The sequence below is a fragment of the Trachemys scripta genome, chromosome 2, assembly GCF_013100865.1.
Source record: "Trachemys scripta elegans isolate TJP31775 chromosome 2, CAS_Tse_1.0, whole genome shotgun sequence".
Lineage (NCBI taxonomy): Eukaryota > Metazoa > Chordata > Testudines > Emydidae > Trachemys > Trachemys scripta.
In genome coordinates, this window is record NC_048299.1 from 151,334,109 (window position 1) to 151,396,283 (window position 62,175).

The 62,175-nt window shown below is 44.4% G+C and overlaps 1 protein-coding gene and 1 long non-coding RNA gene across 3 annotated transcripts; both read right to left on the reverse strand.

The window, feature by feature from the left end:
* Positions 1–15,668: 15,668 nt before the first annotated feature.
* PIWIL2 (piwi like RNA-mediated gene silencing 2) lies at positions 15,669–50,194 on the reverse strand. The gene is made up of 23 exons (XM_034761892.1): positions 50,118–50,194; positions 49,343–49,544; positions 47,250–47,349; positions 46,970–47,111; positions 45,169–45,384; positions 43,822–43,932; positions 42,917–43,034; positions 41,741–41,865; positions 39,314–39,394; positions 38,087–38,200; positions 37,514–37,702; positions 37,172–37,256; positions 36,252–36,341; positions 35,129–35,269; positions 33,697–33,810; positions 32,720–32,908; positions 29,185–29,286; positions 27,501–27,620; positions 26,727–26,815; positions 25,759–25,864; positions 23,273–23,526; positions 22,237–22,344; positions 15,669–19,190 (listed from the first exon to the last, which is right to left on the reverse strand). Exons 2-23 carry the CDS (start codon positions 49,535–49,537, stop codon positions 19,034–19,036), a joined length of 2,946 nt encoding a protein of 981 aa, XP_034617783.1. The 5' UTR covers positions 49,538–49,544; positions 50,118–50,194; the 3' UTR covers positions 15,669–19,033.
* Positions 50,195–56,530: 6,336 nt separating this feature from the next.
* Positions 56,531–60,533, reverse strand: LOC117871600. Of its 2 annotated transcripts, XR_004644297.1 has the most exons (4): positions 60,121–60,533; positions 59,458–59,668; positions 58,730–58,839; positions 56,531–58,588 (listed from the first exon to the last, which is right to left on the reverse strand). It is a non-coding gene; the product is annotated as an uncharacterized LOC117871600 (long non-coding RNA). The 2 variants fall into 2 exon arrangements; XR_004644296.1 differs by lacking the exon at positions 60,121–60,533 and having other exon boundaries at positions 59,458–60,107.
* Between the last annotated feature and the right edge of the window lie 1,642 nt (positions 60,534–62,175).

Genomic DNA, 62,175 nt, shown 5'->3' on the forward strand with positions numbered 1-62,175 from the left:
TTGCTGCACACACACTGGCACTGCACCCAATTGTGGGAAATGCAAAGATTTTAGGGGATGCAGGCCATGGTTCATAGTGCCCCAGCACACTGCACTGTTGTCAGGTGTCTTCTGCCGGGTATAGGAGGTAGAATGTGTCTGTCCTTTTGGGGATTGCGGGTAGAACTGGGATAAGCCTAGGAAATCCCACAACTCAATGTAAATAATTCCAGATTGGCTCCAGCTTTTGTGCTCTCATCTTGTGTTGTAGGGTATGCCACAGCACAAAGACACCAAGCAATAATTGCATCCAAAGGTCATTGGGGAATTGTGTGGGTTAAAGTACTCTGCTTTGTCTGGACTGTTAGACCTTTCCAATATTCCTGTGTATTGCAGAGCAGCTATCCCTCTCCAGGCCATGTGGTCCCCATGAGCCGTGGTGCATCCTAGGGGAAGAGTGCAGGGTAGGAGGAGGAAAATAGGTATGGAGCGTGGAGTTTGGTCTGAATTCTGGAGTGACATAGGCCTGAGGTAGCTGCTTCTTGGGACAGGGCAGCAGGGCTAATCTGAGGCTCCCGCACAAGGGAGTTGCCAAGGGGCAGTTTGCATATAGCACCGGGGCATGTTTTGTAAATTAGCAAATCATACTAAGAAAATTCCTGACTCCACATCACCGATTTCTGTTCCAAATGGAAAGGCTAGCCCCCAAGCTCTGCTACCGCTCAGCAAGGGCCCCCCACTACTTTGGACCCATAGGATGCTGCGGGCAGGAAGTGCTGCTCTGGAGCAGGTGTAGGATTACGCATCGGAGTTGCTAATGGTATCAAAGGGCCTGAACAGTAAGAAACGGGATCTGGGACACATTAATAGTTTATTAGCTACCCATTCTCCTTCTGCGCCTGTTGTGGAAATACCAGGGAGAACCACAGCCTTGCACAGCGGCAGAATTCCCTGCTGGAAATAAGCGGCTGTAGGCAGAAGCCAGAGGTGGCTGTTAGTCTATTTCATGATTCTCTTTCCCATTGCTCCTCATCCTTTGTTATGCGCCATGGTACCCTTAGTACAAGCATCCCACAGAGTATCAAGTGTAAATAACAAAGCAGTTACACTACAGCAGTGGCTCTCAACCTTTCCAGGCTACTTCAGGAGGCTGATTTATCTTGTGTACCTCCAAGTTTCACCTCCCTTAAAAACAGCACACTTGCTTACTTTCATTTTTACCTTATAATTATAAAATAAACCAATTGGAATATAAATATTGTATTTACATTTCAGTGTATGGTACATAGAGCAGTATAAACAAGTCATTGTCTGTATGAAATTTTAGTTTGTACTGACTTTGCTAGGGCTTTTTGGGTAGTCTGTTATAAAACTAGGCAAATATCTAGATGAGTTGATGTACCTCCCAGAAGATTTCTGAGTACCCCCAGGGGTACATGTACCCCTGGTTGAGAACCACTGCACTACAGTACTAGATGTCTGATTCCTAACCTAAGAGTCAGTCACTTATCCCAAATTATTAGCTTACAGACCAGACTCCTGGTCTTGGAGGCAGAAGGCCCAATTGCTGTCTAGCTTGAAGCTGAAAAGACAACCGTTTTTCCAGGCTGCAGGGGCTTAACCCAGTCCTGGGAAAGGATACAGCAGGCCTTGTCCCCTAAAAGCAGCAATTAAGGTGGTTTCTAAAAAGGAGTCTGTTATTAGGCCAGCAGCCCTGGGACCTGAGATAATTATAAATACTTGGAAACCAGAGGGATGGGGGCCAGGGAAGTACCTATAGACAGAGGATGCAGAGCAGGTAATGTCAGAGAGGGCAGATGGGAGTAGACGGTACGGGTGTCCCCCTACTAGCCAGGTCATGCCCAGCAGGCCAGGGGACTCCTAGTGTTATTACCTGAACAGGCTAAGGCAGCCCCTCTGAACAAAACCCCCAGAGAAGACCAAAGCCACGGGTCAGCCCTCCTCTAACTCTTGCCAAATGAAATTGTGCTCTTTGCACTCTGCCCCCACTACTGCTCTGCTCTTTCCCCACCTGTATGATCATTTCTCTCCTAGCACCCTACAGTGGGCTGGCTCAGTGCCTCAAACCAACAGCACCCCTGCCCTGAGTCGCTTGCAAAGTGGAGCTCAGACACAACATAAGCAGCATGGCCAGGAGGCATATACAGAACAGGGAGAGGGCCATACTCACTCACTAAGGGCTTCATAGGGCACAGGACTGGAAGGGACTTCCTGGGTGATTGAGTCCAGGTCCCTGCTATCACAGGCAGCTCCACCCTATAATCAGATAAGCACAGCATGGTGGAGGAAAGGAAGAGGCAGGGCCGCATTGTTTACAGTGCTGCAGATTGTGCTTCCCTGGAGATGCATGTGCTCTGATCCCCCACAACCCCCCCAAACACACACTGAAAAGTGCTAGACAAGTGCCCCAGGAGTATAGCTGCTATTCTTTAACCACTAGTGTTTATAACTACATCCTGTTTATTTAGAACATTCCCTCCACTAAGAGTGAACTTAGTCCCCTGCCCTACCACAGCAAGGTACACCAGCCTGCTGGCACTAGGGGCATGAGGCCACATCTATCCCTGGTTTGCTACTTCCAGCTATTGCAAAAATAAGTCTAGAGTTGGAGCAGTTTGAGCTACTGCCTCTCTCTGTACTTGTTTGTGCAGCACCTAGCACACTGGGGCGCTGATCTTTGATTGCGGCCTCCAGGGGCTACTGTAAATAGAAACAATAAAATGATGCCACTTGGCCAAAACTCTAGGAACTCTGAGGAAACCAGGATAACGAGACTGGCAAAGCTGCAACGAAGCACCCAGACAATATCACGCTGTGCCAGCGTTGCCAGTGCCGATGATTTTATTGCAAGTCTCATGCTACTTGGTATTCTCCTGGAGACATGTGATTGTGAGACCCTCAGCTTTCATTTTAGAAAGTGTCAAGCTCTGCTAGTTGCTGAGGAAAGCTCAAGAACACGAACCAAGTGCAACCTACAAGGCCCAGAAGCCACCCGGTAAATAAATCCCTCCCAAAATGAATTGTTTGGCTTTAAAAATATAAAGAGATTTTGAATGCCAACCATGCTTTTCAAAGGCATGGGGCTGGCTCCACTGCTATCTTGCCTCTTGCTATCTTGCACCCAGGCTTCTTAAAATCTGGTTCTAGCAGGTGAGGATGTACCCAATGACCGAAGGATGACAAGTAGTCTGTATAGCTAAGAAAACACTCCAGCAGAAACCGAAGAGGCCAATGCCAGGGACTTTGGTCAAGGCTGGGCCGTGGGAAGCTGCTTAGAAGAACCATGTCAGCAAGGAAAAATGTTGACTCACGAGATGCACAAACAGTACCTGGATTCGGCCCTGGAAGCAGCAGGTAGTGTTTGAAGGGGTAATCACTTTATAGTAGGGCGTAATTCAAATAAAAAAAAACAACATACGGGGTGAACGCGTTGCTGTTTGCGCACAACAGGTTTACTTTCACCTTTGTCTGTACAGGCACTGAGATTAGGGTTCTCTCCGCGACAGCCGTGGGCCAACAAAATGCACAACAAGGAAAAGTAATGTACAGTCAGTCACTACTGCACTAAGACTGGAGAGAGGCTGAATAGCAGCTGAAGCCAAACACCAGGGTTTGTTTCTAGTGGGACTGGGCAAAGCCAACCTGTGGAACTCCTTGCCAGAGGATGTTGTGAAGGCCAAGACTAGAACAGGGTTCAAAAAATAACTAGATAAGTTCATGGAGGATAGGTCTATCAATGGCTATTAGTCAGGATGGGCAGGAATGGTGTCCCTAGCCTCTGTTTGCCAGAAGCTAGGAATGGGTGACAGGGGATGGATCACTTGATTACCTGTTCTGTTCATTCCTTATGGGGCCCCTGGCATTGGCCACTATTGGAAGACAGGATACTGGGCTAGATGGCTCGTTCTCATGAAGCAGCACGTCTTCATGCACTCGCACCCAGAGCCCTCATTCAGAGGCGAGGGAGTGCACTTCCATTCGCACCCGGCCTCCTTCCCGAGAGTTAGCCGCTCTCCTTTCAATGCCTAGGGCTCAGCGGAGGCAGAATCCCAATGCTGCTTGCCCAGCTCGGCAAGATTGGCTGCAGAAGCCAATTTAGAACTTCAGAAGCTTCCTGCCCTGCTTGAATGGTTTTGCTGCTGTAATCCACATGCCAGCTGATTTATTCCACGCAGAACAAGGCTGGCTGTAGAGCCTCCAAAGTTAGTCGGTAATTCTAAGCAAAGGGGGATCTGCCCAGCGCTATCACATGCTATAACAGGGCCCAACGTCTGTTATAACTATGACAGAGACCTATAAAGAGCAGGGCAGTAACTGTCCTGGCTGATATAGCCAGCATAGATAATAGAATCATAGGACTGGAAGAGACCTGAAGAGGTGATCTAGTGCAGTCCCCTGCACCCATGGCAGGATTAAGTATTGTCCGAGTTATAACAGCCTTGAGACAGTACATTTTTCTGGGGAACATTGAGTCTATACAGGTCTGGTCCAGCTTAGCACAGCTGTGCCCAGTGAAGGCATCGTCTAGTTTCTCCATTGCAGAGTTAGCTATACATGAGTTATTCCTCGAGTTGGCCTAACTCCCATGGCAGCAGCCACCGTGCAAGTTAACCCACAAGCTGCTGTGTCATCACTGGAGCTGCACTCACTCATGTGTGACACTAAGACACTTTGGGGGCATATCCCCTGGGTCTTAGCGCTGCAGTAAGCTAAGTGGCTCTATGAATTCTTTCCTCCTAGTGAATTGGGGGGAGAAATTGTCTGTCCTTTCTGGGCCTGCAGAGAGAATGGTGGGAAGGCACTGGCAGACCAGCAGCAGCGGGTGTCCAGACTATAATACGTTAGCAGCTCACTGAAGTTACACACACCACCACCGTCAAATTAAGGGTCCGTGTGTGGGGATGGGAGTTGAGTTAGGGGCAATACCAGAGTTTAGTTTTCAGTAGGGTTACCATATCTCATAAATAAAAAAAAGAGGACCCTCCACGGGCCCTGGCCCCGCCCATTTCCCCACCCCTAGCCCCGCCCCAACTCCACCCCTTCCCCACCCTAACTCCACGCCCTCCTCCCTCCCACTCCCAGCCAAGGGGAAAGGGCTGCCCCATTGCTACCGGCTTCAGGGTTTGCCGGGCAGCCCTGCTCTTAAACAGAGCTGAAGAGTCGGGGAGGAGCAGAGCCGCCATTTTCCCGGACATGTTCGGCTTTTTGGCAATTCCCCCCGGACGGGGGTTTGACTGCCGAAAAGCCGGACATGTCTGGGAAAAAGAGGACGTATGGTAACCCTAGTTTTCAGTGAAGTCCATGGTGCAACTCTCTGTGAAGAGCTGTAGAAAGAGGCAGGGGTTTGGTCAAAGCTCATATAAGGTCTATTTGCCTCCTGGACTGCTACTCAGTCAACATCCTTCTACAAGCTTCTAATGCCAGAACAGGTAGGATCTACAGACTCTGGAAGCTAGGCTGGCACTAGAGAAACACTGCTTTCACCGTAGAACTCTGGCTCTTGGTTTTGTGTTAAGCTGTCTTGAATTTTTCTCTTCTATGAAGAATAAGACTGCAGGGTAGAGGGTACAAATTTGGGTCTGATCCTGTAAACACACATGCCCATGCTTAATCTGAAACATCAACCTACTGAAGTTAACAGAGCTCACCTGCTGACAGTGAAGCAGATGCAGGTGTGTTTGCAAGACTGAGCCCTTGACCTCCATCTTTAAATCTGACTCCCTGCAAAAGACCTTAGGGCGGGGCTATATTAAGGATTCTTGATACAGCAAACTGAGCAAAAGAGAGAAAGGATGCCAGCGTTAGGCAGAGGATCCATTTCCCGGTAGCTGATGACCTCACCCACCTTGTCTATTGAATATCCTGGGACCGACGTGGCTACACCACCACTGCAGGCATCTTCTGGAAGAAGGCAATGCTAGGTCTGCTCACTGATATTCCTGTGCATTCTGATTTTCTGTTTTCAGACTCTCATGCAGAGGTTATTGCAGGGGAACAGGAAGGTAAGGTCATGCTGTAGACGAAAACAGTTTTAAAATATTTTATTTCTTTCCAGTGCAGTTGTGTTAAATTCTTTTTATTTCTCACTGTTTTCTTTGGCCAAATACTTGGTCATTTTAGATATCTTATATCTCTCAACAGCAGAGACTCTTTTGGATTCTGATAAAAGAAAAACTGCCCCTATAATTTATGAAAATGTCATAAAAAAAGTCAGGGGGAAAATAATGAAAACCTCCTTATTTAGCAGGGAGGCATATATGTCCATTGTCTCTTACTTCTGACATCAGCCTGAGAGTCAGATATACAGGGCTTCCAAGGGAGGTTGTGTAATCCCCATAATTGGAGGTTTCTGAGAACAGGTTAGACAAACAACTATCAGGGATAGTCTGGGTTTACTTGGTCCTGCGTCAGTACAGAGGGCTGGATTAGATGGTCTCTTGAGGGGTCCCTTCCAGCCTATGATTCTATGAAAATGGAGCAGGGGAATATTAATACCAACCACAGAGCTCAACAGATGTGGACTGAGTACTCTGAAGATGAACAGCTGTAGAGATTCTGCATCACTGGCAAATTTTAATGAAGATTGGATTTTTTCTAAAGGATCTGCTCTAGGAATTATTCTGAGGAAGTTCTATGGCCTGTGTTATACAGGAGGTCAAACAGATGATCACACTGGTGCGTTCCAGCCTTGGACTCTATGAAACTATGAGACACACTAAGCATTATTAAAACTATTTATTAAGTGACAAAAATCAAAGGTTACACAAAGAGTGGAACACAATATCTGCCAAAGGTCACAATGAGAGCTATCGAAACAGTAGGTGTAAGCAAATACCCCGAGCAGCTAACAAGCAGGAAGAACTTTTCAGCATCCAGAGCTATTCAGCCCAATGGCAGAGCTGTGGTAACATACACAGATCAGAGCACAAATACGGAGCAGGCGTTTGGTCGGATCCCACCCATGGATTGCTGTGCACAGTACTTCTTGCCACTCCCTAGGAACGGGGTTGCTACCATGGTGGGTAGAGATTACTTCTCCAATGGAAGAGCCAGTAGAGGCTTCATCGTAACCCCAGTAAAGGTTCATAACTGGATAAAAGGAACTTGCAAAATGATCAAACCTGCAAAAATGTGGAGAGACGTTTATAAAGTAAACTAGGGAGCTAGTGCTAAAGAGAGACTTGAACAGAAGTACTGCACCCAGCCCGTAAGAGGATGCTGTGCCTGGGAAAACAGCAGTAATGAGCAGGATTCTCCACTCAGATATTCAGGGGGATGCAGGGAGCCGGTAACTGGAGAATCCTGCTTTAGGGGAATGTGTTTCTGAGCAGAAATGGGGGATGGAGAATTGATGGCATTGGCTATTGTTAAATCTGAGACAAAAATAAAGCTAAGAACAGGCAAGGAGGGTGGACCAGGTGGCCTTTGCTCAATCCCAAACTTTAATATTTTTAACACTGGCCAGAGCAAACCCAGTCTCTGCACATTGTGTGCTGCTCCCCCTTCGACAGGAATTTGCTTAAGTGAGCATCTATGTCATTGCTACCCCCTCAGCAAACAACCAGCTAATCTACAATAGGGTTTTCTTCAATCGCACCATTCCCATCTAGCTAGGAAACAGATTCTCCTCAGGGAGCCAGTCTGGAATGGAAATGAACCTTCAAAACGTGTAATCCTGGAGATCAGATTGGTGCACCAGTGGCAACTTTCAGAAGCTTGAATCTTTCCCCCTGCTCCCTTCAGGAGTAGCAACCTCCACAGGCTGGTCAGAGAGATTTGGTTTAACCCATATATTTAGTGCAATCTCTTACGCCTCAACCCTGCACGCGCGCACACACACACCCCAGGGGGTCAGCACTAGGATTTACTGATGGGAAGGGTTAGTGCCAAACCTTCTTGGCTGATCTTGGAGCATGATCCATTTTTATGGACAAGCAGAACCTCTTCACTAGACCCAGACTCTGCAGGGACACCAAACACTGCACTGCTCTTTGAATATGCGTAGAAGAGGAATCATTGAACTTAGCGTTCATGAAAAAGGATTAACGGCACCAATTAAAATCAAGCAGTGTGCTGGTAGGCCTTGTACAAACATACTCATCTCTACCACTGCCCCATAAACATGACCTGCAGCATGCCCCTCCTATTCCAGTCCTCTCCTTCCACACAGTTCTGCCAATACTCCTCAATCCCAACCTGAAGCATGCCCAGGGCTGGCTCTAGCATTTTTGCCGCCCCAAGCAGAGAAGAAAAAAAAAAAAAAGCCGCGATCGCAAGTGGCTGCAGCTCTACCGCTACTTAATTCTATGGCGGCAATTCGGCATCAGGTCCTTTGCTCCGAGAGAGAGTGACAGCCCCGCCGCCGAATGGCTGGACGTGCCACCCCCCCCTTCATTGACCGCCCCAGGCACCTGCTTGCTAGGCTGATGCCTGGAGCCGGCCCTGGGCATGCCCCTGCTATTCCAGTCCCAAGTGTTTCTGCAGAATATGATCGTGTGTGTATGTGGCGGGGGGGGGAGAAGTGTGTGTGTCAGGGTCAAGAATTAGGAAGAGCGCAAACTTCTTTTCACTTGTGACCTAAACCAGGTTTGATGCAGGGTTGCAATCGCTGTCACCCGGAAAGTTTATGGGTGTGTCTGCACAGCCCATGGTAGCAAGTGTCCAAGACCAGGTTGACAGGCTCAGGCTTATGCGATTGTGCTAAAAATAGCTGCGCAGAGATTGCGGTTCAGGCTGGAGCCTGGGCTCCAAAGACTAGGGAGTGGGGTGGGCTTCAGAGCCTGAGCTGCAATTTAAAAGTGCTGTTTACACATCTGTTTTAGCGCCATAGTGCAAGCCCCCCAAGTCTGTCAACCCAGGCTCAGAGGCTGCTGCTGGCTGAGTAGAAGTACCCTAAGGGGCCACCTTGTCATCCAGAGAACGGATTTGTGCCTGCACCAAAGAGCTGATGTTCATGGAAGAGCGGATGTGGGGCTGTTCTCTGGATTACTTCCCATGCACCTTTCCCCAAATGTATTTCATACAAGGGAACAGTTATTAGCCTGAGCAAATCTCAGCCTTAAAAACCAAACAATTGGACAGTGCCAAAGCTTACCCGAAAATACAACTGTGGATTCATCAGTCACTGCAAAAATATAACCAATCCTCAGAACTGAATGCAACGCTCACTGCAATTTTGATGTAAACATCTGCAAAGAATCGAGAGAGCACAAGGCAATGGCTCTCACAGAGTGCAGGGATACCAACCCTGTGCTTTCTTCAGCCTAGTACGGATTTGTTCTTAACCAGATTTTGGTAAAGGCAGCCAAAATCTGTATGGGCTGAGGTGGGACTGGCAAATAAAAACAAGATAAAACCTGCTCTCACTAGCACATTAGGACAATATAGTTGATAGAAGGTAAATTATTAACCAAGGGAAGAAAATAAAGTATGTGATGCATTCATAAGTTCAAGACTGGAAGAGGGCAGAGAGAAAACATTGAATTCTTGCTTATGGTAGTCCATCTCAGGCTGTCCTGCAGCCTCCTACTTTTGAGGAGAGCTGCAGACTATCTGCTCAGCCCCTCCAAAGCCTCATGGCAAGGACCCTCTTGCCTTTGGAGCTAAGTTTTATTAGAAGCAGTGTTTAGACCTGGTGCCGCCAGCACTTGTGGGGAGGCACCATTTGTGACACCAGCAGCACTAGCCTCACAACATGGCAGCCTGAGCCAACTACACCCTGGCATTGGCTGTGTCCACCACAGGGACAGCTTGATACGGTTTAATATTTAAACAAAGGGTTCAAGGCCTCTAATAGGTTTGCAGTCTTGATACTGGGATTGCCCTGTCTGCAGCACAGGTATCGTTGCCCAGCAAACATGAGGCCGTCTGCAGATGGCACAGAAATGCCAGATACGAGTCTCTTCTTCCCCACATAACCCCCAAAGAGGCCAAACACCTTATCAACCCAACCTCCTATTCCTCTTAGTGTATTTGAAATGATGGCCCAAAAATTCAGGTTAGGCACCCAACTCCATAGATCAGCACCTAAATAAAGATGGCCTAATTCCTCCAAGGGCTGAGCATGCTAAGCTTCCATTTACATCGATAGGAACTGCAGGATCCCAGCACCTTTGGAAGTCAGGTCGTTTATTCAGGGTGCCTAACTTTGGGGATTTAAGGGTAGTGAAATGAAGCACCCAGAGTTCAAAAGTCAAGGGGAACAGAATCCCTAACTTCAGCCCCTTTAAATCTGGGACTGGTGTTTTTCAAAGACTCTGGCTGATGCTCACATGGATGAGGCCAATAGCCCCCCCTGCAAACAGAACCAGAGTCTAGCATCACCATTTCATTGCCTTGATTTTGACAGACAAACCCGCCCAGCCTTGTTTCTACATCACCTAGCTAGACTGTAAACTCTTCAGCACAGGGGCCTTGACTTCATCTCTATCTAAGGCCTTGGCTACACTGGCGCTGTACAGCGCGGCAACTTGTGCCCCCCGGGGGGGGAAAAAGCCCCCCCCCCCCCCCCCGAGCACAGCGAGTGCAGCGCTGTAAAGCGCCAGTGTAATCAGCGCCTGCAGCGCTGCACGCTCGCTCACAGCGCTGCAAGCTATTCCCCGTGGCAGCGCTGTTAATCCCCAAGTGTAGCCAAGGCCCAAAGGACCCAGCACACCACTGGTGCTATACAATATAAAATAATGCCTCCAGGCTACATCTTAGCATCTGGTGTAAGAGGAATTGCAGCAATGCAGGGAATGTCTTGTATTCCATCAAAGGAGAGAAGCCACTATTGCACAATAGCAGATGTAGCATTAGATACACAAAAAGCACACCTGCAGGCCTTAGGTGTCAGGCAGCACCCTTAGAACACAAAGAGGAAGCTCTGTTTTGTTCCAACTCCCACTCACCCGCAGATACTGTAATAATGGGTTGTTCAACCAACGTCTTGGCGGTGCAGGGGAATTAAGAGTCCGTAGCTTGGGCTTCTGTCACCACACCCCATAGTGGGATAGATTCCCTGCACTTTGCCCGTTCTCCAGCACAGTACCGCCGGGTCTCAGTGGCAGTCCGAAGCCACCACCTGTTTCAACACTCAGCAGAACCAGCTAAGATTACCGATGTGCAAGACAGTCATGATACTCATGGAGGCCTCCTGATCACAATGGCCTTAGCATCCACACATGGTTTCAGGTTGCATAGTAGCCTCTATTTCCAATGTGGTGGGGGAATAGAACCTCAACCTTTTGGATAAAACCGTGAGTAGTGTCAGCTATATCCTTCATCAAGGCAGCTTCCCATATACTCGCAGAAGGATGGTCTTGATCCAGTAATTATTTCCCTTCCCTGGATCCTGCCAGGATCTCATTCATGTTAGCATTAGTGTGTTTTATAAGAGAGGTTTCAGAGTAACAGCCGTGTTAGTCTGTATCCGCAAAAAGAAGAACAGGAGTACTTGTGGCACCTTAGAGACTAACAAATTTATTAGAGCATAAGCTTTCGTGGACTACAGCCCACTTCTTCGGATGCATATAGAATGGAACATATATTGAGGAGATATATATACACACATACAGAGAGCATAAACAGGTGGGAGTTGTCTTACCAACTCTGAGAGGCCAATTAATTAAGAGAAAAAAAACTTTTGAAGTGATAATCAAGCTAGGCCAGTACAGACAGTTTGATAATAGGTGTGAGAGTACTTACAAGGGGAGATAGAGTCAATGTCTGTAATGGCTCAGCCATTCCCAGTCCTTATTCAAACCGGAGTTGATTGTGTCTAGTTTGCATATCAATTCTAGCTCTGCAGCACTCCCAGCTATCTTCGAGACACCACTGACTTCCTGAGGAAACTACAATCCATCGGTGATCTTCCAGAAAACACCATCCTGGCCACTATGGACGTAGAAGCCCTCTACACCAATATTCCACACAAAGATGGACTACAAGCTATCAGGAACAGTATCCCTGATAATGTCACAGCTAACCTGGTGGCTGAACTTTGTGATTTTGTCCTCACCCACAACTATTTCACATTTGGGGACAATATATACCTTCAAGTCAGCGGCACTGCTATGGGTACCCGCATGGCCCCACAATATGCCAACATTTTTATGGCTGACTTAGAACAACGCTTCCTTAGCTCTCGTCCCCTAACGCCCCTACTCTACTTGCGCTACATTGATGACATCTTCATCATCTGGACCCATGGAAAAGAAGCCCTTGAGGAATTTCACCATGATTTCAACAATTTCCATCCCACCATCAACCTCAGCCTAGATCAATCCACACAAGCGGTCCATTTCCTGGACACTACTGTGCTAATAAGCGATGGTCACATCAATACCACCCTATACCGGAAACCTACTGACCGCTACACTTACCTACATGCCTCCAGCTTCCATCCAGGACACACCACACGATCCATTGTCTACAGCCAAGCTCTAAGATATAACCGCATTTGCTCCAATCCCTCGGATAGAGACAAGCATCTACAAGATCTCTATCAAGCATTCTTAAAACTACAATACCCACCTGCTGAAGTGAAAAAACAGATTGACAGAGCCAGACGAGTACCCAGAAGTCACCTCCTACAAGACAGGCCCAACAAAGAAAATAACAGAACACCACTAGCTGTCACCTTCAGCCCCCAACTAAAACCTCTCCAGCGCATCATCAGAGATCTACAACCTATCCTCAAAGATGATCCTTTACTCTCACAGATCTTGGGAGACAGACCTGTCCTCGCTTACAGACAACCCCCCAACCTAAAGCAAATACTCACCAGCAACCACACATCACTGAACAAAACCACTAACCCAGGATCCTATCCTTGTAACAAACCCCGATGCCAACTCTGTCCACATATCTATTCAAGTGACATCATCATAGGACCTAATCACATCAGCCATACCATCAGGGGCTCGTTCACCTGCACATCTACCAATGTGATATATGCCATCATGTGCCAGCAATGCCCCTCTGCCATGTACATTGGCCAAACCGGACAGTCTCTACGCAAAAGAATTAATGGACACAAATCTGACATCAGGAATCAAAATACTCAAAAACCAGTGGGAGAACACTTTAACCTGTCTGGTCATTCAGTGACAGACCTGCGGATGGCTATATTACAACAGAAAAACTTCAAAAACAGACTCCAAAGAGAGACTGGTGAGCTAGAATTGATATGCAAACTAGACACAATCAACTCCGGTTTGAATAAGGACTGGGAATGGCTGAGCCATTACAGACATTGACTCTATCTCCCCTTGTAAGTACTCTCACACCTATTATCAAACTGTCTGTACTGGCCTAGCTTGATTATCACTTCAAAAGTTTTTTTTCTCTTAATTAATTGGCCTCTCAGAGTTGGTAAGACAACTCCCACCTGTTTATGCTCTCTGTATGTGTGTATATATATCTCCTCAATATATGTTCCATTCTATATGCATCCGAAGAAGTGGGCTGTAGTCCACGAAAGCTTATGCTCTAATAAATTTGTTAGTCTCTAAGGTGCCACAAGTACTCCTGTTCTTCTTTTTATAAGAGACACTCTCAGAAGGCTTGCTTGCTTTTAAAAGACAGCTCTCATATCACAGGCAAATTGGATCTATAGGATTGTCTACACAAAGAAGCTATTCTGGAATAAGATAGGGTCTGAATTTAGAGCACTATGGCTATTCCAGAATAACTCACTCTGTAGACACTCTTATTCTGGAATAAGAGTCCCTTTTTTCAGGTTTATCTTAATCCATTTACAGTGGATCAAGCTAAATTGGAAAAAGGCACTCGTTCTGGAATAAGACTATTCACAAAGGGAGCTATTCCAGAATAGCAATTGCACTAACTGTCCCCACATAGACAAGCCCTAAGTCTAGCCTCTAGCTCATCTCTTCTGAAATGGGGCAGGCGGTGCGTGCGTGAGAGAGGGAGATCTAATCCCAAAGTCTGCCAAAGCTCCAGAAAGAAAGATCATAGAATTACAAATCCAGACTTGTCCAGGCGAGTGGGGGGAGACTGATTAGAAAAGAATGTTCAATGGAACTGAAAAACCGCCTGTATGAAAGTGAGAGCCCCACACTTCCTCCTCAGAGTAGAACTTAACTGGAAATAGCAGATCATGACCCATTCAAGTTCAAGAGCATTAAAACAAGTCACTCTACATTAGTCAAATTCCTGTTAAAACCAGCTTATCTTCAGAGGGATGGCTCCAGTTCAAATCTAACCCACGTCAGCACTGACTAGTGGTAGTTACCATCCAACTGCAGTTCAGCGGCTGCCCAGTTCGTAGTTGAGAGGTGTCTACACCACAAAAAAAGCCATGACAGTTGGCACTAAATTGCTCTTCTTGTTAGCAATCTGGATTGGAACGGACCATGGAGACTAAATGCCTCTTTCCCCTCCAGAGATGGTTCTGTCAGGTCAGGTCAGGGATTTTGGCAGGGTCAGGGAAGCAGGCAATGCCCAAGTGACCATCCACGAAATGGGGGATATTGGTTTCCAGGCCACTTTTCACGAGTTTGAAAATGTACTTATAGGGCAAATAAATCTGTATGGGGGCAACACTGCTAAGGGCACGTATATAGGATGAACAATGGCATAGACCAGACTTACTGATTTCTCCCTGTCCTGTCCCTTCTCTCAGATACATCACACTCATGCCTTCGGCAGCATTTCTGAGCCCTCAGTGCATTCATGCACGATACCTGGGAAGCAGTTTTGACCCTTTGGGCTTACACCCCGACAAGATCAAGTTACAGAGATAAGCCAAGCAGGAAAACGGAGCGATTGTAGTTTTTTCAGTCTCCAGGGCTACCTCTCTATTACCACGGGTCTGAAAGCACACACTGTAGCCCCACACCCCACAGGCTGCATAGTAAGGGTAGAGCAGCGGGCAGCCTACACATAAAAGTGTCATCTATTTCCCATAAATGCATCTGCCAGCCAGCGTGCAAACATTGTGACCAGCCAGCTTGCCTCTTAGTTTTAGTCCCCCAAAAAAATCACAAGAGCCAACTCTGTGGAAAGCCAGCCACTAGCATTATTTCAATTTGGCTACACAAAGCACAGGAGAAGACCCTGTGCTGAAGGCTGGTATGGAGGGGAGAAGACAGATAACGACTGGATAATCCCACATCTTTCACATGATTTTTTATCAACCAAATCCTTTCTTTAGCCTCAGACTATATAATCTCACCCTCAGCTAAGGCCAGGGATTTACATGCCTGCACCCTGACTAGTGATTGGAGGAAGCAAAAAGATCCCTTACGTCAAGAAATAAACTAAGTGAATGAATGAATCAAATCAAACCCTGCTTGGGAGCAGTTACCTATTACACCGCCCATCCCCCTTTACCAATTTGTGAGACTGTGTCAGCTCCTCTTCCTGATGGTTATCAGCGCACTGGTTACATTCTTCATTCAGATACCTGTTCAATCTGATGAATTTGTCGGTTTCTAAATACATGCCTGGTGAGAGCCTGCTTTAATATCCTGGGCTTCCCTTACTTGCTCCAGTCTAGCAAACCACCTCTCTAATGGGAGATTTGGGGCATTTCACTTGAGTTCTCACCACTTAGAATTGGAAGAGTCCAATGCAAAACACATTTTCAACACAGTAAAGAAAATATGTTTAACACAGTTCTGTTATAATTTTACTGTGTTTAACAGAACTACACATTTATACAAAAGTTTTTCAACCATTTGGTATTAAAACTGAGAAGAGAGGCTACAAAACCAGGAATAGATACAAGATTCTTTAATCTACGCCCAGTCTTGAGAGGAGCCATTCAATTGGACAGATGGAGAAACTTTGCAAATGCAACTTCAAAATGAATTCCGAACATTTCACGGAGAAATCTTCAAGCCAAGATTGTCAGTTCTAGATCAACATCTCAACGTATTCATAGACAGTTTTAAAATTCTAGGTTTTTTTAGCCTTATCCCCTCACATACAAATAAAAACCATGATGATATATTTGAGCTTTTCAACTATTCAGCTTTCCTGAGGATGCTGCGTGCTTACATGGCAACTGGAAAACATTAATACTTTAAACAGCTACCCCAGCCATAAGAGGAAGAATTAAAAAAATATTTTTCTTACAGTAACCGGTAACTTTTAAGCACATAGCTGCAAAAACAAATAAAATGTAGGATTCTGCTCTTTAAAGCATTAGATTAAAAATAGGAAAATGAAGTAGAAATGCAAAAGCTTCAAATAAATTCCAGGGTGTCGCAAGGGATTTTTTTGGACACGGATCAGGGAATACGTTGTCTTTGGTTTCATACAAGGACCAATATTTGTAAAGCACAAATAATAATCTGCAAAACACACTGAAAGCTACATTCAAAAAACAAAAAGTGCTATTGGAAGACACTGTCAGATTTTTGAAGTACACCCAGTGCTTTGGTTCTGAAACTAGGAAAAGGGCAAGTTTTCAATACTATTGCATAGGCAGGGTGTTCATTCCAGAAACAGTCATTTTTTGGAACATGGACTATTTGTTTGAAACTGTTTACCAGAAAGATCAGTAACAGTTCCAGAAAAGCTTCCGGGTCATTAATCCAACAGCTCGTAATGTACTACTACTGAGGCACGGACTGTGGCCAACCCAATGATCTAGTTAAAGGTATATTTTGGAAGTCTTACTTCATGGACCATAATGGATCAGTTCACAACCTCAGCATCTTTTAAGGACACAAAACCTAGTCTTCCAGCATTTCCTTTTGAGACATTAATCATCTGTGTTTGGGCTTCTGGCTTTCTGAACTGATCATCTGACAACGTCAAAGAAACTTTTTCCCAGACTGCTGTGTAAATCCTGGGATGTAAGCCGACCAATATGGTTTCATACATTTCAGGAGTTTTCTGGTCTATTGTAATCTGTTATGGTAAACTAGAAACTACACAGAATAGGTGTAAAAACCTTTACAGAGAGGCAGAGAAAAAAGGAATGACCATACAACAAATGCAATTTTTATTTAGTTACTTTCATGCTCTCTAACCCAAAGCACAGACGAAGATGGGACAATATACACAGAAAACTTGATTATTCGGGGAGCTATAGGAGCAAAAGGCAGCACCTGACGGAAGGTAGGTGGGTGGTACAGTGGGCTAATGTACTGTGGCTTTCCGCTTCTGAAAGCTAAGGAGCTAAAATGGCTTAAGTCACAAGTGGAACGAGTATGGTGGCTCAACCTAGTCCCCAGGCATCTCTCACGCCATTGCAGCAGCACTTCTGGCCCTGCTATGCAATCGAAGTGCTGGAGCAGCAAGGCAATACCAGACTGGAGCAGCAAGGAGCACTTCCTGACATTCCCATTTGCACAAGGAGCAGATCATCAAGACAGTTCACCAGGTTGGCACAGTGAAAATGTACACTTACATCACATCATCGCTCCGTCTCACACTCTTTAATGGAGCTGGAGCTCATCCTAGCAGTCACTGGAAGTGTTAGGTGCGTGCGACTGCCCCATGCACACCACTTCTTGTGTCTCAGGACATCCTCTTAGCTCACGTGGGAGTGAGGAAGGAGGGGACTCCAGAAGAGCAGCAAATAACCCTCCCCCTGCCAAGTCTGAGGATGTCTTTAGTGTTTTCCTTGGGCTCTGGCTTAATGCAGCTCTCCTACTGCAACCCCCTCTAAGGTAAGAGTGCAGAAACAAGGGCTCATGGGAAAGCTGCCTTTCACCACGCTCATGCACAGTTTCTACATTATGCGTGGCCTTAACCTGCACTACAGAACTATTTCTCTAGCACTGAAATGCAATAAAATCATCCCAAATATAAACAGGAACTCTGTGTGAAGATCTAGCTTTCTCCACCACCCAACACCAGCTGTTGTTTGTCTGAGATATAAACTCCTGAAGGTTGCATTTACAGTACAAGTGCTGAGACACCTCTTAAAAAGTAGGGAAAAAAAAAAAAGGCAGTGCCATGTTCCTTCTGACCAATGTATCCAGCCACCAGGCTAAAAATACCTGACTGTCTCCTTAGGGCTTGTCTACACTACTGCTTAAGTCGATGTAACTTACATCACTCAGGGGTGTGAAAAAGCCACCCCTCTGAGCTACACACATTACATGGACTTATGCGCTGTCCACACCAGCGCTAAATCGGTGGGAGACACTTTCCCACCGACATAGCTTCTGCCTCTCGTTGAGGTGGAGTAATTACGCTGACGGGAGAGCACTCTTCCATCAGCACAGTGCATCTTCACCAGACGCGCTACAGCAGCGCAGCTACATCAATGCGGCCAATGTAGCGTGGTAGTGTAGACTAGCCCTTAGCATGTCACCTGCATATGCTGAAGAAGTAAGCAAGCTCAAACTCTCCCTCACAATGGAACCCTGCAGTCCCATTTCCTTGGGCAACCAGCTGACTGGGAACAGATTTAATTGTCTGCAAACTGAACACTACCCCTTGAAACAAGATTTATCCGTTCCTGTTGCATCTTCACCTCCCTTTGCAAATGGCGGTTACCAGGCCCCCGCTCTTAAAGGGGGTACTGTCAAGTATCTTTAACCTTAGGTCAACATTCCAGTCAAGCTAGCCCTACCTCTGCTGATTCTGTTCCTTTCCTATGACCAGCAACGCCCTGATCACACCCCTCCCTCGGTGTATGAAATTAACACCATTTACTTCTGTGCTGCTGAGCCTGCCTCAATGCCATTAGCCCAGCAGTGGGCAGGTGGGGTTAAAATGCTGCTGCACATGCAGCATACTGCTTTTGTTTTCATACGCAGGAGAGCAACAGAAGTCAAGAAGCAGATTTCCCCACCGGATTATTGCATTGATTTTAAAGGAGGTTATGTTTCTGGGTCTAATGTTCAAGTGTCCTTTAAGTAACCAAGTAAAAAGAAATGCAGAATATATGTATTTATAAAAACAAACTTAGAAGAGAGTCTCCTTTTATATGGCTGTCAGAGGCACTGGTGTGCAGTGTCCCCTCAGAAGATGACCACAGAGCAATGAAAGCTCCATCCAAGAGGCTCCCTTCTCCATCTGCTGTTTGAGGAGCTAGATTCTCCCCTTCACCGCCCAGCGTTCCAGGTTACAGGAAAAAGAGTCTCTCACAGAGCTGAATAGCTGGTTCATGGTGCAGAAACTGTCCTGCGAGAAAGGCCACCTTGTGAGCATATTTGCAGGGGGCTGGAACTCGGATAGTGCCTGGCCAGTTCCAGTACATGTGGCAAAGCTTGAAAGTCAACCTAGAAACAACAGGAGGAAAGAAGATTCCATTAGAATTCATACCTCCCTACTTGGGACACTGTATGTCTAACCCACAGGGAACACCATATGTTTGTGGAGGGCTGTCTTTTCTAGGAGCACTTTAAGGACCAAATCCTTCTCTCACTGAATTGCCATACTGGGGCAAACCGTTAACCTAGCTCTGACAGCAGCCCATGCAACATATTTTGGACACTAGGAATCTCCAAAGGTATTATATCAGCTTTATTAACAGTATATGTATTGTTAGGAGCTAGGGATTGTCTTCTGGCTCCACAGGGAGTTACAAGGAGCTTTCTGCAGGAATTAAAATAACTGGAAGGTGATACATCAATGCAAATCCCTAGGCAGGAATACAAGTCAGGAGAAGTCCCCCTGCCCTGCGGGAAGTTGCATATACCAGTTTGAGCTTGTTAAAAGGAGGCTACCAAAGAACTCAGCTGTATAAAGTGACCACCCTCACATAAGGGAGAGGTCACTCTCACTCGATCCAAGAACTGACACAGCTATAACCTAGGGACCCCCTGATGCCACCTGATAGAGAGCACAGGGGGTACATAGGGTTGTACAGGAATCCCCTGGGTCAGACATCTGCATACTAGTTCACCAAAGGGGGCATGTGAAGCCTCTACTGAAAGCCATGAAAAATGTACATACAGATAGTATTTATATTGAAAGTTATGCTCTTAGAGTTCAGGCATGTCACCAGGAGGTGACAGATTGGAGATGTTCCTTTCAGGAAGGACGTAAATGACACCTACCTACCTGTCCATTTGTGTACTGTATGCCTTATCCTACGTACCTATGCGCATACTCAGCCAGGGATTAATTGAGAGATTATAAAATCTACAGGAACAAATACTGGGGAGTTTCCTGTTCATGAATTATGACAAATGATTGGTCTGGTATATCCTGGAGTGTGAAGAGACACTTAATCCTTCACTTCGAAGAGACATTGACAGGATGCATGTCTCAACGAAAAGGTCACGGCCTGCCTACAGGGATTTTGGGTGAGCAATACTCTTACGTCTAATAAAATATCGTGTTAATTAAGCCTAGGCTCTAGTATGCGTGCTATGATTTTATTTTATAATGTAACTGTTTCCAATACTTCTAGTTGCTACTACTTGACTTTCTGTGCTTTGTTAAATAAACTTATACTTGATTTCACTATAAACATATTTAAGTGCTACATGTTAACTGGAGTGGTGAGTAGAGGTGACAGTGGGGTGTACTGTTTCTTTGGACGCAGTGGATTGGTGAATCCCATGAGTGTTCATGGAGCAGAGATTGGACACTCAATGGAGAAGCTTGGAGGGCTTGATGGTTGGAATGTGCCCAGCACTAGTCTGCAGACGGACAGTGGAGCCTGCGTAGGCTGAGAGTGGAGGGCTTGTTTTGTCCGTGGCCAGTGGAGCTGGGGAGCCGACCTCCAACAGGCACAGACAAGGCTTCCTCATGCTAAGGACAGGTGGCAGCGAGGTGCCTCATAGTCCTGGGTACCCCCAGAAAGTGTCACAACAACCTTGTGACTAACAGGGACAGACACTGAGGACAGGGTTTGAAGGACTCTGTTCCTAACAGGGTCTCCATGTAGAAGACGGGTGACTGGCTGGTAAGCTGAGACCTACACATTAAGATATGTTTTCTCTGTAATGCTTCTGTTCTGAACAAGTAATACTTTGCTTTATGAAGACTGGATGGTCACTGATTAACCCTGCCATTACCCAAGAAAAAGAAGAACGGCAGGTACTGAAATGAATTCAGATTCGACAACATAATCAGTGAACTGCAACTTAAATGCTCAGTCTAGAAGAGGGGAGTCAAAGGACCGTGCCCCAAGAGAGGTGATGGCTACAGGCCTGAGACTCTTGAAGAGGCAACAAAGGGGATCAGAGGTGCAGTTACCTCAGGAAGTGTGACAGCCAGCACCAGCTACTTTAGAGAAAGGTGCAAAAATCCCTAGTGGACAATTATGGAATAATCTACCCACAGGGGAAGTATGTTCCTGATCCTCTTAAAAAAAGCAGTGGCCTACTTAATGCAAACTGTGCATATGCTCATTATCCATAGATTTCTAACCGTTTTTTGAATCCTGCTCAATTATATATTGTCACTGGCAGTCAGTTCCACAGGCTAATTGCTAATTAAACATTGTATAAAGTAAAGTTTCTTTTTATCTGATTTACATGTATTGCTTTTTTCAATTTAATTGATTCTCTCCCTGTTCTTGTATAATGAAGAAGGGTAAACAGGAACATCCAATCTGCCTTCTCTGTACCATTCATTTTTGAGTCGTTAGCGTTTGAGCCAATGAACTAAGGCACGACGGGAAGTAATTTCACCTCATTCTTTGTAAAGGTACATGTTGGTCTCTAGCTAACTTCCAAATGGAGATTGTTTTGCAACAACAGGCCTTGGGGAAAGTTCCAGCTTTGCTGCTGTGTATTGCAAGAGTATTTCTCAATACTAAGTCCTGTTGGAGAAAAAGAGATTACAAGAAATGGATGTCAAACACTGATTGGTTTGGCATCATCATTGCTGGACTTTTGGCCATGATTCCCCCCCACGCTCCTTCAATAAATTCAGAAATATCTCGAGCTAGTATTTCCTTTAAAAAGAAAAATGGGAAATAATATGCAAAGATGCCCAACTCGCAAGTGATCCTGCCTTACCTAGTAGGACAAATTTTGCAAATAAACTCAGAGATATTTCCAAAATGAAGATGTGCCATGCTGGATCAGATCACTGCACCAGTAAGTCCAAGACGCTGACTCTCGCAGCAGTAGATAGCCAGCATTTCGGGGGGTGGGGAGCAGTTGCTAAATGCACCTCTGCAATCACATCAGAAGGCACAAGGAAGTAACTTCCACTTCTCTTTAGGGCAGGATTTGGACAACGACATCACAAAACATTCAAGACCAGAGTTACATGTCATCAGCGCCACCTCCAGCTACTCAGCCTCTCTGCTGTGCAACTTTGTAGGGAGGGGTGTTTGAGGAAGACCCCCCTGCTCAGTGCTCTCACCTTTGCATGTGGTCAGGACTGAGGTTGGCTGTGTTAAGCACACAGATATAGTGAGTCGGGATGCCGCAACCCTGTCGGATGCGATGAGACAACAAGTAAAAATCCACCCTGAGAAGGATAAAGAGAAACACTTTAAAGAGTCAAGTTGTCCACCTGTAAACGAGAGAAAAGCCTGTGGCAGTTCCTTAGGTAGGTCTGTTAAAGGGGGTTTACACCTGAAGTTGAGTTTGCTTTATCAAGGTTTCATTCTAAGTTGAAATCACAGCATGACCTCACTGCCTACTCCCTCAGTGTATCCTCTCCAGGGGTATACTAGCATCTAGACATCAAGGATACAGCAGCAATACCTAAGAGCTGAATATATAAATGGGCCTTTCGTTCCCAAAGCACTTCGGTCTATATTCATGCAGCACGTTTTGTGGTGGAGAGCAACCAGTACTGTGGGGAAGTGGATGGGAAATTTTGAGCAAGGACAGAGCAAAACCCCTTCTTATAAAATGCTTGGGGTATGTTTTATGCAGTGTTGTAGCTGCATTGGTCCCAGGATATGAGAGACCCAAAGTGGGTGGTATAGTATCTTATTGGACCAACTTCTGCTGGTGAGAGAAACAAACTTTTGACTTACATAGAACTATTATTCAGGGGTATGTAACGTACACAGAGAACAGATGGGACCCCCTCTTTGCAAAGGTCTAATGAGAAAGCACTCCAGAGTAAATGGCATTGTTACATAAGGTATCCTACTGAGGCAGGTACACTATGGGCTGAATTGAACTTCTAGGGTCTAGAAAGTCTAGGTACCAAATTCATTAGACCATCCCCTCTGGCTATAATTGTCAGCTTCCTGCTGTAAACCAGTGCTGAGCCATATTCAACCCTTTGCTCTGGAATTGAAAATATGCAGTAGGTTTCCACAAGCTAGTAATGCAATGTAACTTGACTCTCCACTTTTATTGGCAGTTACAGAATGGTAATGGGGGGCGGAACATATGGATACTGGCAGAGAACAGACTTTTGTGGGTTGCCTGCCACTCACCAATCTCTACTGGTGACAGTATGGTCAATTACAGTCCCTGGAGCGGGGGCTACAAAGTGCTCAGTGGACGCAGAGTAGAGATTGGTGCTGATTTTCTTCTGAACCACAAAGACCACCATCTTGGGCTGGTAGTTCTCAAAGGCTTCAAAACATTGCTGGAGCTGTGGGATCTCGTAGCTGACCACTGTGTTCAGCTGGCTGTCTGACACTCCATCTCTATAAACTGCTATCTTCTCAGGCAGACAGTGGTTCACCTGAATAAGAAACAAGACAAGACAAAGAATGGAAGCTCCTTCACTGGAGGTTTTCCAAAGGAGACTGGATAGCCATTATGTTGGATGGTTTAGAAACAACAAATCTTGCATCTTGGCAGGGGGTCAGACTAGATGACCCTTGTGGTCCCTTCTAACCCTATGATTCTAAGAATGGTCTAGGGTAACATGGGTGAATTTGATGTCTTAGTACAGTTTCATGCTGTGAAGGAGGCCAAATTATATTTGGAGATTATGGTCTGAGAGTCCACAAATAAGGTCAAGTACCATTCTTGATCTGTAACAGAGTACCCACTGACATCAAAGGGCAGGTTTGCAAAGTTGAGTGTAGGACATGGACCTTTTAGTTAAAGTCACTGCGGTATGCAGCATCACTTGATGGGAAAGAGGTCAGTAACTGTGAACCTAAATTTCTTGAAAAATCTGACTCGATGAGCATTAAGAGTTAACCCCTAATTTTGAAGAAGTATTTTTCAGGCTGACACAGTGCTGCATCAGTTTCTATTTGGGAGGTTATAACCCCAACCACATGGGCTAGAAACTCATTCTTTCCTTGAAGTGAAAGCTTGCATTCTGTGAAACAGAATGGGCCACAAAGACTATACAAATATACTGACACTTCTGGCTTTGACCACTGATCTTTTTACTTTGGATTTAAATACAGTCAGTCTACTTTTGGACACAAATAAAGCCAACTTAACTGCTGCCCTGGAAGATGCTGGTTCATTGACTCCCATGTGGAATGAGGTTGCTGGGTCTCAGTCCAGGCCCAAGTGGACAAGTATCCACATTTGAAAAGCCACCATCACAATCAGCACCTTTCTGGACAGCCTCATCGAAAAGGCTAAGGACTGAATGGGCCACGGAAATTGAATCCCCCTTCTCCCAGTAGAAGGGGGCTCGTTCCAGAGCACCATTAAGGCATATTCACAGGACAGTATTTGGAAAGGCTTGCCCTACCATGGCCCATAAAGGACCTGTTCTGCAAGTAGACTTCAGCTTCCAGAGTTGTTAATTTGGCACCTTCCACAAGAAGCACTCAAAAGATAAAAACCTATCGTATCTAATTTACGTTTATAAATAGGACTGACTGCCTTTTAAATGAGTGCCTTTGCAACTCGGAACCCTAAAGCAGACCTAACCATGTGTCCGGGAGCATGGCTTTATTTGCGGACACCTAGTGTAAATTAAAGCATATACACGACCCGCTGAAGTGGTGAAATAATCAAGAAGCTACATCATGGTCCTTACACTTTCATACAGAATGTACCATTCCTTTCTTTGCACCGAGGGGATTTATGGTGAGATAAAGGGCTGAGGTTATTCAGAGACAGGAGAATATAACCGCTTAATTAAGCAATATTGAAAGTGAGAAGAGTCATTCAGCAATAGCTTCAGTTATGAGCTAGGCCTCATCGAGGTAATTAAGCAAGTCCCTGAGATAAGGAAGGAAGATTAAGCATGCCGTGCCAAACAAGGGGCCATTTCAATTTTTAAATTCAAAGTGAGCTCTGCAAAGTCTTTTACTCACTTGCTTAACTTTTAATTTGTTCTACTTTTTGTTTAGAAAGCCCAATTTAGTATCTTCCACTGATACTTCATGTAGTAGTTTTTCAGTCAAGGTGAACTCCAGGTTGTGTTGGGAATGCTGACACTCATAAACACATGGAGTTATAAACCCCATTATTCATGTAATGGGGCACAGTGGATAGGTGGATGCTACTTATTGGGTAAGATCCAGTTTATGGTGCTCTCTTTGGACAGCAATCCAGTACGTAGGAATTACCAGACTGAGTCAGACCTAAATCCATCTAATCCAGTATTCTGTCTCTGACAGTGGCCAGCACCAGATGTTTTAGAAAAAGGTGCAAGATGCACATTCAGATATGGGACAAATCTGCCCCTCACACTGGTCTCTAGTAGTTAGAGATTGGCTTAAGCCTTGAAGCATGAGGTTTCATATTCCTTTCCAATTTTTTGTCATTAAATGTAACAACTCTGGATATTCTTGATAGCCATAGAACTATCCCATCTCTTTTTAAATCAATAAATGGTACCCACAACTCTTCACTCTAGGGTACTGAATAGAGATGGTACCTGCACTCCTGAGTACAGAAAAGGAGATGCATGTTTCAAGCTAGGCACACTTTTCTCTTTGCAGTTTTATCCATTTCTTTCAGTGGTCAGCTAAGAGTCACCTACTATGTTCCTTACCTCATAGAACTTCTGTAAGGCCCCGACCAGACAAAGCTTCAAACTGTCTACAATTTCCTGATGAGGCATCTGGAACACAACCCTAGAATACCACTTCGAGAGAACACTCGTGGCAGAAAGAGAAAGATAAATATTACCTACAGGACTCTTGTGAGCCAAAGCCCAAAACAGTTCTACAATTCAAAACAAATTCAGCTCCAGCTTTGCATATATCTTTTCTCAGGCTGTTTCTAAAAGGATTCAGGCATACGGCAAGAAGGGCAGCACATGATCAGAGATAATGCCAGGTGGTCCTTGGCATTTGGAATTGGTGACTGAAAACAAACAAGTTATTAAACCCTGTTGAAAAGGACAACCAAGGTTAAGTCAATATCTCTGGTCTTTTTTAGAGAGGGCAAGGCAGTGCCATAAAGCGACTTTATTGATAAAGAAAAGTGTTTCGCTTCCAGCCACGTGATGTAACTTTTCCACCAAAAATGCAACTCCCTAGCAGTGCAAGTGTAGGGAAACACTCAAGATCTGAAGACTTTTCATCAGTGTATGACAATGTGCAGCTTAATCACAGACACCACTTTTTCCTCCAGCAAGAGACTGTCAAAAGCCTGGAAGAGTAAGACAAACTTCCTAGAGAGTCTCCCGGTTTGCTATTGGTCAGGTCTTATTCTGTGTTTAGTTGACCAACACTTCAAAAAGTAGTGGGGAATACACAAGGAGAAAATTGATCAAAACAGCAACTGGCCTACTTGAGAACTATGCAGGATCTTCACTGTGACAGAGTAATCTGGAATGCTCCATTAAAGAACAGATCCATCTGTCTCCCTCTGCAGTCCATGGCATGCGTCACATTCTCTGCAAACACTGGCTGCAGTGTGAGGCGCACACATCAGCCAAACACTGAGCTGCTTAGAGGTCCAGGTTTTACAGGCATGTAAAGAGGTAGAACCTACTCTAATTTAGAAACAACTTACTGATTGGTGCTTGCAATGAAGCCAACCACAGAGCGCATTCCCCTGCTGGGATCATGGTACACATCCATGCCAATCACCATCAGCTGTTTCTGGAAAGGAGAAAGGAAGCCCAGTGCACTGGGGAACTGTGAGTCAGAGGCATAACTCACCATTTCACTGGAAACTATATCTGAACTCTTTCTAAAGAGTAAAAAAGCAGAGCTGAATTAAATGCCAAGAGGGAGTTTCACCCTCGGCTTTAACTCCTGCAGTGGTCATAAAATCCCTGGAATTAATCAAAAGTACTCGTTACCACCAGAGAGCTAACCAGATAGTTCATTTTATCTATCCTTCATCAGTACTGTGGCATACAACATGCCCACCCCGCCCCATGATGTAGGGAAGTTCTATTATCCCCATTTTACAGACGGGTAATGGAGGCACAGAGAGAATAAATGTGCAGGGAAGAGGTCTGTAGCAGAGCTTGGAATCAAACCCATGCCTTCTGAGTCCCAGACTAGCATGCTGATGACCTGTAAGAGACAGGTTAAGGGTAAGAGTACATTCCCCCATGAAAGAGGGAAGAAGGGGGATACATTTCAGAGAGGCTGAATACCCCTTTCACACTATCAACTATTCTTCCTCTATCCGATCTAGGATGAATGAGAGAGAGTGAGTGTGTGTAAATACAATGAAAGGCCACAGAGAAGTCACAGATGAGAGCCCTGCACCTACAGGTAGGTCATTCAGGGTGCTGAAGCCTCCCTTGATGGAACTAACTTTCGCATGGCTTACCAATGGGATGTCCACTCCCCAGAGTTCCCCACCTAGCTTGCAATTAATCTGCAGTAGAATTTTCTGTGCTACGCTCCTTAATTTGTTGGGCTGGGTCATGATGGTTCGGGCATTGATGACCTGCAGCAATGGGAAATATTAAAAATCAGTTAACTCCAGCTAAGTTTTTAAGACTGCAAAAGTAGGGTCTAATTTTTTCCTCCCCAGACTGTATTCCTACTGTAAATCAATCATAAATTTAACAGATTATACTTGCATATTGCAAGGTGTCCAACTATACAACTTTAACGGCTGTTAAGTTTTTCCATTAGTATTCTATTTCTTTGCTTTATCTCAAAGCTTTTAAGAAGTAAAAGTAAGACTACATTTGTTAAAGCCTGTATAACCAAGTTCTGGTCCCTGGATCTGCAAGTGTAATTCTCATTAAGTCAAGAGTTTTGAATGTGCATCCAAAGGCAGAATTTAGCCTTCACTTAGCAAAAGTCTCATACGCAGCAAACATAAAAACTGATACCCATCCAGCCCTTTACCCCCAATTCATCCAAAGCTCGCAAGTATTTTTAAGGATGCTTACACCCTAGATTAGCTTTTATGTCCCTCTCCACCCATCGGAAAAGAAAAGATGTTTCCCCAAATGGAATGATGTTTGCATTACATCTCCCAGCAAACTAAAGTGTCTTGCTAGCAACTTTCATTTTTTTTTTTTTTTTTTTAAAAACCACACACACTATATGTGCTGGCAGTTGTACCTTCCTCTTCTGAATGGAATCGAAGCTCCTCAACAGTTGCCATAGGTCTTACATTCACAACAGCTAAAGGAGAACCTCCTTTTGCTTAACTGGCACGGGTCTGAGGTTTTGAAACAGGGGGATTTGAGTTCTATCCTTGCTGTTCCATTGGCCAAGGTGTGAAGCACATGAAGCCCCAGCTAGCCACAGCTACTTGCAGAGATAACCGTGAAACAGTTCTTTAAGGCTAAACACAATATTCACAAGCAAGGCAAGAGTCCACAACACAATTTGAATGCGACTAATTACAGATTAAATACAACCTATTGTTATTCTGCTATAGACAACATGACCACCAAGATGATGATCCAGCCACCCAAAGGCTTTTTCTAGGCATGCCAACTTTGCTATACAGGCGAGTCTCATCTTACGCTGGGGTTACATTCCGCTGTCAGCGCGTAAAGTGAAAAATCGCGTATAGTCAAAATTACATTGAGTGTAATGGCGGGCGGAATCACCCGCACTCCAGGTACAGTATTTAAATTGTTATTTTTCTCTTTTTTTTTTTTGGCCGACCGTGCAAAGCTGAATTCGCGCATGTTAAATGTGCGCAAGATGAGACTCGCCTGTACTGGACTTAATTTAGATGTATGCAGTAAATTACATGGCTTGTTCACTGTATACTTAAGGGTTAGGTTAAATGGTCATGATTTGATGTTACTGTAGGATTTTGTTTATTTTTAATTATAGCCAGATGAGCCTGCCTGCTCTACTGCTTCCAGAGGTGTACTGGCTCCATAGAGAAATGTGACGGGAAGCTTCAAATGTAGAAGAGGATGACATGGACAGTATTTTGTGGTCTCATTCCAGGCAAGAACTTTGTGTATGGAATCCTTGTCTCCACCATGTCAAACCCCCACCCCAAGAAGTTATAATACCGCAGTGACCTGACTCACCTGAGAGGGTACTGGAGATTGCACACAGCACAGCTTTTTAATGGCTCCGTACAAGTCATCTCTGGTCCCAGTGATGATACATACGACCATCTGCATCTTACCCTTCAAGAGACAAATGCAGAGTCAGGCTTTAGCACCACAAATTTTGCTGGATGCTCAAACTTTTTTCTGCCTTTGCAATGGAATGAATGCAGCACCCTGAGTAGCACTGTGATGAAGGGAAGTAACACACAACCCTGGGACATTAGCTCCCACTGTCTAATAAAGCAGCAGCCAAGAGCAGTATCACAGCTATTTGTCAGAGAGCGAGCAGAATCCTCACCAAGAGCCTATTACTGTAGTTACTGCAATACTCTTAAGAATAGATTTGGTATTATTAGCACCTTCACAGTAACAACTGTGTGCCTCATTAGTTGTCAGGTCTCCCCAGCTCCCTCCACTCCCTTGTTTATACCTAAGGCTTGGAAATGGAGTGGATTTGGGAGCACAGGTCTTCAGTAATAGCACCATGAACTGCGCAACCCCAACGTTCCTTTCTAGTATCAAAGCCCTTCATTGATGGGCTCACATCCAACCTCCATGACATGAACTACTGCAATTAAAGTAAACCTCGTGCCTCATTTAACTGAGATAACAAGCACCAAGGCACTCATAGCTGCATGTTGTGAAAGATCTACTGGCACAGAAGGCATTACTGAGGAGGGCTGGGAAATAACTGTTCCACAAATAACTAACGTAAACGGGCCAAGTCCTTATCACCGTAAAGGAACAATTACAAGTGCAACATCTGCATTAGATCCCAGGAATAGAACGTGGGCAGGTAGCAAAGTCTCTCTCAAGACCTTTGCTGATCAGTCGCCTATCTTCAAGCGTCACAATCAATATGCAGCTCTTTATAGTTAATATATTAATTCAAGATAAACTATTGATAGGCTGCAGCTGAAGAGCAGAGCAACACCATAAGCAAGTCCCACAGAAACAGTCCACAAAGGGTAGACTGTGTCTAACGTGGCTAAGTAGGTCTGTTCCCCATGCACAGGGCCTTCAAAGCACTGCAGAGCTTTCCAGCTCCCATGATTTGTATTTAGGGCGTACCCGAGTCCGATACCCTTGTGATGCTGTACGACTGAAATATGACCATTTACATCCTCGATACTGCCACTGTTATTCAACTGCAACAAATTTTGTGCACCTTCCTATAAAGGTGTCAATGGAAAAGTGACGATTTGCTAAATAAGATTATCCTGCTTAAATCCATGTATCATCACTGTATCTCAAATGTGGGTGTTACCCCAGGAACAAACACAAGGTAGTTTACATCCAGTCTAGCCAGCCCATTGTGAATGGGCTATTCATGCTTGATGGCCCATTAAGGACATTTTACTCTAACAATGCGCCATAGAAGAAACTCATTCTGCCCAGACAACTCTTTCTGTGGATGGAGGGTATTAGAGATTGAGCAGGAGGACCCAGAGGCGGATTGAGTAAACGGGCTTCTTTGTTGTGGTACTTGTTCCCCTTGACCCAATTGTCGAGTAAGCACTGAATTAGTTACAGCACAACTTTTATCTAAGTTAGTATCTAAATACCTACATTTACTACACCACCACCAAAACCCTTATTGAGTAATATGAAGGCCCATACAATGAATATTAATAACTACATACTGAATATAATTGTCCCAGCCCCTGATTACTGTTTACAGCATTAAGCATATTCTACAGACAAATTTTACCTTGAAGATACATTTCTTGCAATAATTGCAGCCAAATTCCCTTGATCAGCAATTCACAGGGAAGGGAGGAAGGGGCCATGAGCCTGAGCTCGTTTATGTAGCTGGGAAAGGAAGGAAGGGGGGAAATAACACCTCTTTGCACAAAGGGAATCCTTTGAACAACCACATTCCTTACGCAGCTGCAACACTTATCAATCCTTAACAAGCAGAAGGGAAGGGAGAGAGGTAGCACTTTATCTATCAAGCGCAAAAAAACGGTGCCTGCCCGTGCCTCTACACCAGGGGTAGGCAACCTATGGCACGTGTGCTGAAGGCGGCACATGAGCTGGATTTTCAGTGGCACTCACACTGCCCGGGTCCTGGCCACTGGTCCGGGGGGCTCTGCATTTTAATTTAATTTTAGATGAAGCTTCTTAAACATTTAAAAAACCTTATTTACTTTACATACAATAGTTTAGTTCTATATTATAGACTTATAGAAAGACCTTCTAAAAACGTTAAAATGTATTACTGGCACACGAAACCTTAAATTAGCGTGAATAAATGAAGGCTCGGCACACCACTTCTGAAAGGTTGCCGACCCCTGCTCTACACCCTAATACCATGTCAGCATACCAGCGGTTTCCCAGGTCTCTACTTAACCCTTACATATCCCAGGAGCTAATGGCTGCCTCAGTGTGTCAAAGCATGAAAGGATATGCGATATGCTCACGTGACCCTGGACTCCATCTTAGGCCAGTGACTTTGCACAAACAAAGGCTGTGAGCTGTGTCTGAACCAGTAAATTTCCAGGCACATGGCGAAGGGTATAAAAGACCCCTGAGATTACGCCATTTTGCCTCTTTCCTGCCCTGATTCTCTGAACTGTGGATTTACAACTAAGAGGACCATACTGAACTATGGACTGAGGACCTTCCAATCTTTTGGAAGCTACCAGAGATTTTACAAGCCAGCCATCTGTACCATCACTGCTACAAACCCGATACAAGGACTTTGCAATTATTGTATGTATATGATCTATTAACCATTAACTCATCTTTTTTTCTTTTATTAATAAACCTTTAGATTTTAGTTACTAAAAGACTGGCCGCAGCGTGATTATTGGGTAAGATCTGAGTTGCATATTTACCTGGCTATGTGGCTGATCTCTTGGTATTAGAAGGACACCATATGTGATAAAACTGGTTTTCAATAACCTCTCAGAGTCCAGTGTCTAGATGGTGAAATAAGGGCTGGAATGCCTAAGAAGATTGCATTTTTGACTTCTTGTTAACCAGCATGGTGAGACAGAAGTTTACTTTTGTTACTGGCTTGGTGTCATCTAATGATAGAATAACCACCAGTCTGCCCTATTTTTCAGCATTTTGTTCTGAATCTGGCATTCTAAGCTGTGACCCACTGAGGCATGATGAAAAGGGGAGAAATGAGAGACAGCAGAGTGCAGCTTCTTCCCACCTCAAGGCAGGACCAGGCATACTATAGCCACGATCGCTCAGTGTGGCTTACATATCACTTAGCAGATGTCAAGCCAGCAGTCAATGCTTTACAAGACCCTCCCTTACAGACGCCAATGGAAACGTGGCGTACACACAAGAAACACAAGGAAAATACGCAATGCGCACATGACTGTCCATGGATGATACTTGAAAGGATCCTCCCAAATGGACAGATTCATAAATGCATTTCTCATATGTGCAGTCAGAGTGCCCCAATCCCCTAGAGGTATGAGAATGCCAACTGAACAGCTTTCTAAATAGGATTACCCAAACCCCATTCACTCTGTCCCTTCCTCCCCATTACCTCAGTGCCCAAGATGGATTTGATAGTCCTGACATAGGTCTCTATTCGATCATCTTTCAATTCCACCCAGGCGGGCTGGTTTATCTGCATGCCAATTGGGCCAGAGACCTTCTCCAGCATGCTGACCAACTCTCGTGCTTGGTCCACGGCCCGTTTCGGATAAAACAATGCCCAGTAATGCATGGGAATCTAGGAGCAGAACCAGACAGCCATCATCAAATAGCCTGTATAAGTGAAAGTGATAATGATTTCCTCTGAGGATCTTAAAACACCTTACTAAGCCATTAATAAAGCCTCACTACCCACCCACCGAAATAGATATATTTCTGTTTTACAGATGAGGAAACCACGGCACAGAGAAATTAAGTGGCGTGCCCAAAGTCAAAGAGCTAATCAAAGAAAGAGCTGGTAAAAGGACACAGAAGGCCCAGCTATTAGAAACATCTTGCCTTCATATCCCACCAAATTTGAGGTAAGACAGCCAGAAAGCAGACAAAATGTGCATCTGCACTGCAGAGTCAGCTTCCAGAGGCTCCGCTCCTTGCTCTCCTGCAGCATAGACTCACCGTGTACTTCAATCTACACCAGCTCGGGAGGAGAAAATTTTTAAAAAATTGCATTAAGTGATAAAGAGAGGATTCTGACTTCTAGTTCCAGATGGAGCACTTCCGAACATCTTTCTCCTAACTAGACACTTCAATGAGCATGCGCATTCCGAGGAAAGACTTTTCCCACTAACACTTTGGAAAGACAACCATCGCCAATGTTAACAAAGCTAGTGCCTTGGAAAAATTCAACTCCATGTCCAGTAGGAACTGAAACAGTCTGGGCAGGACCAATACTAATTGTGGCCTTCACAATTTAGAAATCAAAGGGACACTTTAACAAAACAAAACAAAAAAACCCACAGCTGAACAGACTACTCCACTGTCTTCCTGGTACTGGGAAGCAGCCTCTCTGTCTGCAAAGGAATTTACCGCAGAGATGACAGCGTCTCTTGTTATTTCTTTGGCCCAGTTTAGGTCCTCAGAAGTCATAAAAGAACTGGTCCTCAGGTTTATTTTTTCCATGGGGAGAACGCGCCCTTGTGTCTGAAGAGAAGAGAACAAGAGCCATATGCAACTGTTGTATACATGCATATTGCAGACATCAGGAAACGCTGCTGAAGTCCCCTCTGCCCTTCTAGTATGCGTACTTCATGTGATCTCACTTCATGCAGTGCAATAAACCACTGCCAAATACATCAACATGGGAAAGAAAGGAGACTTTCTTCCTACTATTCTTCCAATGAAGAGTACGTAAATAGCGTCAACTGAACTGTGTATTGTGAATTCATGTCTAAGCTGTGCCTTAAGAATTTTTTGTTTGGTTTGTTTTAGTTTAATTTTATTTTTTAAATAAGAGAATCAAAAGTATTGCCATGTGGAAGAAAAATCCAGACTATTAATATCAAAGCTTGATTAACAGAGTTAAAGTCAGGAAAGCCAGAGTTAAAGGTTTTTCATTTTGTTTTTACATGCTGGCCCTTGTGTGTAAGCATTCTGAGAGGATCTCTCATTCCACCATCACTTAAATGCACTTTTTGTTACTAAGGAAAGGGGACAGTAAAAGGTGCAGTTTGGTTTTCAGCTATATGCAAAGTTGATGGAGAAAAGGATCCAGTAAAGGTCAATGAATTGACAGAGCACTTGAATATAGCATATGGAACAATCCAGCACTAGCAGGGAGTGACACCTACAAGGGTCTTTTCCATCTCTGTCTAGGAGTCAATGGGAGGACATAGAACGTGCTGGGTTTTTAATTCACTGACATTCTATAGTTAGCTAATCGGCAGATTTCCAGTGGTTGCACCAGGAAGCCAGACAATTGTTTGTTGTGGGTATAAGAGAACACAGTGTGTGACTAAATGCCATATGGTCCCCTTGGCAGTGTGGTACACGTGCATCACAAGAGGATATGCCACATCCCCACCATTCAGAACCTGCTTCTGGTCTTGTGTGAATTCCATAGCGCACATGCTCTTACTAAGTCACTGTTACAGATGGATAAGATCTGCAGGGTTTGCTCTGAAGAGGAAGAAAGACATTACATAGTCTTACAGCAGTAGGGTCATTAGGATGCAGGAAGTAACCACTTCCTTAAAGAATCCCAACGGGTGACAATCTGCATTTCAATAGCACCTCTCACAGTGCTTATAAAAGCATGGTATCAAATACATTAAACCCCCTCGCCCTTATGAAGTATTGTCACCATTTTATAGATGGGAAAATGGAGTCAATGAGGTTAAGTGACTCATCCCAGGCCACAGCAAGCCTGTGGCAGAATCTGTAAGAGAATGGAAGAGCCCTGTTATCCAGTCCCTTGCTCTAAGCACTAGACAATACTCATGTACCATGGGAAATATCCTACCTTATACACATCCTTATCCAAACATAGTCCCCACCGTGACAGTTCCTTGCTAGCAGCCTCATTCTCCTCAATCCTGTGCAGGAGATTACTCAGAGATGCGTGGTGCTGCTTAGGGCTCAGATTAATTTGATGGGTTAGGTCCTAGAGAGGATGGGTATGGGAACAAAAGAAGTCACATTTGAGAATGTCACTATCCTGAGGTGGAATCGTATCGATATCAGACCTTGACTTGTATAGGCAATCAATCATTTTCAGGATGATGTGACATATTATTCCACTGGCACAAGGACACCCAGGTGCAGTTTCATGAGCCATCAAACACACAGCAGCATACTGTATAAGCACAGACAACGCTGACAGTAATATAACAAAGCTATGTACTTATGAATAAGTCACATGCTTTGAGGATCAGAGTGTGGCAAAATGTAAGTACTGGTCCAGTTGTTCCCAGGTAACTCCTTACAGCCAAAGAGGAAGGACAGTGATTACTGAATCCCATTTATCTTGAGCCACATTACACAACATCTGGGGATTTGCTTACTTAGATGTTTATAATAGTGTGTTACCAAGCACCTAGGTGCCTTACATTTATAGGCAATTATAAAACATTGCAAGCTCCTCAGACTTCCCTGCCCCACTTTCTCTCTCTTGTACCGCTTAACCCCCGCCCCCATAGCTAACCCATACCCACTCCCGAGCTCCAATCCCCTCTGTTGAAATAAGCCCATAATCCTGCAAAGGCCTGACAGATCTCAGGGCTCAGCCTAAAATCTCTAAATTTGGGCTATGGCAGAACACTAGAGGGAGCATAGGTTTGAGAAGACCAAGCCAATGGCTGTGCAGAGTTTAACCCTCAGGACTGGCCATGCAGGCAACCCACTACACTGTCTCTCCTCTGACAGGAAAGACAGAGCAAGGTAGATAGAAATCAATATGAATGTTATTGCATTAGAGGGGCTTAGTATAATCAAATCTAGTATGAATTGGCTTCTAGATTCACTCTGATAAATCACCAACTGGGTGCTAGTTTGCAAGTCTTGGGAGAGGGAGCAGAGGACATAAGCAACGAGAAATGTCTGCTTGTGGGGGCTGAAGACCTGCCCTGCTGCAGCAATGCTCCAACCTTCATGGCTCTGAAGTCCTTCTTCATCTTCTCAGGGATCCCGGTCACGAAGGAGAGCTCTGGCAGCAGCAAAATCTCACCCCTCGGAAGCTGAAGGGAAAGGGGAGCCAGTATACATTAACATATACATACTGCCCGGTGAGTTGCTCCCACCCATATCATGCACAAGAAAAGTACTACTAGCCCTTGCTACTGCTGGGGGAAGCAAAAATGGGGGAGCTTGTACTGCTGGAAAAAGAGAGAGAATGGAATCAAGTGTGTCCCAGGTTTAGTGCCCAGGAACATTAAGGGACTATTTCTGCCATTATGGATATCCCAGTTGCCTTTGATGGGGCTCAAAGGGGTGCATGTGGAGCAGAGTTTGGACATACTCTGCCTGGCCTCATTGGTTCCTTCCCAACTAACAGCAGGTCAGTGAACACTTTGAGGCTTATGACTTTGTGACGCTGCAAAACAATTCACTTCTGACTATGATAAGGGCATACATCAAGCAGAACCAACCCTTGACGCCAGAAGAGTTAAAAGAAGCCACAGAACAATTGCAGAAGGGGACCTAGATGGCTGAGAGGACTGGTAATGAGATATAATTTTCGGTACAGTGACTGAAGTTGCCTTATCAAATAACTGTTTGGGTGGTTTGATGGGAGGACTTGGGTGGGGGCAGTCTTTGTCTAAGGGGCCACCACATTTAGCACTAACTGGCCTCAGCAGAGAAGTGAAAGACTGAATAGGCCATGGGAATTGAACTCTGACTCCTAGAAGTGGTCCCCCCTCTATAGCAGGATTGTGGCTCATGGGCACAAAGGGGATGCTGCTGCCTGTGAATAGACCCCTTCATAATCCAAGGCTGCCAGCCTATCACTGGGAATCTGGTGCTGAAATTCCACTACGAGGACTTTCCAGCTGCAAAAACAACTCACCTTCCCTTGGGGAGTCCGCCTTTCATTGGGTCTGTGAATTAGCAGCGGCTGGTCCAGCTCCCTGACTGTTATACCATAATTTTTGCTGAAAAAGGAGTTGGGGAACAATTTTAAAGAAGCACTTTCCTGATACCAGAGCAACAAGCTCAGCTCACAGACTCTGTCATAACAGAGCTAGAGATGAGAACTGAGGGGTCAGACTACATCTTCATTAAAGTTAAAGTAAGGTGACGGCTCCAGAATGGCACACAAACTGAGGCTTACTGTTCAAGGTTAGCTACCAATCAGATTCTTTCTTCCTGCAACACCTCCCTCCGTTGTGGCACATACTAAAGTGTCTACCTGTAATAGTCTATGAAGGTGATCGCTTTCCCATCAGACATGGTGAAACTGTCCTTCGGAGACTTGTTCCAGTCAATGTCATCAATACGGTACGTGTGATTATTATAGCGGGTAATGATGATATTGCCAATTAGCTGCTTGGTGCACTCATCCTGGAAGTTCTCTCTGCTCTGCTGGTAGATTACATGCCTTTGTGGAGAAGGATGAATAAAAGCTCTCAGATTTCAACCACCTTCTTATACAAGGAAGAACTACAATTATTATATTCTCTAGCTCATGGATGAATTGCACTAACAAGACAACGTAGGGGAAGCTTGCCCTGCCTGTGCTGTAACTGCTCTGTAATGAAACAGAAGATACATAATGACAATGCTTAGACTCCCAATTCAATTGCACTTGTCTGAAACTAACCTTCTGGGAGGTTCAAAGGACAATGCTATGGGATCATCTCATTCCCCCTTTCAGAGAACTATTCTCATGGCATACTTACTGAAACAGCAGTTCTTTGTATGCACCACCATTGTTTTCTGAGCCCACAAGCTGTTTAATTCGGATTTCTCTTCTCTTACTCACATTACATTCAGGACAGAATCATTCCGGATAACCTTGTGGGAGACATCTGCCAACAGGAAGAGACCTCCATCCGTCCTCCGGATACTGGCTGAGTAACCTGGCCATATCTGCAACCTTTGGAAAAACAGATTGCATACAAATCAGCATGCTCCTCCAAAAAAGTCATAGGGAATCTCAGTATATGACTAAGAGTTGTTCTACCAGTGAGAATGTACAGTGAACGCAAGGCAAGCACAGCACAGGGAATACATTTAACCTAGCCAGCAGATAGAATTTCAGCTAAAATATCTGAACTGCAGATCAAAAAATAAGCAGGTTTTTTCAATTAACAATGACTAGTCAGGAACCTCAGCATTCAGACAACGTACATGACAAAGGCCTTGCTGTAAAGGTCTGAGTTTCTAGACCTGAGATGCTGGTGATAGGCCTACCAATACAATAAATAGCCCAAGTGTGGAGCCTGGTTAGGTTTGTCTGAAAGGACTGAACCTGGGACCTCAGGATCCAAAAGCATTAGCTCAGAGGCAGTAGCGGACTCAAACCTCTATAAGTGGTCTAAGCCACTAGTAAGGGACAGGACAGATACAGTTACTCACACTGAATGAGGATGGAGATTAATGAAGGATTTTTCATGACATGACCGCCATGGGACGTGCCTTTTGCTCACAAGAAGCTATGAAGGGGAAACAGAATGTGAGCCAACCACCACCCTCTCCACTTTGTTTGTGGTCTTCCTTTTGCCTGCACAGATTGTAAATTTACAGGCATGGACCATATCTGTCTCTAAATCTGTACAACATCCAGAACACCATCACAATAGGTCCCCAAACCAGACTGAAGCCTCTGTGTACTACCACAGTGCGAACAATAATCATCTGTGAATGGTTCGGGAGCTAGTAGCTGAGAGATCCTCTCCTTTTGTCCAGTCCCGTATGTTCTCTTTGGACATTTCCAAAGTCAGTTCCTGGAGTTCCCCTCCCCCCAGGTCAGTTGGGAAGATGTTCTCAAGCAATAGTCCTCACCTATAGAACCCATTCCTGCCAATAGCCCACAACTGCAGGGCTTGACCTCTGCAAATCAGACCTTTAGAATGTTAAACATTTGCACACATTCTGCAGCTTGCTAGACTAACTTACTGAAGGGACAGGCTCTTCTCCCTCTTATTCACTTTAAGCACTGAAAGGTGCATGGGTACCATGGCAATAGGAGACAAATAATAGTACTAACCTATACTGCTGCAGCATTGTAGGATTGGTGGGATCATAGAAATTTCTCCCAACAAGTTTCAGATCTAAAATCCTCATCACCCTGGAATAGAAAACTAGGATAATTACAGGAATCTGGGGGCTGGGATAGATAAATGTAACCAATAAAATTGCATTGCATAGCTTACACCATTAGGGAGACACCACAAAACAGTTATTAAGGGTCTCATCCTGTGAGGTGCTTAGTATCCTCAACACACAATGGAGTCAATATGAATGGAGAAAACTCCATTTTGCAGGATTGGGCTCCTATGTGCATTTAAAAAAAAAAGTAATGGACCGTCTGCGAAGGAAAAGGAATATGTATGCGCCTTTTTTTCTTTGAGGCAAGACACCTGAAACAGGTTTTGGCTTGGTTTTTAATTTCTTCCCCTTGCCTGTTCTTTTATCTTAATATATTAGGAATGTCACCTTCCCAGTTCTTGCTGAAGGACTAAAGAACTGGAGTGGGAGCCTTCTCAGACCTCAGATGAGGGCATGGGGGAAAAGGGGTGTTGCTGAATCTTTCAAAACAATTATCTTTTCTCCCACAAGTTTGTCAGTGTTTGAGTTAAATTGGTGTCAACAAAAACATTTAAAACAGAGACTAAAAATCAAGTCTCTCCCCTGCTCAGATTCTGGTCGCTTGGTTCCTGGAGTATCATAATTACTATGAATTCTCTAGTTAACCACAGAATTTTTCAGTAAAGACAGAGCAGACAAGGCCTGAATTTCCAATATCAAAACTTTTCTGAGGAAAAAACAACAACAACTTCAGGCTTTTATCAGAAAGCAAGCATTCTCCCCAATAATCCCCCAAAAAACATTTCCCCTCCCTTTGCAGGTTTCCTTTTTAGAATAGCTTGCGTATGGAGAAACTAGCAATTTAAGTTATTGTATTCATTTGGTTAACCATTATCAAATTAATCTATACATTTGTGTTTCTACCTCCACCCGAGATGAGTCAAACTGAAAGAATTTCAAAGACTAATCAACATTTCATCAATAAACCACTGTTCATTTTTGCCTCTCTCTTAACCAGGGCAATGAAAACAGATTAGCTGGCTTCACTTTCAGATTCTCATGCGCTATCCCAATAGTGCAATGTTTGTGTTGCAAACACACTGCAGGGGGATGATTTAAAATTTTAAATCCAAAACAACAGCTTAATCGACTTTTGTTGTAAGTGTTCATGAGAGCACTTTAGTCATTAGGTTTTACAGCTCTCCCTGCCTAAAAAAAAAAATATTTAAAATTAACATAAGTTACCAATGCCCATTTAAATAAAAAGTTATTTTACTCATTTTAAAGAGATTGGAAAACTCAAATAAAATTGGGGAATACAAACAGAACCTCCCAGAAAAAACAACAACCCTGTGCAACTTCAACATAGAAGAAAAAATAAACGTAATTGGACAAAAACCAAAATATGGTTCCTGGTGCTTCTCTCCCATCACCTTCCCCTGTGTGCAAGAAAATAAAATGGTTGTTCCTGTGTTTAACAGTTAAGACCTATGGAGGGCTGAGGAAATTGATCTTGCATCCAGTGAAGTCAATGACATACCTTTCATTCATGACAATAGTGCAGGATCAGGATTAGAGAGATCTTACCAAATAAAGAACTGAGTGTTCTTTAAAACAAAGCAAAGAAAGGGGAAGAGCAAAAGAAAAAAAAATTGCTTACAGGTTCAATTTGCCTAAATGAACTATATACACCATGCCGAGGAAATGGAGTCTAGTGAGTGAAACAGCACAATAAAAAAAAATAGATGTTCTCATAGAAGACAAACAAGACTCTCCTTGATTGGTTTGAGACAGGACTGAAACCTCTGATGTCCCAGACTACACATACAAAATGTTGTCTGAATCCTTGCAAGAGATTCTGGCATTCATAATCAGAAGGCAGATGGTTAGTCTGAGCTAAGTGCCTAAATAGCTGATGAGGTCACTGAACGTGGTTCAGGATAGGCAGATAGATTTTAGATTAGGATGCAGGTGTCTGCAAAAATTACCCTGTAGTAATCAGGTGTTGGTATATGTGTAGTAGATCCCTTCCTCAGTCCCTTATCTAGCTTCAGAAGATTCCAACTTTCTCCCCTTATGTTTTTGGAGGAATTCCCTCTCCCTTTATACTCCACATCCACAACTCCCTCACCCCCTTTCTCAGGCATCAACCTTCAGACCAGGAATGAAGCATTGTACAGCCTGAGGCAAACATCATCCCTTCAGTCTATCAGAGCTGCAACTGTTTAGAAACTTGAGCAAACCCCAGAAGCAAGAGACTGAATAAAGGCAACCCAAGTCTCTAGTAGAGCACGGCCATTACACGTCCTGTCAACTGGCTGGTAGCCTTGCATTCAAGTCAACAGTTAAGCATCATGCCAAGTCACTGGCCTCAACCTTTCCTTACCTCCTGAAGACCACATTGTAAAACGGAATGCACAGGTCCGAGCTGGGCTCTAGGATTTTGGTCATCTGAAGCTTTATGGTGATCTCAGCTCCATCCGTCTTTCTCTGACACGTCAGATCAACAGTCTAGTGCGGAGATGAAGACATTTTAGCAGCAGCAAGAAGTGAAATTACTCAGATCATTAACTAGAAAACCCCCTTTGGACTAGAGCCACCTTGTAGCTGAGAATTTGCTATAGCAGGTCCTTCCTGCTGTCCAAAAGGAATAATCTCTGCATCACCAGGGAGCATCCAGTGTCCTCCAAAAAAGAGCTGCTCCATACAAGATAATCCCCAGTAGGAGGGGAAACTTTTTTGGGGAGATGCAAGTATCTGGTCTCAACACATTGCTCCACCTGAATTGATGTTGGCAAAATCACAGCCCCCTTCTCCCGCTTCCAGCTCCTGAGATAGATGAAGATGCTGAACCACATATTTGTTCTGACCCAATACACTCGTAGTGATATGTTTTGTGACACAGTCTTGAAACTTCCAAGACTTAGTTATATTAGCAAATCTCTGTGTGCACTGCCTGCTGGTGAATGACAGTCTTGTGCTCCTGAAAGATAAGTACTGCAGACAGGTGCTGTGCAAACTTCCCAAATGTAACTGCTGAAGTATACCAATTTGGACATGTAAGATCCTTGTCTATTCTAGTCCTGGGTCCCCCAAACTGCCAATTGTGCTGAAATTCTGCTAAGTGGAGACAGAAGGTACCAAAGCCATGATCCCTTGCCACACGCTCCAGGCTCCCTTCCTTATCTCTACTTGTTAGAGGCAGATTATTCCCTTTTCTAGTTCCTGAAGTGAATGGGGAATGTGTGCTTTTCTTTACTTGCAAGAGGGAGGAAAAACCCCATTTAAAACATTTGAAACCACCAGCTGTTTCTGTGCTCACCAGAATTTTACACATATTCCATGGATTATGGAAATCTAACCCAGGCCCTAAGAATTACTGTTTTAGGATAAGCCAGTCACAGGATAAAATACCTTCAGTTTTTACTGATAAGTTTCACTTTCACTTTTTTAAAAAGCCACATACTCAAATGATATACTCTGGCACTTTATAATATCTCAAATCATGTGGCACCATGCAAGAGTCAGCATGTGTGTTTTCTGCACCAGTATCATGTCTTACTTGAGGCAACTTGATAGGCAGGTAGAGGATAGAGCCATCAAATGCCGTAACGTCTCCTGTCACCGATCTCTGCTCCTTCATCATTCCAAACCGCATATTCTTGCATTCCACATTAGGACTGCAGGTCAGGGAGTTAAGGAGAAAGTGGGGAGAAGAGGAGAGAGAATACTTTATAGTGTCTGCAATATCCTTTTACTTGGAAAATACGAGTATGCATTCAAATTCTAGTTAATGCTACTGTGTCCATTACAGGCTCTCAGAGTGCTTTAGATTACACCTCACAACCCTGCCACAGCCATAACCCAAACCCGAGCCCATGAAACCGCAACAGAAGAAAAGTTAATGCAATATGCAGATTAATATCAAAACACAAGAAGAAAGCAGGGGTTCAAATCAACTCTACTGTGTAACTGAGACAGCCACAATCCTTACCCTATGCTATGGCAACTTATTGCAAAGAAGACCTAAAACACCACGTAACGTTTGTGACTGTTGCCCCATCTAGTGGCTATTCCAGAGTAACTATTAATGCTCGTGGTACAGTATTAATGCTTTATGCCAATAGAATGGATTTGTATTGTGTTACATCTCCAGGATAGTTTTGTGACCACCAAAAGGATTCTGGAAGAACTGTTACCATAACATTCCTCTAATTAAATCCAGATACTCAAAGGATAGTATGCTTCCCAATGCTTAATTTCAGGAATTGTGAAATCAATTTAAATTAAAGATATTTTCCCTGGGCATTCTGTCCTCCAAATCTCCATGGGAATTGCTTTAAAATCATTCAGAGGGGCAAGTTTATAGCAGTCATACGAGTTCCACTGCTAATTTCACTAGCTTCTATACCTCTACAAACCTTACTATAATTGAGATAGATGTTCAAGTATGCAAGGTGTCACTACCTGAAAGTCACATGGTACTGGTAAACGGCTTCATTTTTGCAGTGTATTTTAATCAGGTTCAATCCTAAGGGGAAAGGAGTTCCTTTAGATCCTTGCTTCATTAGCGGTTCTCTGTAAAGATATGAAGGGAAGGAAGACAAAAGCACATAATAGTTTTGTCTAGATTAATGCAAAGAGGCAGCACAGGATGCCAGCATTGGCTGAGGATCTAAGGAAAAAAAAAATCTGAGTGCATCAACACCATCCCTAGACCTCTTCTATACTTTTCACCTGTGCAACAATTAGTATGTGCTGAGAACATCTCATTAATACTTTCCACATGTGCATCTCAAAGCACTTTGCAAAAATTCATCAACTCCCAACACCCACTGAAAGGCAGGAAATATTGTATCCATTTTTACAGATGTGTAAACTAAGGAAAAAGAAAAGGTTAAGTGACCTACCCAAGTTTGTTCAGTGACTGAGTGTGTTCTTATCACAATGCCTGTTTAAAAAAATATTAGTTTTAAGAGACAAGTTCAGCAATATTCTATCCCAGTAAAGTTGGCTCAGCTTTGCAACACTTTAGATTCAGATTGTGTGAAGTCTGTTTAGAATCTGGATTGTTTGGTCTGGAAGGGTCTTCCTGAAGCTCACTAGTACTGTCCCCTACCCTTCTCCCGCAGCATGATCCATGTTACTAGTCCTAAACTAAGGTAGCCGGGTGCCTAGTCTATCTTCGAATATATTAAAAAATGGCTCCCCCTGCTGTACAATTAGCAAGTTAGAGTGTAAGACAGCAGCTATCAGTGGGAAGCAGCTGCACAAAGCTACACACATTGCCACTGTCAGCATTTTTCATTAACCAGTTTCAGAAAAAGGTTACCTAGATATTGTAGGTTTCAGAGTAGCAGCCGCTTATGCTCAAATAAATTTGTTAGTCTCTAAGGTGCCACAAGTACTCCTGTTCTTTTTGCTAGATATTGTAGTTTCTTCCACTAAGTAAGCTAGCCCTTCTCTTAGTTTTTTCAAGGCACCTAAGAAATCCTCCCCTCACAGAACTCTGCTGTTTCTCTGTGGTTTCCACTCTGCATCATGTCCTATTTCTTTGTTAATCCAAGACCAAAGCCCCATACCAGAAGGCATCAAGGCAGAATATGAGAGGTAGATATTTGCACCCTCTTCCCCCAACAGCATATGAGAGTCTGCAGCAATGAGTCCACCAGGCGCCAAGCCACATCACTGAACAGAGGATTTACCTTAGGGGTTTCTACAACATAAATGGCTACGGCATCTATGTACCTACCAGTTGATCTAAGAGATGTTTAGAAATAACCGGGCAACTCAACACATCCATCTCTCACTTACTTTCTCTCCATCTGTTCAACAAGTGTGGGTGGAGGACTTTCTGGCTGGGGCGCAAAACTGGGGGGTGACAGCAGCGGTTGTGAGAGCTGAGGCTGAAGCACACCTGTGCGCAGGAAAGTCAAGTCTGTAGGAACGTTGCACAACCCCCTGCCGAGTGACATGGCTGCTCTTCCAAGAGGGACAGGGGGAGCTTCCATTTGCCCGCGGCCAAGAATTCTGAATCCATATACAAGAATGAAAAGGAAAGATGTTAACCCTTCCGCAACTTTAAGTTTCCACCCCCATTATAAATTAGATAACCTGCATTCACATCAGTCAAGTAATGTTTAAAACAGGTTTTGGTCTGTCTTTATTCTACTCTGGTTTTGAGGCTGAAGCTTATTTAACCCTAAAACCAAGATCCAAGCCTGACAAGACTGACTGTGGCCAAACTTGACACACTTGTGAATCAATAGCCAGATGGCATTTCTTCTTTCTGCAGATTTGTCCTTCACCAAATGGCACAACTATGACTTCTTGCACTCAGAAGGCTCCCCGGTATCCCTGTATCCGAGCCCAAATCCTACAAAAGTAGCATGCCAGCGATACCTGACTCTTCCACAGGGAGTTTTAGGAGAGACATGGACACTGTAGATGGAAGAGAGCTGTTAAAGTTCCATCTAAGCCTTCCCCACAAGCCAGTACAAGACAATTCCCTATGGTACATTCTTCTTATTTATAAATGTGTATTACAGTAGTGCTTAACTGAACGGGGCCCCATTGTGCTATGCCTGTAGTAAAGATACAGTCCATTCTCCCAAAACTCTATCCAGTCTAGTTTTAACTGAGTCCTCCACTGACTTTCTTTGGAATGTGGTTGAAAACAGAGGTTTATGAGTTGTGCTAAGAACAAACAAACAATCTCCATTTTGCTCCTCCGCATGGATTGTATATTTGATTTTTCATCAGTACAATTGCTTGCTATTCCTATCCTATTTCACCTTGGGACAGAACAACAGCATCGACCTTTTACAAAGAGCGTGAGGAAGTTTACTAGCAGGCATGCTTGCAGTGCAGGAGCCACACACATCTTGACAATCTGTCTAATGGCACTCTACCTCAATCCTCTTTCTACACATACTCTACAGCAGAATGACAAAGAAAACAAGAGTGCAGCTCTTTCATCACCCAGCCCAACCAATAGCAACTGCTGCATACAATCCTCCAGACTGGCAATGTCAAACACAATTACTGTACTGATCTCCCGGAGAGACAAAGAAGACTAACATCATGCCTGTGAGTTGTCAATAATAATAAATCTCATTTCTAGAGCATTTTCATTCCTCAGTTCACCTACAGAATTAATTTGTTTAATCACTGAAATGCAGTCACATCTGGTATGCAGACCACCAATCAACCACCACAAGAGAGGGAACTCTGGCCAAGGACATCAAGGGACTTATCAACTCACACAAAAAAGCACTGCACCATTTTTACCACCCGTATAGAGCAGACAGACCTTGTTTTTATCTCAGTCAAAAGACCAGCACATAGCAAACAGCAGCATACTCGACCTACCTGCCTTGGCAGAATAAAAGATTGAGTCAGCCCTGCTGGGATTCAGGTCTGTGCTGCTGATGATCATTAGTATTTCAAACCTGCTGTTTAGACTATTAAGCCATCTCCAGTGTCTGTTACATACACTGCACATGTGCAATATACAAGCCTAGTTCACTGGTATATGAAATCTATTGCTGACTAAACATCACATGCACAGTTCTTTCTGAATCAAGAGTTCAGCTCAGACAAACATTTTACTCACCTGCCAGGAGAAAGCGACATCCTCTCCACCTTGCTGCACCCAGCTGGCATGACATTTGGTGATAGAAAGGTGGGCTGCACTGGCATGACTGCTTTAAGTTTGGCCTCCATATCTCCCATGCCCCTCCCCAAGATACCTCGACCTGAACGAAGGAATAGATTCAAAACATGCCTGAAGAAACCTCCCAAGATACGAAAGAGGTTTCTTTATCAGTTTAAATGCTACACCACAAAATAGCCTTTACTGGACCAGAACTTTATACAAGGCTAGGATAACTTACCCAAAGGCTGAACTGCCTGTCCCAAGGCAGGTCTCGGGATTGTCTCAAAACCAAGTCCTTGGAACATGGAATGCAGGGTCGTGACAGACGGAAGAGGTTCCTGCAGAAAACCAAAGGATAAAGCTTTAAAGAATGGACAGAGAAGCCTCATTAAGACCTAAAAGGAATAACAATCTCAATGATTAGCTGCACTTCCAAGATACATATCATGCAAGAAACTCTGTCTTAGGTACTGAAGCAAAACTACAAAGTAAGGAAACCCTCTATAGGGAAATCTTAAGGGGGCAGCTTATTTGATAGCAGTGTTTTCATGCAACCCAAGCAGACCAAAAGCAGAGTTTTCTTAGCTTTTCCCCAACAAATATCCACTTGCTGCAGCTGTAAGGTTTCCCTGCAGAGGTTTATAGACTACAGACCTCAGGTTAGACCTTGACAACTGCCAAGCAGCAATTAAATTCTAAAGCTAAAGCTTTTTAACTTAAAACTATTACAAAGGCAGTTGAATTATGGTGACATTCTTATCTTATAATAAAGTCATAAGTTTTTGTTCCACATCTTAGCAGGTAGCATTCTAGGAAGTTGGTTGCTATTCATTCAACTGAGTCCCTACAGAAAAGTGATGAAACATGGCCAGGCCTCTTAAGAGCAAGAGAACAAATGCTCAGACATCATCCATGCTGCAAAGAGCCTATTCAGTTTATTCCACTAGTCAACATCCTCAGACACAGCGATAAGAACTGCTATTCAGTTGCACCTGTTTAGGTTAATCTCAATAGAATATCCTTAGCTAGAACAAAAACACTAATACATTCACTGCTATTATTTTCTAAGCAATTAGAATGTTATCACTGATCCGTAGACACCTAACCAGAGACAGTCTGCCCTGGAGAGCTTACAGTCTAGAAATACAGTTGTCATAGCAAGTCTCTGATTAAGTTACTTAGACACTGTTATATTAAGAGTTTAAAATATCAAGTCATATTTTGCTGCACTTCTTAAAGACTACCTTAATGGGAAGAAGCTGTAATTTTGAAGGGGGGAGTGAGTAAAATGAATGAGCACGTTATATCGCTTTATTTAAGGAGTGGAGCAAAACTTGCTTCTTCCAATCCTGTTCAAGGGGTCTCATTGCAAATAAGACATTTTAGATTAGAGCTGAAATGACCCAGAGCAATTAAATGAAATCTAAATATTTGATAGGGGAGAGAACTTTTGAGAGGCAGGGCAGCAAGATCTAATCAATTTAAAATAAGTTAACGATCGTTCCACACCTTGCACCAGCCCAAGCCCCCCAGACAATTATTACAACTTTTGTAATTTAAAAAAAATTGTCTTCCCTGCTTGTTGCTGCGAGAATAACTCACAACCACAGTAAGATAAACTGACTATCTATACAAAGGAAAGGGAAACTGACCTTTGCAAAGTGCTGGCCAACACAGAGTAGACAAATTAAGGCTATGTCTACACTAGAGCTGGAAGGTGTAATTTCCAGCTCAAGCAGACATACCTGTGCTAGCTCTGATCAAGCTAGCATGCTAAAAATAGAAGTACAGCTGGAGCAGCATGAGGGACTAGCCACCCAAGGACATAACTAGGATCTTGGATGGGGTTGTACTTGGGGCAGGGCTAGCCCACCCCGCTGCTCATGCTGCCACAAATATACTGCTATTTTTAGCATGCCAGCTTGATTAGAGCTAGGGCAAGTTTGTCTATTCAACCTGGAAATGACACTTTCTAACAAACATCCTAAGAGAGATAAACATCTCCTTCCAGCTAACCCATCAGTTATGGGAATCCCAGTCATTCCCCTGGCTCTGCCAGTCTGTGCATCACCCAACTAGGGTGACCAGATGTCCCGATTTTATAGGGACAGTCCTGATTTTTGGGTCTTTTTCTTATATAGACTGCTATTAACCCCATCCCTCGTCCCGATTTTTCACACTTGCTGTCTGATCACTCTACAACCAACACAATGGGGCCGTGACTGGGACTTCTAGGCAGTACAGTAATACAAATTAAAAAAATGAATAGGCAAGATGTTCCCAGCGAGACGTATGACGTTGACAGCGATGGTGCCCCACTGCAACGTTTACCTGCCGTACCAGCCCAGCTGGCTGCTGTGACTCCTCCGGCACCCTCTGCATCCTGCTGGTACATGGAAGGGACACTGCCCTGCCACGGATCAGATGCTCAGGCGGAGGCAGCTGCTGCTGAGGCCCAGGCATGCGGGCCCCACAGGGCATGCGAAACGGGGCAGCGCCCTGGAAAGGGGGCCTCCAGGGATCCATGGCGAGGCTGCCGGAGAGAAAACACATGTGGCACAGAAGCACGTACGAGCGGGTGTGTGTGTGGGGGGTCACCAACAGGGACCCGGGTGCAGCCCTCTGCCTGGCATCCAGCGGGGGCAGCTCAGGGACGACCCTCTCCAGGGCCGGGCTCTAGTGTTGCACTCCACGTACAGTGCCCATTGCTGTAACGCCAGTGCACCCCCACCCCGGGAATCCAACCTTCCACCCGCCCCCCCCCAGGGGGACCGGATCCCACCCCCCGCCCCCAGGAGGGAGGAGGAGGGGGAGGGGATCCAACTGCCCCCTCCATGGGGATGGGATCCAACTGCCCTCCTCCACCCCAGGAGAGAGGAGGAGGAGGAGGGGATCCAACCGCCCCCCCGGAGAGAGGAGGAGGGGATCCAACCGCCCCCCCCCAGGATAGAGGAAGAGGAGGTGGAGGGGATCCAACCTGCCCCCCGAGGGACGGGACCCAGCCCGTCCCAGGCTCCCCCTCTCGAGGAGGGGGGGGTCATCGGCCCTTTCCGGCCCCCTCCTGTCCCCCGCGGTCCTTCCCCCCCGCGCTAGGAGCTGCCCTCACCGGGCCGGACACGACGCTCTACATGAGTCTCCCCTTTTTCGCGCCCACAGCCAAGCCTCCGCGCCTCGCCCTGACGCGCGGCTCCACGGCTGCCCTCCATTGGGCCACGCCGCCGTCTTTCACTCAGCTCCGCCCTCCCATTGGAGACTATCCCCACAGGGGCCCGCCCATGTCAGAGTCCTTGCCTGGGAGCTACCAAACTGGAGGGGAAAGTAGAGGGAGAGGCAGAACAAAGGTAATGTCCTCCCATCCAGTGAATGGTGTAGCGGGCAGCCCAGGTGATATAGCAGTATCGCCCCCACATAGTGAATGGTGAAGCCCATGTGCTCTTCGTTCCCACATGGTGTTCTGTCTTTGTCTTGGCAGAGAGATGCCTCTAATTGTTAAAGTTCAATTAAAAACAACCAAATTTAGAATGTTGTGCAAGTAGCTATTCTCTTTTCCTGCTGATAGAGTGGGGCAAAGGAGAAACAAGAGGAAAAAATAACACAAACATGGAAATAAAAAAATTGGCTTTTCCATTCTTGATTTTTAAATTAAACAAAAAAATTAAAATCTACACATTTTTCATTTAAAAAGGCCCTTTTTCATTGAAAAAACTGAATGAAAAATTGCAACTATCCCAAGATTTCAGCATGCTATAAAACATTAATCAATTAAACCTCACAACCCCTTTGCGTGCTAGGCATTATTACCAAATGAGGAAACTGAGGCAGAGTGAAGCAACTTGCCCAGGGTAATCTATTTACTTAGCTAGTAAACTATTTGGGTCAGGGACCGTGTTTTTGTTCAGTGTTTGTACCGCACCTAACACAGTGGTTCTCAGACTTTTGTACTGGTGACTGCTTTCACACAGCAAGCCTCTGAGTGCAGCCCCCCCTTATAAATTAAAACTTTTTTATATTTAGCACTGTTATAAATGCTGGAGGTGAAGTGAGGTTTGGGGTGGAGGCTGACAGCTCATGTCATAAGCAACAGAGGGTCCTGTGGCACCTTTAAGACTAACAGAAGTATTGGGAGCATAAGCTTTCGTGGGTAAGAACCTCACTTCTTCAGATGCAAGTGAAGAAGTGAGGTTCTTACCCATGAAAGCTTATGCTCCCAATACTTCTGTTAGTCTTAAAGGTGCCACAGGACCCTCTGTTGCTTATGACATGAGCTGTCAGCCTCCACCCCAAACCTCACTTCACCTCCAGCATTTATAACAGTGCTAAATATAAAAAAGTTTTAATTTATAAGGGGGGGCTGCACTCAGAGGCTTGCTGTGTGAAAGCAGTCACCAGTACAAAAGTCTGAGAACCACTGTGTTAGGTGCGGTACAAACACTGAACAAAAACACGGTCCCTGACCCAAATAGTTTACTAGCTAAGTAAATAGATTACCCTGGGCAAGTTGCTTCACTCTGCCTCAGTTTCCTCATTTGGTAATAATGCCTAGCACGCAAAGGGGTTGTGAGGTTTAATTGATTAATGTTTTATAGNTTCTTCACTTGCATCTGAAGAAGTGAGGTTCTTACCCATGAAAGCTTATGCTCCCAATACTTCTGTTAGTCTTAAAGGTGCCACAGGACCCTCTGTTGCTTTTTATAGATTCAGACTAACACAGCTACCCCTCTGATACTTGAGCTCATGTCATGACCCCCAGTTTGAGAACCTGTAAAACAATGGAGTCCAGGTTCATGGCAGGGGCTCCTAGGCTAGGTGATACTGCAGAGTCAGAAGGGAAACCAGCAGTCCTCAGAGTTTAGTCACAACAGCTTAGTAGAGGGAGAGGGAAGGGCTACAGGCATTTCTTAGCCAGGTAAAACTCATTCTCTCTGCCCTTGTTCCCATCTGGAGTGCTTTGCCCAGAGAGGAGGATGCTGCAGTGAGCAAGTGAGTGAGTGAGTCTCTGCCCGACTCTCAGAGTATAATGCTCCTTTTCCCCAGGATGCACGGGGTGGGGTGGGGGGAGTAATGGGGTTCCATGGTGTGGAGTCTCTCCTCAGGGAGGGGGTGATGCATTTGCTGTGGAGTTTAAAGGGCCATAATCCATTTAATGTGGATGTAAGATCTTAACTGCATTTCTGCTAAGAGCTTTTCATATAGGCCCAAAGTCCACAGCTTGGCCTGGGCCATGGGGGCTGACTAACAGAGAACAATACATAGCTAAAAAAAAGCTGGAGTAAACAAATAACCTTGTGTGTTTCAAGTCAGTGAGCGGAGTCAGCATAACTCCGAATGTAATTGGGCATCCTTATCGTGAGTTATAGTCACATGAAGTGCTGAGAAAGGCCTCAGGGTTACTCCCTAATGCATGGAGGAGATAGTGGTACAATAGCCCTCAGATCCCAGACAGAGTTCGGAAAGACGCTTAATATGATTGACATGAGTTATGACACCCTCCCCTCTCATATGTATGCCAATCCTAGCCCACAGAAATGCAAGGGTAAACTTATAAACTATTGTGTAATAATTACTGTTTTTTTGCTTTAAATCTCCAGGAATGTACTTGTTGGTCAACTGGGGGAGAGCTGCTACCTCATTCCCCTGGATCCCAAAATTAGGATTTAACCTATACACTTTAATAAACATAGTTTAAAAGTAATTATCTGTATATCAGCAATATATTAATTTAAGCCTTGGGCAAAGGCATTATGTAATCTTTTAAACAATTGACTTATTGTGCTTATCTTGTCTTGCTGCTAAAACCTATCCAGGGGCTTAAAAAACCACATCCCCGTTGCTTCTCTCCACCCAATAAACACCCTATATAATCTATTGTAATTAATTGTTCTGCAGTGTCTCTGAGCCTGATAATCAAGGTAACACTCCCCCAGTGCTTTGCGTAATAAACTCCTGTGCTTAACTCTACATGGTGTGAATTTATGCTAAATAATAATAATAAAATAATATATGGAGATATACCTATCTCCTAGAACTGGAAGAGACCCTGAAAGGTCATTAAGTCCAGCCCCCTGCCTTCACTAGCAGTACCAAGTACTGATTTTGCCCCAGATTCCTAAGTGGCCCCCTCAAGGATTGAGCTCATAATCTTGAGTTTAGCAGGCCAATGCTCAAACCACTGAGCTATCCCTCCCACCCCTTGGGATGTTCCTTCAGGTTGATCCCTTTCTGTTGCCGCTGGGTCCCTGGGGAACTGCATTCAGCACCATGGACAGCAACCCACAGGGTTGCTTGGCTCCAGAGCCTGAACCCTGTTTTTGCTGGGCCTTCTGACTGGGAAACCCGGCCCACAGCTTCCTTTCTCCCTCTTTCTGTGTGCCTCACTCTGTCTCTGAAATTCGCCCCTTTACTTCTCCCTTGCTTCTCAGGACCTGAGCCGACTCCTGCTGGAGATAATTAGCAACAGTCCCATTGCATTATTCAGTGGAATTAGGAGGATCAAGTCCTATAATCCCTGTGCTCTAGGCAGGGACAGCTCTGGCTTTTTTGCCGCCCCAGGCAAAAAAGCCTCTGGCTGCTCCCCCCCCCACGTGGCAGGGGGGGTCCGGGGGGAGGGCGGCGAGCCCCGGCCAGGGCTCCGCTCTCCCCGGCGGCTGGGGGGAGGACGCCGGGGGGGAGGGCAGCCGGAGCCCTGGGAGGAGGGCGGAGTGCCTGGCAGGGGCTCCGCTCTCCCCAGCGGCCAGAGCGCCGGGGGGAGGGCGGCAAGCCCCGGCCGAGGCTCCGCTCTCCCCGGCGGCCGGGGGAGGGCGCCGGGGGGGAGGGCAGCCTGAGCTCTGGGAGGAGGGCGGAGTGCCCGGCCGGGGCTCTGCTCTCCCCAGCGGCGAGCCCCAGCCGGGGCCCTGCTCTCCCCGGCGGCCAGAGTGCCAGGGGGAGGGCGGCAAACCCGGCCATGGCCCCGCTCTCCCCGGCGGCCGGAGCCAGAGCACCGCACCACGCCACCCCCCTCCAGGTGCCGCCCCAAGCACAAGCTTGATGGGCTGGTGCCTGGAGCCGGCCCTGGCTCTAGGCCTAGGCCAAATTCAGACTTGGCTCACACCGTCTTACACCAGGTCTGAATTTGACTCTCCATGGTGAGTCTCTTCCCAGGCAAGGGAGTTCCAGATTTGTTTTCCTCTCTATTTTTCACTATGGCTTGCATTACCTTTTCCTGAACATCAGCCAGATCCTGTAGGACTCTTCAAATCCTATTGATGATGACAGGATTTGAAGTCACTCAACACCTGATCGTACTGGACACTCTATTAGCATAAAGTATTTACCTCCATCTGTAAGTACTTTTGGTGACCCTTGTATGTCTTCTTGCCCTTAGAAATTTATGTATAAATATTTGCTTTTAGTGTGCCAGTATAATTTATTTGTGGGGGTCAAAGAGAGATTTCATCTGTTCCATGCTATCAAACTATATCTTTCATATTGTTTTAGTAGAATTAAAGAAGGATTGAACTATTAATATAATTTAAATGGACACAAGTTAAAAATGATTTTTTTTTAAATAAATGACCTTTCCTATGCCAAGAATAATGTTTTAGAATATTAAAACTAACATTTTTTTTCAATCTAATTTCCTTCTCACCACTGCACAGTTTGTCCACTTTTTGCATTTTTCTCATATGGACAATGAAAATAGGCTGGCCAGTTTCACTTCTATTCCTAATCAGTTTCACTTTCAGGTTTTCATGCACCATTCCAATATCCCAGTATCTGGACTGTCAATGCTCTGATGGGGAATGTTGCAGTCAAACCAAAGAGGAACTGTTTATAGTGTGATTTATTCTGCTCAGTGTTTGCTTGCTAATCTGATTATCCTTCCTGCTCCCCTAATTAATGGTCCAAAACACCCATTGACCAAAGTCGTGCAGAATTGGGCCTAAAATATTTGTGGGATAGTCCAGGTGGTAATATTTGAGAGCCCATGATTTGAGAGTATCTGATTTCACGGGTATGCTTTTTAACTACTGTATTTTGATGTGCCATGATAATAGGCACTGTAAACATCAGTACAATTGTTACTAATATTAGATTTTGATAAACCTTTACAAAAACCCCAAGTCTTCCTGAGAGTATCAATGGAATGTCTTTGCATAAAATATTCAGATCCTTAAACATATGCTTTTTCATCCATGCTACTGGCATTTTTAAAGAATGTACCATTTTATTATGGCTACATCTGTTTTACATATATAGAGATCTTGAGGATATGGAGTGTGAATTGGGCAGCCTCATTTGAGATTTGTCATCATTAATGAGGATGCCACTTGCAGGTACACGGGCTGCAGCATTCTCACACTGACTGCTGTCTTTGTCTTTCCTCTTTGTGGCAGGCTTAGCTCCCAACTTCGGAGCCAGCAGCACATAGAGATATTGTTTGGGGAGATCTCCAAAGATCTCCTAACCTGGACTCTGATGCCGAACGAGGTGCTGGGTCTTCCCCTCTGCCTGATGGTCTTTGGGGCTGCTACCTACTACAACATCAAGTGGATCTCAGATGCCCTGGACTCCACTCAGAAACAGAGGATGAACCTTAAAAAAAAAAGATATGGAGCTTCAGGGATCATGCAGGTAGGTGTGAAGGTGAGGAAAGGAGGGGCACCTGTTAGAGAGACAGAGAGTCGCCCACAGAAGGATGGCTGAGGACTTCCTGGAATATAGTTCCATTTTCACAAGGCCTTAAGCCTCCATCTCCCATTCTGAATAAAGGTTCTTGTGGGCTCCTTACTGAAGGACATTTGTACAATGACTAAACACAATAGAATAACATAGGATTTGTCATACTGAATCAAATCAATGGTCCATCTGGTCCAGTGTCCTGTTTCTAACCGGGACCATGAGCAGAGCCAGGAATACAAATTAGATCTCCTGAATCCCAGTCCAGTACTCTAAACCATTAGACCACGCTACCTCACATGTAGAAGCATATTAAAAATTTAATACACTGCAAAAGTTAATTTCTGAAAAGAGATTAATGTAATATTAATTTTCATATTTGATTCAAAATCCACTTTTTAAAAAATTCTGAATTGGAATGCTGCAGAAACCAGAAGACCATGCCAATTTTAGGCCAATCTTATCATAGAAACAGTGGTCTCATATATCGTGCTCAAGATGTGCAGGGCCTGCAGATCTCAAGCAATCTACAAGCTTGTCAGCAGTGAAGGAACCAAACAAATTCCCATTCTTGTGCCCATTGGAAGCTCAAGGAGGGCAACTTTAAGGTCTGCCCAAAAATGTGTGATGCAAGAGAAAAATGAAACTTGCACTATTACAGGATAGTTACTTCCAACGACCACATCAAAAAGGTAAAAACAGATAATAATTAAATTAAAATTAATTATACCAAAATTCTTCACAAGTTTATGAGATTCCTTTTTATTTAGCCAAAGACAGAACTAAGACCATACCTGAATTTATACATTTTATTAATTTAATGTCATAACTATTAATAAATATATTAATAAACAAGGAGTTATAGATAGCAAAGTAAGTTGATATGACAATCAAAGTTAAATCTATGAATTTAACATGGAATATTCCAATATTTATCAAGTAGGTATAATCAAATCTAGTTAATTCATTTCACACATAAAATGGCGATATTAGCAAGATCTTAGAACAGAACAGAATTAACTAACAGTATAAATCTTTTAATAGAGGTCATTGTTCAACACTTAACTGGCAGAAATAGAAGTCAAAAGTTTTCCAGTTATTACATTTCAAATAGTTCAATAAGGTTTAAGGGATCCCCTACAGCTGCAGAAATGTTAACTTTTGAAAGTCTCTGGAGATATCTTTATTCTGCCGGGTCACCTTCATCCCAGATTTTGGAATTAGGAATGACAGTAAGAACTGAGGTAGCCAGGTAGATCCTGGATCCCTGATGAGCTTAAAATTCAAACCTCAGTGCTTTCAAACACCTATCCTAAATTAACTTTCACACCAATAAAATTGCACCAAACAGGCAACCTCAACTTTGCACTCTAAGTACATCTAATAATGTACATATGCAAAAATCATCTACGATTTTCAACAATTCACTGTAAACCATTACCTGAAAAGCAGTCATCATCACAAAATACCGCACCTCTACAAAAATACTAACACTTCTCAGAAAAATGCCTACCTAAAACATCCACATCATCATCCTTGAGCATCCACTTAATTCAATAAGCATAAAAACCTATTAAAATACCACTATTACCATGTACATCAATATATACAACTACCAAAAAATACTCTAGCTCTTCTGACACAATAGGTGCAAAATTAAAATTGAATGTGTGGTACAGTTTGGTTGGTGTGACTGTTGAAGTAGAGTAGGTGTTTGAAAGTTGTGAAGTGGGGGGAGTAACTGTCAGTTTCCAGAACAACTTTTAGTTTTGTTTGCTTTTTAGCAATGTGTGAGAGATACAGAGCTTTAAAAATATTAAGTTAGACGGTATCTGGAGTAAACTGTAATCTTTTCGACATCAACTTTTTTGAAGAGTTTTTTGGGGGGGCGGCTTGAGGTGAGTGGAGAATACAAACACATGCCTTCCCTTCAGTTACATCTTTGCACTTCCAGTAGGAAATTATGATTTATTTTTAATAATAGTAGTGCTTGTTTGTTTAAGGGCTCTGTATTACAGATTCACAATTTTTCCTTTATGCCTACTGACAAACCTGTTAGTAAAAACAAAAGTACATAAAGCATTAGTTGCCCACACTTAAGTCAAAGTAACATGTTTTCTAAGATATGTGTAACTCTTTTACATAAAATCAGGTAGTCAACTTGGTAAAATACTTTTAAAATACTTGGTTACATATCTACATGAAATCAACATTTAGATTCAAATAACCAGTTATATTGACAATTTCTAATTGGCGATAGGCAGAAACTTAGTATAATTTCACATGGGATCATTGCTATGGTACTATTTTGGTATAAAAATGAGCTGAGAGAAAGGTCAATAGTGTGCCTACTGAAAAAGGTTTTCCAACACTCTTCAGGGTAGCCACCCTACATCTCAGTTTTCTTCCATCTTTTTCAAATCGTTTTTTTAGCTTTGAACAACTTGTTGTAGCTTACAGAGACTTTAAGGAAATAAAACTGACTTCTTGCTAAACAGAAGTCCAAATCACCAAGCAATGACATGAAAATGACTCGTCAAAGAATCATAAAGATTAAGGTTAATTAATTAAATAAAAAATACATCCCACTTTTCTACTAGAATGTGAAAGTGTGATGCACAAAGCATGCTTTATGGACTCATTAGTAAAAGACAATTAGAGAGGACATACATGATTATAAAATAAGATGATATATCAGTTCTCATGTGGCACAGCTAATTACAGAACTGAAAGATCGTAGCAGGAAACTGTTATCCAGTCTTCAGGCTGTGCTGTGGTGCCACAAGTAATTGAGCTTCAGAGTTTGTTATATATTGTCTATTAACATTAATCAGCATTTGAAAGGTGACAGATGCTAGTCACTTTGTTCAATTTATCTTTCCAATGCACTCATATACCATGGTGCTGGACATGGTATAAACCCTGAAGAAAACACAAAAATATTACTTTAATGCCATGTTAATTACGTTACACAAGAAATATTTAATATTGCTTAAGGAAATCAAGTAATGCATTACATTAGATGAATTTATATTCATGATGTGAATTTATAGTATGATTTACCTTTGAAATAGATCACATAACTGTACTTTGCGCTCAGAATTTGTTTCCTTTCTTCTTCTTCACAGGCTATTAGCGTCTCTTTTCTCGTTTTTCGGTTTTGTCCCATTCTCCTTTAAAGGATGTAAAGAGTGTGCAAGACAGTTACAGCAGACTTGCAATGCTATTTGATATTCTAGATAAACACAACAGAAATATTTTGCATGTTTAAAAACAGAACAAAATAAATTTAAAAAAGAAGTAGACAAAAGGATAAAGAACAGATTCAGTCACTGAAAAAGAAGACTGATGTTCAAATTACAGGTATCCATTTCAAGCTCTAGAATGCACAAATCAAGTAGACATACCTATAGAACTTCAAATGAAAAACAAACTACATTTCCTGAAAACAATGCCTCAAAACTAAAAGGGGAATAATGAAAAGCGATTATCAATGTATTTTAAGAAAAGTAACTCTACCTGATTCACTAAATTAGCATCATACATGGACAGAAAAAAGGCACAGGAATGTTACCTAATCAACCCTATTTCAAAGCCAAAGTCTCCAAATTTCCCATTGACATTTATTACACTAAGCAGTTAAAAAATCTTCATACAAAATCAGGAGGAATTTGAAGATCAAGAGAAGCATAGAATTAACAAACATAGATACCAGAACTAATAGAAGCAGGAAAACAGTACAATCTCACTTATTAGAAAACTGCCAGAGAATCCTCCCTTTCTGAACTTACCAGCAAAAGCAGCAGGATCTCGGGTATCGAAGAGCACAGTAAGCGGAGCAGAAAGCAGGAGACTTGGCTGCACAATTCCAGGCAAGATGGAAGCGCAGTGCAAAGGGCCAGGACTCTGGACACTGTCTCATGGGGGCACCATAAATAGTGTCTGATGAGACCTGTACCCTATTTACAGGGTGCTCATTCAGATCAGTGGGCTGCACTTGACCTAGTGCCAAGAGAATAGAGGGCAAAGGCCAGATCCCTGATTACAGGGCGGTCACTCACCTCAGGCTGTGAAGAAAGCACAATGCCAAGAGACCCAAAGGGCCTTGGAGACCAAACCCTAGTTACAGGGAGTTCAAGCTACCCATGTTACTGAAATGGTTCCAATTCCGAAGAATTCAAAAGAGAGATGCCACCTGTACCCTGATTACAGGGTGGTCGCTGGAATTAGCAAAATAGCAGAGACGGTAACCTGAATTACAGGAAGGTCGAGCTCCTCAAAGTACCAAAGGACTCAATATGTCCCATTCTATAGATATTTGTGACCTGCTCCCTAATTACAGGGAGGTCAAACTGAGTAGTCAGCCAGTATACGGCGTAATGCCAAATGAGCAAGCGGGCAAAGACCTGGACCCTAGTTACAGGGCGGTCACATGCTCAAGTTACTANCTTGACCTAGTGCCAAGAGAATAGAGGGCCAAGACCAGATTCCCTGATTACAGGGCGGTCACTTGCCTCAGGCTGTGAAGAAAGCACAATGCCAAGAGACCAAAGGGCCTCGGAGACCAAACCCTAGTTACAGGGAGTTCAAACTGCCCATGTTACTGAAATGGTTCCAATTCCAAAGATTTCAAAAGAGAGATGCCACCTGTACCCTGATTACAGGGTGGTCGCTGGAATTAGCCAAATAGCAGAGACGGTAACCTGAATTACAGGAAGGTCGAGCTCCTCAAAGTACCAAAGGACTCAATATGTCCCATTCTATAGATATTTGTGACATGCTCCCTAATTACAGGGAGGTCAAACTGAGTAGTCAGCCAGTATACGGCGTAATGCCAAACGAGCAAGTGGGCAGAGACTTGCACCCTAGTTACAGGGCGGTCACATTGCTCAAGTTACCAAAGAGCTCAATTCCCTCAAAATCGAGGGGAGGGGGTGACTTGAACCCTGATTACAAAGTATTCATTCTCACTAGTCAGCTAACGGAGCATAATGTCAAAAGGACAAAACAGCACAGACCTGGACCCTGATTACAGGGTAGTCATGCTGCTCAAGATATTAAAAGGCTCGAGATCCCCATACAGTGTAATTACATGACCTGAGGCCTGATACAGGAAGGTTACTGTGCCCAGAGTCCCTTTCCTTTTCCTCCATCTTCAGTGACTTGTCCTCTTTGCTCCTCTTTGCTTGACAGTTCTCAGACACTTTTTTCATCTTGTGTTTGGAATTTCTGGAAATAGAATGATATAGTAGAAGACAGACATTAGAACAAGTCCCAAGTTCTCCCCTCAAAAGTCAGTTATTTAATCATGATTTCTATGAAAAACCCTTTATTGCACCATTAATTAGAAAAGGCTGTATTGGTTTAATTATTCTGAGTGTATTATAGGAACAGCTACATTTTATTTTTCCTAACATCAATTTAGAGTCTCTTCACTCCAAATAAGTCATGCAAAAACATGAGCATTTCCACAGTGTTTAGATTTCTCTCCTCCTGTGTTACCTGAGCCTTTCCCGCCCTGGCCCAGAGCCCCTCCTCCAACATCACTTCAGCCTTTCCCGCCTAGGCTCTGAGCCTCCTCCTGTGCTATCTTAGCCTTTTCTGCCCAGACCCCTCCTTCGGTGTCACCACAGCCTTTCCCACCCAGAACCTGAGCCCCTCCACCAGCATCACCTCAGCTTTTCCACACAGGCTCTGAGACCCTTCTCTGGTATCACCTCAGCCTTTCCCGCCCAGGCTCTGAGCCCCTCCTCCAACATCACCTCAGTCTTTCCTGCCCAGACCCTGAGCCCTTCTCCAGTGTCACCTCAGCCTTTCCCGCCCAGAACCTGAGCCCCTCCTCCAATATCACCTCAGGCTTTCCTGCCCGGATCCTGAGCCCTTCTCCAGTGTCACCTCAGCCTTTCCCGCCCAGAACCTGAGCCCCTCCTCCAGTGTCACCTCAGCCTTTCCCGCCCAGTCCCTGAGCCCCTCCTCCAGTGTCACCTCAGCCTTTCCACACAAGCTCTGAGCCCCCTCCAATGTCACCTCAGCCTTTCCCACCCAGGCTCTGAGCCCCCTCCAGCATCACCTCAGCCTTTCCTGCCCAGACCCTGAGCCCTTCCTCCAGTGTCACCTCAGCCTTTCCCGCCCAGTCCCTGAGACCCTCCTCCAGAATCACCTCAGCCTTTGCCACCCAGGCTCTGATCCCCCTCCAGTGTTGTCTCAGCCTTTCCCGTCCAGACCCTGAGCCCCTCCTCCTGCATCACCTCAGTCTTTCCCGCCCAGTCCTTGAACCCCTCCTCCAGCATCACCTCAGCCTTTCACGCCCAGACCCTGAGCCCCCTCCAGCATCACCTCAGCCTTTCCCACTCAGTCCCTGAGCCCTCCTCCAGTGACACCACAGCCTTTCCCGCCCAGACCCTGAGCCCCTCCTCCAACATCACCTCAGCCTTTCCTGCCCAGACCCTGAGCCTCTTCTTCAGTGACACCACAGCCTTTCCCGCCCTGTCCCTGAGCCCCTCCTCCAG

Excerpts from the sequence above, each read along its gene's own strand:
- PIWIL2 (XM_034761892.1), bottom strand. The coding sequence starts at position 49,537 with ATGGATCCCTGGAGGCCCCCTTTCCAGGGCGCTGCCCCGTTTCGCATG. Across the intron at positions 47,112-47,249 it reads ACAGGCAGTTCAGCCTTTGG|GTCGAGGTATCTTGGGGAGG; the intron begins GTAAGTTATCCT and ends TCCTTCGTTCAG. Across the intron at positions 39,395-41,740 it reads TACAATGTGGTCTTCAGGAG|GGTGATGAGGATTTTAGATC; the intron begins GTAAGGAAAGGT and ends TTTCTATTCCAG.